Source organism: Eleginops maclovinus, chromosome 9, assembly GCF_036324505.1.
Source record: "Eleginops maclovinus isolate JMC-PN-2008 ecotype Puerto Natales chromosome 9, JC_Emac_rtc_rv5, whole genome shotgun sequence".
In the NCBI taxonomy this organism is placed as follows: domain Eukaryota; kingdom Metazoa; phylum Chordata; class Actinopteri; order Perciformes; family Eleginopidae; genus Eleginops; species Eleginops maclovinus.
This window is the reverse complement of record NC_086357.1, coordinates 13,388,134-13,445,001: the sequence shown is the minus strand read 5'-3', so window position 1 is coordinate 13,445,001 and position 56,868 is coordinate 13,388,134. Positions and strand designations below refer to the sequence as shown.

General features: G+C 39.5%; 2 protein-coding genes and 1 long non-coding RNA gene across 6 annotated transcripts; 1 reads left to right on the top strand and 2 right to left on the bottom strand.

Moving 5' to 3' along the window:
- Positions 1–15,486: 15,486 nt before the first annotated feature.
- Positions 15,487–42,035, bottom strand: dnajc6 (DnaJ (Hsp40) homolog, subfamily C, member 6). Of its 4 annotated transcripts, none has more exons than XM_063892290.1 (19): positions 41,717–42,035; positions 37,945–38,092; positions 32,963–33,098; positions 28,592–28,641; positions 27,791–27,939; positions 26,297–26,419; positions 25,117–25,250; positions 24,322–24,516; positions 24,018–24,135; positions 23,591–23,670; positions 23,289–23,482; positions 21,055–21,423; positions 20,435–20,569; positions 19,478–19,579; positions 19,214–19,351; positions 18,820–19,131; positions 18,280–18,428; positions 17,691–17,867; positions 15,487–17,251 (listed from the first exon to the last, which is right to left on the bottom strand). In XM_063892290.1, the coding sequence occupies exons 2-19, from the start codon at positions 37,955–37,957 to the stop codon at positions 17,150–17,152; spliced, it is 2,676 nt and encodes an 891-aa protein (XP_063748360.1). In that variant the 5' UTR covers positions 37,958–38,092; positions 41,717–42,035; the 3' UTR covers positions 15,487–17,149. The 4 variants fall into 4 exon arrangements, with proteins under 4 accessions (XP_063748360.1, XP_063748361.1, XP_063748358.1 ...); XM_063892291.1 differs by lacking the exon at positions 41,717–42,035 and adding an exon at positions 38,366–38,445; XM_063892288.1 differs by lacking the exon at positions 41,717–42,035 and having other exon boundaries at positions 37,945–38,359.
- Positions 42,036–43,062: 1,027 nt separating this feature from the next.
- On the bottom strand, positions 43,063–51,461 carry ak4 (adenylate kinase 4). The gene is made up of 5 exons (XM_063891044.1): positions 50,934–51,461; positions 50,130–50,249; positions 46,521–46,693; positions 45,421–45,539; positions 43,063–45,139 (listed from the first exon to the last, which is right to left on the bottom strand). The coding sequence occupies exons 1-5, from the start codon at positions 51,073–51,075 to the stop codon at positions 45,010–45,012; spliced, it is 684 nt and encodes a 227-aa protein (XP_063747114.1). The 5' UTR covers positions 51,076–51,461; the 3' UTR covers positions 43,063–45,009.
- Positions 51,462–52,338: 877 nt separating this feature from the next.
- LOC134869430 (uncharacterized) lies at positions 52,339–54,737 on the top strand. The gene is made up of 2 exons (XR_010166419.1): positions 52,339–52,662; positions 53,241–54,737. It is a non-coding gene; the product is annotated as an uncharacterized LOC134869430 (long non-coding RNA).
- Positions 54,738–56,868: the final 2,131 nt, after the last annotated feature.

Here is a 56,868-nt window from a genome sequence, read left to right as displayed (position 1 = left end):
GTGTGTGTGTGTGTCTGTGTATGCCCTGAGGTCTTACAGAAGTCAGTGAGAGAGCCAAAGCTAATATGTTTAATATATTAATAACAATAACAATAATAATAATAATAATAATAATAATAATAATAATAATAATAATAATAATAATAATAGTGACAATATGGCCTGCCACAAAAAGTTGCCCAAAAAACTTTAAAATATGTTGTGAGAATTTGTTGATGCACAACATGTGAGAAAAACACATTGGAGCCAGATGTGAGTGGATAACATCTGGTAATGACACTCATTGCTAAAGTTTAGCATCAACGCAAATATCCTGAGGGGTGAGGCGAGCATTTGTAATTCATCTGCCTTTATTTCTGTGTAAAACACACTCTGACAGTAACAACCATCAGCACACAGTCTGCGGCGAACTGTGCACGATGATCTAATGAAACGATAGCGCCCTATTAAACTTATTGACTGAGTCACTCATAATACAACAATCATAGTCTCTCCCTGGAATAAAATCCTAAACTGGTTTCTGAATCTGAACAAACACATGCATACAAACATTCAACTGTCCTATTATCCTAGTCCTTAGTCTCTTCTTTTCTTCTTTCCGGGGAATAAAAAATATGGAAAGAATTAGAGAGAAAGGCTTGAGGAGAAAAGTGCTAAGGCGTCCCAATACCACGCATGTGCGTCATCAAATTGTATTATCTTTAACCTGATGAGCCGTCGCCTCCCAGGCAGCCAAATAATGAAATATATTGGTAGTTAAGTAGTGTCACAGTGTAGGCTGTGTCAGTGCTGCTGTCACCTTTATCATTTTGTTAATGCTTTGAAACAACTTGGGCTGAGCAATTCTAACATATTGCTCCACCCTGCTGCTTTTGATGAAAAACCCTACATTAAAATAGAGAGGTGTTGCTGAGAAATCTAAGATGGGATCTCCAAAATTGCATTGAAGCAGTTTATTGTCAGCTTGTGTCTTTATCTACATGAATTGCACTGAATGAAGGCTCTCAGCCCACAAATGATCATCATAATCATAGGTGCACAGCAATTGAAAACCAGATTAGGGTTCTTCCAATACATCCAGGAGTGATCAAGTTTGATGAGAAATAAAACAAAACACCTTGTTAAAGGGAGCGTCAAGATGATCCCCGAGTGATTCTGGGTGAGGCCTATGAACAACATTTTGGCTAATGGACATGCAGTCACTGCCAGTTTGAACAGCAGCAAGTATATAATACATGTAATACAAATGTTGATTGATGGAATAGTTTTACAGTTATGAAAGTTGTACAAAAAATGGAAAAATATTCACGGCACTAATTGAGAAGTGATATTTAAGCGACCTTTCCGAGAACCAGCACCTTATCGTGGTGGAGAGGTTTGTGTGCCCCGATGAACCTGGGGCCTGTGTTGTCTGGAACCTTGTGTTCCTGGTAGGGTCTCCCATAGCAAATTGGTCTCAGGTAAGGTGCCAGACTGATTGGTTCAAAAGACCTCATGAAAAACACACGTGAAAGCGAGGATACCCGGCGGAGCCCGGCCGGGCACAGCCCGAAAAAGCAACGTGGGCAACACCTCCGCTTCCCCGTCCCGCGGGCCCACCACCTACGGGAAACAGCGATGGTGTCAGGTGCGCTGCCAGAAGGGAAAGCAGAGGGTCTCGACGGACCAGACTCAGGCGACAGAAGCTGGCTTTGGGGATGTGGAATGTCACCTCTCTGGGGGGGAAGGAGCCGGAGCTTGTGCGGGAGGTGGAGCGTTGCCAGTTGGATCTGGGGGGGCTCACCTCTACGCACAGCGTCGGCTCTGGAACCTTACTTCTTGATAGGGGTTGGACTCTATTCTTCTCCGGAGTTGCCCAAGGTGTGAAGTGCCGAGCGGGTGTGGGGATACTCACAAGCCCCCGGTTGAGTGCCGCTTTGTTGGAGTTTACCCTAGTGGACGAGAGGGTCACCTCCCTACGCCTGCGGGTCATGGGGGGGAAAACTCTGACTGTTGTGTGTGCTTATGCACCAAACAGCAGTTCAGAGTATTCAGCCTTCTTGGAGACCCTGAAAGAAGTCCTGTATGGGGCTCCTGAAGGGGACTCCTTAGTCTTGCTGGGAGACTTCAACGCACACGTGGGCAATGATGGAGACACTTGGAGGGGCGTGATTGGGAGGAACGGCCCCCCTGATCTGAACCGGAGTGGTGGTTTGCTACTGGACTTCTGTGCTAGTCATGGATTGGCCATAACAAACACCATGTTCCAACATAAGGATACTCATAAGTGTACGTGGTACCAGAGCACCCTAGGCAGAAGGTCCATGATCGATTTTGTTATCGTATCATCGGACCTGAGGCCGCATGTTTTGGACACTCGGGTGAAGAGAGGGGCGGAGTTGTCAATTGATCACCATCTGGTGGTGAGTTGGGTCGAGTGGCAGGGGAAGCCTCTGGACAGACCTGGTAAGCCCAAACGTGTAGTGCGGGGGAACTGGGAACGTCTGGAGGATTCCCAAGTCCAGGAGGCCTTCAACTCACACCTCCGGCGGAGCTTTTCAGGCATCCCTGTGGAGGCTGGGGACATTGAACCAGAGTGGGCGGTGTTCAAAGCCTCCATTGCCAAAGCTGCGGTGGGGAGCTGCGGTCTCAAGGTCTTAGGTGCCTCAAGGGGCGGTAACCCTTGAACCTCCTGGTGGACACCGGTGGTCAGGGAAGCCATCCGACTGAAGAAGGAGGACTTCCGGGATATGTTATCCCTGGGTACTACTGACGCAGTTGCAAGGTATCGACAGGGCCCGAAGGGCAGCAGCCTCAGCCGTGGCCGAGGCAAAGCAGCGGGTGTGGGAGAAGTTCGGAGAAGCCATGGAGAAGGACTTTCGGTCGGCACCAAAGTTGTTCTGGAAAACCGTCCGACACCTCAGGAGGGGGAAGCAGGGAACCATCCAAGCTGTGTACAGTAAGGATGGGACGCTGTTGACCTCAACTGATAGTGTGTTAGGGCGGTGGAAGGAACACTTGAGGAGTATGAAGGGGGATCAATTCAATCTCACGGGGGGAAGTCACTGAGGTAGTCAAACAGCTCCACAGTTGCGAAGCCCCGGGGGTGGATGAGATCTGCCCAGAAATGCTGAAGGCTCTGGGTGTTGAGGGACTGTCATGGTTGACACGTCTCATCAACATTGCGTGGAAGTCGGAAACAGTACCGAAGGAGTGGCAGACTGGGGTGGTGGTTCCTCTTTTTAAAAAGGGGGATCCGAGAGGTGTGTGCCAATTACAGAGGCATCACATTACTCAGCCTCCCCGGGAAAGTTTACTAAGGTGCAGGAAAGAAGGGTCCGGCCGATTGTCGAACCTCAGATTGAAAAGGAACAATGCGGTTTTCGTCCTTGTCGTGGAATGATGGACCAGCTTTTTACTCTTGCAAGGATCCTGGAGGGGGCCTGGGAGTACGCTCATCCGGTCTACATGTACTTTGTGGATTTGGAGAAGGCGTATGACCGGGTTCCCAGGGAGATACTGTGGGAGGTGCTGCGGGAGTATGGGGTGAGGGGTCTCTACTCAGGGCCATCCAATCTCTGTACTCCCAAAGCGAGAGCTGTGTCCGGGTCCTCGGTAGCACGTCGGACCAATTTCCGGTGAGGGTTGGCCTCCGCCAGGGCTGCGCTTTGTCACCAATCCTGTTTATGATATTGATGGACAGGATTTCGAGGTGTAGTCCTGGGGGAAGGGGGTCTGCAGTTCGGTGGGCTAAGGATTGCACCTCTGCTTTTTGCAGATGATGTGGTCCTAATGGCTTCATCAGTCTGTGACTTTCAGCACTCACTGGATCGAGTGTGAAGCGGCTGGGATGAGGATCAGCACCTCCAAATCTGAGGCCATGGTTCTCAGCAGGAAACCGATGGACTGTCCACTCCAGGTAGGGAATGAAGCCTTACCCCAAGGGAAGGAGTTCAAGTATCTCGGGTCTTGTTCTCGAGTGAGGGAACAATGGAGCGTGAGATGGGCCGGAGAATTGGAGCAGCGGGAGCGGTACTGCAGTCGCTTTACCGCACCGTTGTGACGAAAAGAGAGCTGAGCCAGAAGGCAAAGCTCTCTGTCTACCGGGCCATCTTCGTTCCTACCCTCACCTATGGTCATGAGAGAGAACGAGATCGCGGATACAAGCGGCCGAAATGGGATTTCTCCACAGGGTGGCTGGCATCTCCCTTAGGGATAAGGTGAGAAGTTCAGTCATCCGGGAGGGACTCGGAGTAGAACCGCTGCTCCTTCGCGTTGAAAGGAGCCAGTTGAGGTGGTTCGGGCACCTAGTGAGGATGCCACCTGGGCGCCCCCTAGGGAGGTGTTCCAGGCACGTCCAGCTGGGAAGAGACCGAGGGGTAGACCTGGGACCAGGTGGAGGGATTATATCTCTTCGCTGGCCTGGGAGCGCCTTGGAATCCCCCAGTCAGAGCTGGTTGATGTGGCCAGGGAAAGGAAAGTTTGGGGCTCTCTGCTGGAGCTGTTACCTCCGCGACCCTGAAGGAAAAGCTTGAGAAGATGGATGGATGGATGGATGGATGGATGGATGGATGGATGGATGGATGGATGGATGGATGGATGGATGGATGGATGGATGGATGGATGGATGGATGGATGGATGGATGGATGGATGGATGGATGGATGGATGGATGGATGGATGGATGGGTGGATGGATGAATATGGATGGATGGATGGATGGATGGATGGATGGATGGATGGATGGATGGATGGATGGATGGATGGATGGATGGATGGATGGATGGATGGATGGATGGATGGATGGATGGATGGATATTTAAGCGATTGATGGCAATGGTACATGTATACTTCTCCAAATATGCATTTATATAATAGCCTTACCGGTAAGGACCAGCACCTGCAGCACCAACTGAACTTTTGTAACTAATTCTCTGAGCAATAAATGTTCTAAAAGATTTGTTAAGAACTGTATAGGGAGAATTATGATTTGCTAGCACAGAAAGTGAAGGTTTCATATTAAACCACTGGGAGTTTAATATCTCACATGTGTCGGTTTGTGAGTTGGTGTTCTCATACAGGGCCCACAAACACTGAGGCATTCTGCATCAGTCGAGCTGCAGGTAATGATTCAGGCAGCTCTGTCTCTGACTCACACCCCTGATCTCTACCTTGATGTCTTTCTGCATCCTCTCAGCAGTGTTGAGAGCATCAATTTGGCCCCTTCAGCAAGGTAAACACTTTTGTTTTTCTGAATGAAAGCTCTAAAGATCACAAAGACTGTAAGAAAAGGGTCATTTGAGGGCACTGAAGTTTATTACATTGTTTTCCTGAGTACCCACCCTCAGGCCATCAAGTCAAATGGTATCGTTTGCTTATTTCACATCCAAATGTTTTAAAAAAAACTGGTTTGTTTTAATGGTTTATTTTCAGCATAAAACCTTTTTGTATTGTTTTAATCAATCTGCTTTTCAGTCTTGCCACTTTAATCCACCTTGATCTTTTCATTGAGCTACACAAATCCATATAAATACTGAGGAGCACTAGTTTGTGTAGATGCGTCCGCAAATGAAAACGCAGATTTCTTGCCATCTTGTTTCTTTAAAAAACAAGGTTACCTTAAACAATCACAGCACAGAATGCAAATGAACCCTAAATAAGATGTAAGGGGATTATTGCAAGAGAAACAGAAGTGGTGAGTGCTTCAACATGGCGGAAAAATAAAGAGGTTAACAAAATAAGTGGACAGCGATAATAAGAGGAAATAGAAAGTGAATCAAAGCAGAGAACTTCATATCCCTAGATTTTCCGATAAATGAACCTCAGGGCAAAGTCTACCTAGAATATTCGCATTGCTGTAACTCTAAAAGCATTGTTGCCGTCATCAACAACAACAAGCGAGGCATGGCGTCTTGTTGACAGACACAGCTCCAGAACATTTGGTGCTGATGATTACAGTAAACTTGTGTATGGTGACAACAGGACACCATTCAGACTGTCAGACAGGAACTGCATAAAGAACACAAACACACACATAGATGTCTGTTTGGGTAGCGGACAGCCATTCAGATTTTGTTGGACATCTATAAAGCCAGTTTCTGGCCAGGGTCATTAAGGTGTTCAAGGACATTACATCTAAAGTAGAAAGCTGGTGATTCTTAATGTGATGAATATATTTGCCCTGTTTCCAGCTCCCTGTGACCTTGAATACTAATATGTAGGTAAAAAGGATGTATAAATGGATGGACACAGTAACGGATGTAAGATTGTTCTGCTCAAGACTGAATAGATTTTCAACTCATCTGAATATGTACCTCGACACAGAATTTGAGAGTGACTGTGGTTAGCAGTCAAAGCTCGCTCACACAGAACTCCAAATACAAAACTCTCTAAATATTTTAAATAATTTGGGCTTTATTTATTACCCATCCAATTATGTGTTTGCAAGTTAAGTTATTATTTAAATGCAGCATCTATTTCTAGGAAATTAAATGCTTATTTAAATGTTGGTATAATCTTATCAGTTTGAGCTTACATATTTATTTCCAAGTTTTAGAAAGTGGAACTATGAAATTAAGCATTTCTGTTTTATTTTTCGAATATAATTAATGATTGAGAAATTCTTATGCTGTTTTTTGGGTTCGCCTAAAAGGAATAATATTTGGAGTAGAATGCACATTCTCTTAAAAAAACAACAAGTGTATTTACCAAAATGACAATTTCTCCAGTCTTCTGCTGGCCATCTTAAATATTAGACACTTGTCAACATGTTTTACTACGTAATGTTAAGTGCCCTTCAGGTTGCTGAGGACAATACCTCAGTGTCCTTAATGGTCACTACAGCCTTAAGTGTGAACATAAAGATCAACACCACGAGTTAAATAATCACTTACACTTATAGATCCGGTGTAATTTCGCCCCTTAGGTGAATCTGAGGAAATAGCACAGTACAGAATCCCCTCACCACCATGGGGATCACAGTGCCATCTTTCCATGTTTCAACAAATCAGTTTACCCCCCCCCCGTTAAATGACCGTGGCTGTTAACTCTGACACAGACTGAAAAACCTGAACCTCCACGTCTGAGAAATTACCACTAGGCCGTTGATCGAAGGAAAACTGGTCACTGGTTACCTTTAGCCTGAGGCTCGTCTGAAATCTGTTTGTGTCCATAGCACCTGATCTCAGCTGGGTGTTGGTACAATCTCAAATACTGCAGTCTATAACCGCCTGTAAATCGCCCTTCAGTTTACAGTGCTGTAGGGACATCTTTCAAACTAATGCCCAGAATGGAAAAAGAAGAAATTGTTTTGACAGTAACAAGAACTCGTTTTTTAAATCCCAAATAAGAGTCTACAACCAATGGCAGATTGATTTCAAAGTACTCTGACATAGCCTAGCCTGGCTAACATTACCTTTTAAACATTGCCTTTGTACAAATGAAAGAAACAATATTTATTAGAGGTGGTCTTTAGAAATATTGGTAAAACATTACTTATACTTGGAGCGAGCCCCCCTACCAATTTTCCCCTCTGTCTTTATGCTAAGCTAGGCTAAACACATCCTTACTTTTGTTTTGTAAGTCAGCAAAGACCATCATAAAACACTGTGGCGCTTCACATACTTGTGAATTGAAGAGCAAGTCAATTGTGTCACTTGTGTGTTTTTGGTTTCTGAAAGATTGGAAAAACTATCATGATCTGTGATATTTTTTTTGTGTTGAGTCATTTCAAATGTAAAGCAAAATCCTTGCAGAGAAAAGGTCTGCAGATACACTGGAACAAAGAGTTAGGAGTCAATGGTTAGCGAAAGTAAGAGAGAGAGACAGAGGGGGTTGAAATGGCTGTCTCAACATGACGTGACTGCAGTGTTATTTTAGATGAATTCTCTTCCCACATAAACAGCAATGCTACAACAACTCCAATGACTCAGTATTAAAAAAAAAAAAACGTTCCAATGGACAACTAGGTGTGAGTCATTGTGGGTACTTGTGAGTCATCCCTGTTCCTTATGAAATGTTGTAATTTAATATTGAGAATAATTACTCACCTGCTGCAGCGCAACGGCACATCTTTTAAGGTATACCATAGGAAATAAAGTGTGCCATTCAGTTGATATCCTCCACATTTGAAGCAAACAGAAAGCTTTATGGGGAGAAGTGTGTCTCCAGGCATGAGGGGCTATTTCTGATCTCAACGGTGTCAGGATACACACCAATGGCTCACTACACCGCACACAGGTCACAAGGTTGCATGCATGGGTTTACACTAATCTGTCTATTCAGGTGTGTATGCACTGTAAACGTAAGATTAGAGTCTACTGGATAAAAGCCATATCTATTGTTATGTTTATGTAAATGAACTGGATGTGTATTGTTGTAGTTGTTTGGAGAAGGGGATTTCCGAGAGCCATAGATAAACACAAGCATAGTGATTTTCCCCTCTACTCCAGGTAGAAAGGGGTTTTCCGTGCGTGTATGTTTGTGTGCACTGTGTGTTAGGAATGAAATTTGATTCCATAATTCCTCTGATGCACTCTAGCCAAAAGCTGATTTTGGGTTGCAATGCCACGACATTTACAGCAGCCCCTGATCATGACAGGCCATGGTTAAGGGAAAGAAGTTATCAATTATCTAAAATTCCCTTTAGCTCACCATAGCATTTAAGCATCCGTCAGCTCACTGTTTGGCACTAAAAGGAAAGATACATTTCCATCACGCAATTTAGATGTGGCTACACCTGTCTCAGAGCAAAAGGTGACAATAAGACCAACCTCCAAATTAGCAACTATAGTTTAAGAAGCAAATGGACACAAAACCCAACAACAGCCATTCTATTTTAAACGATTATGAAAAGTATTTTCATAGTGCCATTGTTGGTTTCCATAACAGCTGTGGTTAAATTTAACATTTCTGTAAAGTGGCAGAACCAAACGGGACGCCACTATTTTTAAACTGCCAGCAAGATACCAAAACTCTGCTGACAACAGCAGAGTGACAAAGTTGATCTGGACGACACCTATAAAATATTGATGTGAAACTCCAAGCAGATGACCTTCACATGCACAGTTGTTCTGATAAACACGCGTCACTTCTGCAGAGAGCTGTCACTTACTGTAAGTAATACAATCCAAAGTGAGCTACAAATTCAAACAACACCTGCTTGGGGAGTAAGGGATTACATGTAACCATATAACCAAGCCAGGATATCCAAAACAAATTCTTTTTAAAAAAGGCAGATCATTCTTTTACTTTTTTCAACCCCACACAATACAGACTGCTGAGATCTTGTGCAATAAGCGGCAATGTGCAATATAGACAATTTTCTTGAAATATTGTGCCATAATCATCATCATCATGAATAATAATTTCTATAATGTCTCAACACCTTACATTACACATGTCACTAAGTTCTGAAGTTGCTGCTAACATTTCTTTTAGTCATTGATGTGTTTTTACATACCTTTACATACTTTTTGGTATTTATTCTTTTTTGATTCTAGTATATAACTAATGTGTGCTTTTCTTCTATACATTAATATGTTAGATCATTCTGTGTTATTGCATTCCTTTTTTTTGCTGTAAGAAATGAAAATTTCCCCGCTTTGGTACTAATAAAGGATTACTTTAAGATTACCATTTAGGCTACTTCTATTCTTTTTTATTTTAAATATCTTATTTTTTAATACCAAATATCTTGGTTTCTTCTTTTCGAAGGGGACAGAAAACATTAACTGTACTAAAAGTAAAGGTCATCTTATTGATATTTATTTTCTGTTGTAATAATTTGCATTGCATAACATTTAATATTAAAGGAAATCCAAAAGAAATGTTAAGTAATCAGTTTACATTACTGTGATACCAAGATAAGGTTACTGATTACATTATTTTACAGGTATTTAGTAATTGTTTGCAGAATTTACAGATAATTCATTCTGTAAACATTGTTAATCAGTAGATCAGTTTGTTTCTTGTTCTCATCTCTGATAAAAACAGCAAAGCATAAATGACAAAGGCATATTTGAAAATAAATGAAATGTTCTTTTTCATTTGTGAAATATGCCTACTCTGGCAGCAATATTTGTGTCTAGGCCTGCCAGACACACATACTGTACACACACACACACACACACACACACACACACACACACACACACACACACACACACACACACACACACACACACACACACACACACACACACACACACACACACACACACACAAAGCAGCAATATCCTTAGTAACATTGCATCACATTAAACATGATACAAAATGTTCCTATCAAGTCACTACATGCAGCGTGGGCAGTTAAGTTAGTTTGTATGTGGTTGGGAATTGGGCTGTCACGATATCAGATTTTCGCTCCACGGTTATCGTGGTCAAAATAATTCACGATAACGATATTATCGCAATATCTATAGAAAATGTTAACAAAATAATAATAATAATAATGCCATCAGTCAAATTCATTAGTTTATTGTGCATTTTGTGTCTAGCGTACAAAAATCACAACAAAAACAGTTGTCTTCTTGGGATCTTGTATTTTGGAGCAACTGCTTTAAACCCTGGCCTCTCTAATAATTCTAAAGGACATCATGCTCTGCTATAAAGTAGGCCAATGATTTAATGATGGCTTCATTCTGAAATGCATTGACTCAAACACCGTTAGCTGACCTAAATCCCTGGCTCTGTGTCGCTTCTTTGACGCTGCGGCTGCCTAACAAATAATCAGGAGAGAGAAAATACTGTTTAGTCCAATGCCATGATAACTAAGCTTTAACACAGCTAAGATCTTAATGTAACATGTATCGTCTCTGTGCTAGCAAACTTCTGCAAGTTACTCTATGTACCGTGGCGAAGTATGCAGGGTGTTCGACGCGAGGTGTATGGACAGGGTGGTAGCATTGCCCTCTTTTGCGCTTACTGTTGCTTGGCACTTCTTGCAGACTGGGGTCTCTATCTCTAACACCCCGTTTACAAAATCACAAAAACTCCCACACTGGCGAGGCAACTGTTTTTTGGTGCGTGAGTGTCTCGCTCTCCTCTGTAATCTCCTTCGACATGGTTTTGCGCGACACTAGTAGCCACACAGCACAGCATACACTGTGATGGTAGCTGCTAGCTAGCTAGTTACCGCGTCTTCTTTTTTCTGTTTTATGGCGGGGTGTCGCAACCAGTGTTAAGGAGCGTTATTGCCACCTAGCAGCAGTAACAATTGTATTATAAAACAATGATTATAAAACCTTTCTTCTTTGGGAGAAATACAATATTAGAAACCCACCAGAGAAGCAGTGGAAAACTTTGAAATTAGATGATTGCATCTGCATTGACATTTCCATCTGAAAAGGCTTCATTTTAATCAGTTATTAGTAAGTAGAGTGAGAGTGCAGGCCACGGACAAATTAATACAATGTCACGGGCAAGGCCAGAGAGCACTTATCATGCATATGATGAGGATCAGCCTGTCCACTGAAAAATATCATTCAAGATTCAAGAAGCTTTATTTATCCCGAGGGAAATTGCTGTGCAACAGTTGCAATACAAAAGTGGGAAACACGATACACCCGTCCTCACCTGGCCCGCCTGCTCGTCCATCTTATTAGCCAGCGACCTCACGTTCACCATGGTGATGGAAGGGAGACATGGTTTATATCTCCGCTTCTTCTCCCGGTGCCTTACATCCCATGTATCTCATCCTCAGCTCTCTGGGGATTTCAGGCCTCTCCCTTATCAGCGCGGTTGGTTGTAGCGACACCAGCTGACCTCGAGTGTAAACAATGGCCCCGCCGCAGTGTTGAGCCAGCACGGCAACGCGGCGCAACATCATGAGAATTATGTTTGGCAGAAATAGCAAGATGCAAAAGATTTTTAATTAACTTGCTTTCCTGTTTTTCCCAAACAGTGTCTTAGCCAAGCTTGCAATGTAGTTCTATGGCAATGTCAGTCTGTTTTTTCTGTCATTTTGGTGACCATGAGGACCAGAGGATGGATCTAGAAGACTTTGGTGATTCCCTGACCACCAGCAGGTCAAAGTTTACTCTTATAAGGTTAAATACCTCAAACTCAGCTTGGTGGATTGGCATACAATTTGCTAAAGACATTTATTGGTTCCAGATGATGTCTGTTAATGACCTGGTGTGACTTTTTATAACAGAACAGTGTTTCCATCAGAATGAGTGTGTAACTTCATGTGGCGGATAGTAGTGGGCTCTGCTGCTGAGGTTAGTAGGCATGCCTGTATACAGGTTTCTCTCTCTCTCTCTCTCTCTCTCTCTCTCTCTCTCTCGCTCTCTCTCTCTCTCTCTCTCTCTCTCTCTCTCTCTCTCTCTCTCTCTCTCTTTCTCTCTCTCTGCTTGTGTGTGTGTCAGGTTGAACTAAAAGGTCACTTTTAAGTTCAGGTTAACTATTCTTCACATTTTCTGAAACCAGGGGTAGCCTACAAGGTTGCAACACAGATGATTTACGACAGGATAAGACACCAGTAGTAAAACTCCCCTCTCACTCGTTGGTGAATCTTGGTGGAGGTCAAGTAGCGGTTAATGTGACGGAATGCGTCCAGGACACGTGTGCGGGAGTGTAGATATAGCACACGTCTGCAAAAAGAGTTACGTTAAAGATGCACCTGTCAAACACTCTTTTTTTTAGCAAATAACTGCAAACCTGATTAGGTTTACTTTGTGCTAATATGAAAATCATCAGGGTATGATGCTTAACTAACATGGTGATCATCAGTATGCTCACTGGTTTTTGTTGTTCCCCTCTTCTTTTATTGTAGCTACATTTTAAAATGTTGCATTTTTTCAATATATACAGCATACAGTGATACAGTTAAATAACAGATCTGACTTAAGTGATGATCATACCAACTGCAACGCAATTCACAGCACCAAAACAGCAACAAACCAAAGAACCACAAGTCAAAGTGCAATAGTATTTTTTTAATGAGCATTCACTGTTTGGCTGTGTGAATACATGATCAAGTCTGGAAGCATCTCTGGAGAGGATTCCTTTAAGATAACAACAGAACACAGTGTGCTTCTGCTCTACTGTATTTACCTAACTGAGGTTAAAAAAAGGCCTATCTTACAACAACTCTGACCTTTGCTATTTGTAAAGTTGTTTGTTTTCATGTACTTAAGAGTAGCATGCACTGTTTTCCAAACACATCCGGTAACAACAAGTTCCAGCAGGGCCTCTTTCATCGAGTGGCCAGTTCCCTCTCTTTGCTCTGAGGGAACTGTCTTGAATAAACATAATGTTCTCTTTGTCAAAAACATTGTTACTGTTTAAAAACCAAGTGCACCCTAGACTGTGTGTGTGTGTGTGTGTGTGTGTGTGTGTGTGTGTGTGTGTGTGTGTGTGTGTGTGTGTGTGTGTGTGTGTGTGTGTGTGTGTGTGTGTGTGTGTGTGTGTGTGTGTGTGTTGATGAGACTTGTGACTAATGGTGTAAAAATATTGTGAAACATGCAAATGGTCTTCATCCGAGCTGTCCTTGCCTCAGGAAGTGCATCAGCAGTGTGCTTTAGAGGAGGAAAACCGAAGGCAGCAGCAATACCCTCATTTACAATGAACCACTGATTAGGGGGTTATTTTCATCAATTACCCCAAATTTCCTCCTGGATAGTCAAACAATGACACTGCATTCCTGTTTTTCCCAGATCTCGTGTGAGGAAAAATCACTCACTGATTGCATATGAGAGGAGATGCAGTCGTGAACAGCAGCATTGTACTACAGCATACTGTATGTCTGCTTTCAGGATCATCATTGTTAAAATTGTATGTGAATTGTAAATTGTAAATCAACATATTTAGCCAGTATTTGTTTAAAGAGTAAAACAAAGGGATAAGGTCAGAGTCACATTGACTCAAGGGCTGTAACTAACCATTATTATCGTTGTTCAATCCGTGGACAGTATTCTTGATTTAAATGTCTTGTTTTGTCAAGAAACAAAAGACATTTATGTAAATATGAAATACATTTTAAAAAGCAGGGAATCTAATGGTCTGGAACTTTTGCTGATGATTAATCAGTTAAAAAAGATGTTGTTAATTACTGTCCAGTCAACTGTTTAGTTGACTGATTAGCAGCTCTATATAATTTCCTACTGATTTCACGGCCTGTCAAGTAAATCTTCCCAATGTGCGGTATTTGTCCTCAAATACATTTTCTGCCAGCAAATGTCTACATTTTCAGAGTAAGATTTTACATTTAAAATATTTACAAGCTTAACAAAAAGCAAGTGTCTGGTCTGGTCTGGGCTCTAAATCCTTCTGAACTTATCATATAGTATTATTTCAATAACTATTTGAAGATAAACCATCGAGAAATAGGAAAAAAAAGTCTGTAATGTGAGTATAAATGTGTATTTTGCAGTTAAAAGCAGTTAATAAGGGATATTTTTTTATGGGACTTTACTTGTATTTGTGTATTTTAAGATTGTTTAAGTGGTACTTTTATTTTGGTAAATAAGGTAGTTCTTGTTCCATCAATGAGCACAGAGCAGTGATGAAGCTCATTTGCTAGTCATTGCTACTCTCTAGTGTTCAAAAGGAGGAACAACAATAAAACCTGCTTATGTTTTCTGTTGACTATTTATTTTTGTTCACTGCATTTGATCATTATGTACATCCCATTTAATGGTGAACAGAACTGAAAAGGAACACATGAACAGCATTTTTTACACAGTTTAGTATTACTTACAGCAGACAGGCAAACACATAACGTACAGTAGTCTGTATCCAGAACGGATCACTTCCATACGCACCACAAATTCAAACAACACACATCCACCGACTACAATACAGAGCTTAGCTTTTTGACATAGCCGATAGATTGCAGATACAGAGTTCAGTCAGCGAGGGAGCTTATGAGGGTTATTTCACATGTAGTTCCTCAATGTAAATAGAGCACAGAAGAACACACTACACACTTCCTGTGTCTGGTCAAGCAGTAACCTTGAGTTCAGGGTCCAACATTTTCACCCAGAGTCTTGTTCTGGGACGCATTTCAATCCAAAAGCTCTGCTATGTAATCCACTCTGGGTCCCCTACCCAGTTGAAGAAACAGCACTTTAGAACTCGTATTTAATATTTCCAGTGTTCAGTATTGAGTCAAAGTCCTTAACACACATGGACAAACTTGGAGTCCTGGGTATGAATGAAGTCAAAAAAAGGGAGAAAAACATCATGATGGTTGAAAAGGATTTCAAAAACAGTATGAAAACAGTAATGATATAAAGAGCAGTTTATGAACGTTAAGGTATTCTGCTTAATTAACTTGTGTGAAAATGTATTTTAAATACATGTTGAATAACAGGGGTTTACAGTAGAGCTCTGTCAGTGACTTAAAGCTGGAAGGTAAGGATGTTATAAATTAAATGTAGAGTTGCTTCAGTTTCAACTTGATATGAGTAAGTAAGTATTCCTCGTGTTGCATATGTTTGCCATTTGCCCATGGACTTAATCTCAGGACCTTATAATACTTTCTACACAAAATGACAACACCAGTATTACATTTTTTATTGGAACAGAACCATCAGTATTTTATTGAAACTATATGGAGAAAATTTAGATCTGTTTTAGATTCAAACTATTAAAAACTGCAACATATTCCTTTACCTTTAATATGAAAGTGTGTGAGTAGTTCTCATCCAGAATAAAAGCTGCATGATAATTACAAATTAAAGTGTCAGTGCTGTGATGGAAATGTCACACATGTAAACAAACAAATACATAAAGTATTTTAAAAAACATTTTGCAATCACTGCAAATGAGTGTTTTGATATAACAGCAGATATGTAATGTGAGGGATTTGAGAGAAATGCGTTTCAGTAAAGCACATTAATTCCCTCATATCATTTTACAGTATGTGGCATTCTCGATCCTGCAATTTCACCCTGCGACTCGCAATTTAGAGAGTTTGAATAGAAATGTCAGTAATAATAGTAATTGCCACATCTGTTGTTTGGAAATAGATATTGCAGATTATAAAAGGCTCTCATAGTCTAATATAGTCTCAGAAGACATTCCTGTTTTACTTCTTTAGCTTGTCAGTAAATGAGTTAAACATAGTTGCCTTAAATAACCGTAGTCCTTTACATACATTAGCTGACAACATGTGCAGTTAATTTTAACAAAAATAATTTAGCAGTCCTGACACATAAAACAATAAAAAGACAAACAAAAATGAACAAATAAATAAATAACAATGGCTTTCCGTCAAAGCTGCGCCCAGTAAAGTTTGTGCTTTCGCACAGCTCGCCTGCAAAGAAACATGTTACTGTATGAGTGAGTGCGCATGAAGCCTCAAGGTGCTTCATGTATGGATCTGTACATGTGCTATTCTCAAAATACAGTATACATACTCGGTTCCTTGCAAACATGGGAACACACATCAAGAATCATTCACTTAAAGTAAAAACACCATAGTGTTAATCTGTTATATGTATATTAGGTTGGGAGCAGCCTTCTGATCTGTGTTTTCATTAAAGAGCCCCTTCTTTTTCATTTTCAATAACCGTCAGCAATTTTTTGCCAGCAATGCGCTAATACAGAAGCCGACCTTTTTAAAAGAGAAAGATTATTAATTTGTACCTCCAACCAGCCCTATTTCGGATGGAAAACCATTGTTCTGTGTGTAAGTGGCTTAAATTGATATTAAATGCTTATTTGTGCCTTACAGACTACCTGAATCCCATATTTAAAAGCACTCCTTGAAATGCTTGCTCAATTTAATCTCTGACGTATTTTTCTCTCAGTCGGGTGACCACCATCTTTTGTCACTTTTGATCCGTCTCCTTTGAATCAAGCATTTATTTATTTTTTCTAGACGTCCCGGTGACTTTGCTTTGATTGCTCGTTTGGTTTCACGGCTAAAGACAATTAACAAGGGAGGGTAATGTCTCACCACAAACCTACAGCAGGTAGGTTCTTTTGAGCAGTCACACTGTTAGTCACTGGAGTGCTGTTGTCTTTTACTGTCTTTGTAGATCGACAGAATGTTCGTGTTTGTGTTCGGTGAAGAGAGAAACATGGGTCAAAGCACAGGTATAAAGGCGAGGTTGGAGAGGGAGCTGCAGTCTGTCTACCAAATGTGGTGACACACTTTTAAGAGGATTAGATGACAGAATCAGGAGGGGCATCCACTTCTTACTCCCTTCTCTCACTATTTATTCAATAGAGGGGTTTTTGTCCTTGACTATCAAATTCTGACCAGGCGTCATTTAGTTCCATGAAAATCATCTTGGCATATTGTTCATAGGGCTGTCCTGTGGCCTGTTGGAAAAGATAGAGAAAGCAGAGTTACACACAGGAGAGTAACCTGAACACTTCTCCTTTTCTGGCCATATCCAAATGAGTGATGCAAAGCAAACTGGATATAAAACACCTGCTTTCAAAACAACAAATTGGCTTCGGGCCAAGTGTTTTTTATCAAACCACATGTGTCAAAAAAGGTCACAGATATATGAAAGAGCAGGATATATATATATATATCCTATATTTTTGACAGGGAACATAGAGTTTGTGGGACCCCAAATAATTTTAAAAAGTCAATAAAACAGGGCGGATTAAAAAGAACTTGTTTGATATACAGAGACAGAGGGGTTAATACTGTATCTCCTATTGAATGCATACAAGTAAATATCCTCACTTCTCAGTCATATTCAGTATTATTCTTTTTATTATGAAGTTCACTAGCAATTATGTTTCTCACCTTATCTGGGTGCACGACCAGGACTGCTTTGCGGTAGACCTTCTTGACCTGTTCTGGAGTGACCAGGTCAGCCATGCCTACAGGCTTCCAGCGTGTCTCCCCCTCCCACAGCACAGTGTGCATGGTGGAGAGCAGAGCGCGTATGTTACGCTCCTTCCCCTCGATCCAGTCCAGAATCTGGGTCACAAACAGGAGAGGGAGACAGGGAGGGCCATTTGGGATGCCAAGATTTAGGACAATTATTAGCACAAATGCTTTGATGATGGTTTTTGGCTGTGGTGAAATGCTTTTGAAGGAGTTATTAGGGGAACCAAAGTTTCATCATGGGAGACCTACATTGCTTGCTTCATTAATTCTGAAACAAGCGGAAAGGCTTTAACAGCTAAAAGGACATCTGAGCCAAAGGGCTTTGAGTACATTTGTGCTAAACTAAATAAACAGATGATAGAAACCCAGTGAACTGAAAAACCGTAATTCTTCTCAGATGTGACTTTATGGAGTTACTCAAAGAAACTATAACAGCAAATAGACAAACCTATTTCCATGAGTATACAAATGTTACTCTATGAAACTTAAGAAAAAAACCTGCCTTTATTTTCTCAGGGTCCATCTCTTTGGCCATCTCCTCCTTCCTCATCTCTGCTATAGTCCTGGGCCCTTTCTTCTCTTTAGTCCCAGCGAAGCCCTGACCAGACAGCAGGTCATCAAAGTTGGCATTCACGACTTTCGGCTTAGTACCTGGAATACAGGGATACAGAAAGACAAAAAAATATATTTCTAAAGGTAATCAGTCACCTACTGTATGTTCCTGCACAACTAAATCCAATTTACTGTGAAGCTCTGTCTGGCAGATGTATTTCTACAGCATTCAATGGTAAATATATACCGAAATCAAGTCTACAGTATTACACCGACCTCGCTGCCCTTTCTCCTAAATAAGCAATACAATACATATTCATTTTGAACCCCAGATTGAGGAAACAGATTTAGGATGAAATCAACAAAACAAATAAACAACATTGTGGCAATTAATGTTAAATATCCCAAGCATAAAGAACACTCATAACGCGACCAAAATATTTGCATCATGATAGATAATGTCAAATCAAAGTCCACTTTTCCTCCTTACCCATGGCAGCCTGTGCTTTAACCCCTGCGCTGGGTGAGCCCCCTCCCATCGCTGAGAAGCTAACATTGTAGTTGGGTCGGTTCCCGGGCGATGTGTGCGGCATGGGGGTGTGGCTGGGGCTGGGCTTTGGCTGTGGTGCAGGGCCCTGTCCTTGCGGTTGCCATCCTCCGCCAACTCCAGCACCTGGCTGCCACGAAGGGAAGCCTGCTCCTGCGTGCTGGGGAGATGGGGGAGGTCGCGAAGGGGAACCCATGGGAGGGATGGAAGGGGTAGGCCCAGTAGGAGTGGTCGGTTTGCTGGAGAAGCCGGACCCTGCAAATATAAATGTAATGACATGCGATAAAAATATCAGAGAGTCTTGTTCATTGGTTCCAGCCAATTTCCAGTGACTGACCTCCAAGGCTTCCACCAAGGTTGCCTAAGTCAGCGAATGGGTCCAGGACGTTTGGTTTGGTTTGGTGGGTGGGGGTGCTGTGGACTGAGCCTGTGGGGCTCGTAGTTGCTGACAGACTTCCCATACCAAACCCTGCTCCTGCAATGCATAAACGTTTTAGAGTTTTTGTTATTTTACTCTTCAGTATTTTTTTCCCCTAGTTTCCACTGAAGTAAATCTGGACAAAATGGTTTAAAATTGTGAATGTTTGTTACTTGTCTCTACCTGTGCTTGTAGTAGCGGGTCTGTTCCAGTCCCACCCTCCCTTCGCGTTTTGCTGCTGGATGTTGACTGTTGGGGTGGTGGGTGGGACGGGGGAGTTTCGGCCTACAGGAAAATGTAAAGGTTAACCCAAGACTGAAAACACAGTGAATAGGAACTGAGCAACAGGAATCCAGACAGAAAATGATAAGTCATAAAGCGTTACTAGGGGATGTTTGATGTCTGACTCGATGTAGTTGTTAGTTTTTGAAACTACATTTACTGTTGATATATTCCTTGCTCTAAGACCAAAAGTATTCATAGTAAGCCTCTGACTGTATATGACGTATATATTTAATACTTGAAATAGAGAACAGCAACTTCTAAATGATATTTGCAGGGTTTGTTCAAACCTGTCTTCACAAGTGTTACTGCAAGTTAAAGTTGGGTTCAGGCCAACATACACATTAATGATAATGTCAATTTAGGATTAGCAAAGATTAAAAAGCATACTGATAATGTTCTGGTCTTGATTCAATATGCACACACTGCTCTGTAAAAAACATTAAGTCTCAAGAAATGTCAGCAAGCTGAATATGTTGTTTCATGGAAACATAATATAAGTGTTAGGGTGACATGAAGCCTGTGCAATCTGCAGGCAATACTAATCAGACATGCTTCAAATACTTATAAAACATAGTAATTTCCAAACAAACAGCAGCAATAATATATAGGCAAGCATGTGAATAAGCAATGTGAAGTGCAAAATGATGAGAAAGAAAAAAGACATTTATAACAGTGCAGGCTCAGGCCAGTTTTAACCAGAGTGGAGGTGTAGAGACAACCATGATGCATGCTTATTTGTTAAGGCATAGCAGCAGACTTAGAGACACTCAATAACTTGCCTTATCTTAATATGGAGTCTTCAACAAAAAATAAAATGCTGTGAGAGTGTGCAGCAGCAGCAGAAGCATGCCTTACCAGGCTGCAGGGTGGGTGATGGAGAGCGAGCAGCATGCAGGAAGGGGTCTGGCTGCCCCACGTTACCTGTTGTAAGGAATGAACCCATCATGTCCTGAGGCTTAGGCATGGGACCTGTCCCAAAGGGATCAAATGCTGAGGGAAACAAAAAAATAATCTTATTGTGTTAGTCTAGAAAAATGACATGGCCGGACTTTTTGTTTCATTTAATTTCTTAATTTTTGCAATGGAAATGTGTAGATTCTTTGAATAGTATGTATTTTTAAATGAGTTTTTTTCTACATGCCAAAAGAGTAATTATCATTTAGCATTTTGTATTTTCCAATTAATCTTTGATTGTTTGCATTACACATTGTAAGATAAACTTTAATCTCCTACTTTCCTGCAGGACTACTATTTGATTTTTTTCTTCTGAACCTACTTGTGGATCCTACATTTTCATGACTATGTTTTACTTTATAAGCTTTATAAGTGTGACAAAATAATCTTAATTTATGTTCCAATTACCATCTCATGAAAACCATGAGATGTGAAGATTAAACCACATATCACACTGTATAATGTGGTTAAGAGCGACAAAGAAAAGAAGGGAGAATGTACTTTCAAACAAGTTATATCACCTGTTGGTGCAGGTGAAGGACACGGTGATGCAGTGTTCGGGACTACTTTCTGTGGTGTGGACTGGGCAGATGACCCCCCACTGGTTGGCTGGGGTGGGCCCCCAAACAAGTCCCCTAGAAGGTCAGTTGTTGCGCCTGCAGCGGACGGGGTCTGAGATGAAGGACGGTTGATCTCTTCCCCATCGAGGCCAAGTAGATCCACTTCTTCCGCAGGTGCACGGGCGCCAGGCATTGGAGGGGGGTCAGGTCTTTGGGGGGCCGTGCTGGCGCTGCTTCGCTGGCTGGATAGAGACAGCATCTCATCATCTGAGGGCTCGCTCTCCTCGCCGTGACCACGACCGTCTGCACCTCCTTGAGGCCGACTTGGCTCTGCAGGAGGAAGAAGAAGAGAAAGAAAGAGGTAGAGAAAAAACGAAAGAGGGAAATGTATTTAATATCCCAATGAGACAGAGCCGAGTGGTGAAAGTAGAGAGAAATACCACAGACAAAGGAAGTGAATTAGGGCAACAACGACAGAAATAAACAGGAGGTTTTGAGAAAAAAAGGAAGGAATAATGGACAACTACATAGGTCATCTACATGCATCAACAATTCTGCTGATACTGTATGCTATAATGGACTATGCTTTAAAAGAAAGGTTGGGCAGTACGACTATAAACCTAAGCTATTATTATAGAGAATAGAACATTTAAAAAATGTCCCACTTATAGCTGCACAGTTTTCCATTTGCTTCGTTCAGCTATTATCACAAGGATTAGGTGCTTTTTTCCCAGTTTCTCTATATTTTCTGGATACAAGGATAATATAGATTGGTCCATAGGGTATTAGGAGATGTTTTTAAAAGGGGAATTACTAACACTATTAGGCCTAATATATATTCAGATCCCAAGCTGATTGGTATCTGTGGGGTCTATTTCAATTCAATCAATACAGATTTTGAATGGAAGCAGTCGAGTGTTTTTCCAATAACAGAATATTTATTAGTTAAAAGGATCAATGCTCTCTGTAGATATGATTGAATTGAACTAATCCCAGGGTAACTACAGGTCTGTGGTCGCCGCTTCTGTCTTACCCTCCAGATCCAATCCCTCCATCTCATCTTGTAGGAACAAAAATGAAAGTTAATTAATTTGTGTGATTGTGTGGATGCATGTAAGTGTGAGCTTTTGTGTTTTTGCTTATATAGCTACAGTATTGTCCTTACTTATCCGTGATCTACTGCAGTTGTGCACAAGCTCACACATTTGTGCAAAAAAATCAGTGTTAAATGTTAATGTATAATATATCTGTAAATGTGGGTTAGTGATTCAGTTGTTTAACTATCCTTGTGGGCACCAGTCTGAGTAATACACTTTGTATTTTAGGCTAGAATACATTTTTGAAAGTAGCTGACAGGGTTCAAATTTGAATTGGATAAGTTGTGGTTAGTTTAGGGTTAAATGCTTAGAGTTACCTTAAGGTTATAATTATTTTTAAGTAGTTAATGCTTAAACGTTAGAAATCAACCACTTTGATTTTACATCACAAGCAGGTTGGGAAGCTTTAACCAGTAAAGCAAGTACTATAAAGACAAAAAGTCTAAAAATGTTTGTTAACAAGATAAAGTATACCGTTTATAATTCCACAGGAATTCATTTAGCTAATGTTACACCGGTTAAATCTAGCCAAGGTACTTTTCTAGCTATCTAACAAGTAGTAAAGCAAGCTAGCTGGTGTCCTGCTAGCTTGTGTTACTCCTTGTGTTTTCTCACTGAAGTTGTGAGATGAAAGTTGATACAGGTCCATATTTTTGGGGCAGCCACTAATTAAATGTATTTCTAATTATATAGTTGGTTGTAAAATGTGACATCTTCAACCTTAAATAAAGATCAACAACCTTTTAACAAATGGGCCAACAGCTACCACAGCACAGCCCTTTTGTGTCAGAGCCATGAGATATGTTGTAATTGAATTAACAAAATAATCACTGTTTTGATCTTTGTTTATATGAAAAGCATTTAGTTGCCAAGCCATTATTGAGCTATGAATAAAAAACCCTAATATCTTTATGATAGAGCTTTTTAAAAAGCTGATTAAAGACATTAACACACAAAAACTAATGGAGCATAGAGCTTCCCACCTAAAGTGTGTTTTGCAGTAGGTTTATGTTATTGATTAAACAAATGTTGGCAGTTCAAATTAGCAGAGGCAGTTTAGTCTTTGCACCGTGTGCAAGCTTCCCATCCCTACATTACCAGCGATAGCAAGCGCGTCCTGATGCTCCTGGTGGCAGGAGAAGAGCACATTGGGGTTGAGGTCTTTACAGGGGAACTGCTCCCAAGGCGGTGTCAGGTCTTTCTGCTTGTCCACCCCCTCCACCTCCACGTCCAGTATCACATGGAAAAGCTGGGGATACTTCTCAGGAGAGTCGCAGGCATCCAGCTCTGGCCTGACAGGGAAAATGTATGTTTGTTAGAGTAAGAAAGAAAACAGACTGTTATCAGCAGGGTTTTTTTCCATTCTCATACATCTTATCAAATAGAAGAAATGTCCTTACTTGCTAAACTTTAGCACAGTGGTACCAGGAGCAATGAAGCCAGTATGGAACTGAATCTGGAATATCTGTGTGTTGGAAACCTAATAACAGGAAATCAAATGCAAATTTTGGACCATGTGCTTTTGTAGTGTATCATTCTTAACTGCATCAATAGTCCAATTCACTGTCATATCTCACATGTTGCTTTGAAATCCTTAAGACATCTATTTTCTTAGATTTAGCAATCATTCCTTATAAAATGGTACCTATCATATGAATTGTTAATATATTTGACAGTTTTGGTGTCTGTGACTGGTTGAAAAGATGTTCAATTGAGTAGCAGCCCTATCTTGAGTTTGATGCTAATAGTTCAGTATAATATATCTTGTGCAAACAACATTATGATTTTGAAACATCTTGTTTTTGCAGCACAACAAATGAAGAATACCTTGGCCTGGAGACGTCCTCCGATGGTCGACCTCATGTGGTACACTGAAACAACGACGTCGCCTTGCACACTCACACCTAAAGGAAAGGCGACCTTACCCTCTTGGATCCTGTGCTCCCTAGATATGAACAGTGTGTGGGAGGGAAAATAATTTCAGAGAGAGACAGAGAGAGAATGGGAGTGGAGCAAAAAGTGTAGCGTGATGTATGTTAGACTCTGTGATATACCTTCAAATGTATCATAAATAAAGCATAGATTCCTATTTGAGGCTTATACAATTCAAATAAGATAATGAGGCCCCTACCTCATCCTCTCATACTCCTGTGCAGTGCTGAAGATCTTTGTCTCTCCAATAAGGACGTCACAGAAGGGCCGACAGCCGCTGCGCTGCTTGTTAAAGCAGGGTACCGGACTCATTGTAAGACCCTTGATCATCAAGGGCTTGGAATGGGGTAGACTGGGCTTCTCTGATACCATGCTGCACACATAGCCTATGTACCTGAATGGTGAAAAAGAAAGATAATCTTGTGTTTTTATTTTTTAATCAGTTTATTTACTGTCTGTCTAGTAGCGTGTGGTGAGAGATGTCTGTTTTTAGTGTTAACTATACGTTATACAACTGTGAAAATGTAATCTGATATCTCTTTAAAATCACGATCAATAAGTGAAAAAAAAAAAGAAAAGAAAGATAATCTCTTTAATTCTGTGTTTGTTTTCAATGTCAAATGCCTCACTTTGTGTTTTGTTATGTGCGTATGATGAGGAGTTTTTGCTTCCATTTCCAGAAACTCTTATTCATTTTGAAACTCTAACAAGGACTAATAAATGCTACAGAACTGGCTGGCAGGGTATTAAAATGTCCATCCTTGAGGGGCTGCCAGCTCATGGTATAACTTGCTGATAAAGTAAATAGGTTATAAACCTCAATAAATTCAGTTTGAATCTTATCTCTTGGTAAAAAAGCAATCCCGCCTTTTCCTACCCAGACTTTAATTATTTGTTGTTCCTTTGCTTCCCTTTCCCCTTTTATATTTCTTATTCTCCATCACACCCACATGTTGACACACACACACATAGAGTATATTTTATGGTAACAAACCTGCGGTGTGAGGGCCAGAGGCCAGATCCTGGTCTCTTGGCGCTGAGTAGCTGCATCGCAGGAACTGGATTGTTGAAGAGGTGGCAGAAGCAGAACATGGCACAAACCAAAACACCCGAGGGAGCCCGACCATCCTATAAACATAAAGCAAATGATATGCTGGGAAATTATTATATTTTAAAGCTTCAGCTATTACATATAATTATATACCGTTTGGTGATTTCTGCCATGCAATTTAACACATGCACTGCTTCCGTCAATGCAATGACAGCAGCGTATTTGGCCATGTATAGATCCAGCCACTGAAAGTTGAAACTGCCTACCGTATCTCATAGCACAAAGAAGTTCATTTAATTCATACGTTTACAAAAATGACTACTGTAGACGTGTCCAAACAGACAAACTCTAAAAATCTTCTCTGAGTTCACTTCAGGTTACAGGGGCACAAAACATTCTTGTGATCCGGAGAGGAGGAAAAAAAATCTTTTTTTCGAGAATGGACCCATTTAGGGGAAGTTATGTAACTTGGAACTGTTTGCCAAGACAAACCACACTGACTTGGCAATAACATGGTCCACCACATTCCAGTGTACAGTGTGGCTATAACTTATTTAGAACAGACAGGAAGGCCAGTTTCATTGATTACTTCGTTAGTGATTGCATTGCGAAACATTCGTATTTAGGGGTTTAAACTGTGCTCAACCATCATAGTGTTCCTAAAAGTGAAACTGTTTGAAACAAAACTTTGTAGAGTTTTCTTAAAGGGGCCCTATTATGCTATTAGCTATCCCAATAAAATCACCATGTTTCATACCTGTTTACCCTTTTAGGATTTTTTTTATTATCAAGACTTATTAAAATTTCTCCAGAGCACTTTTTATAATGACACAGCCAAGATGACAAACCCTTTGCGTTGACAACAAAATGTATGTAGAATGAATCGCTGTAGTTTAAAACCTTAGAAACCAATTGGTTTTGAGTTTGAGTTTGAATATGTCCGGAATCGTTCGAGTACAGTGCAAAGATTCACAAGGGAATCCATTAGAATACAACCCTACACAGTAAAATAACCTTACTTATGTAGTTATAGTAAACTGAATGTACAATGTCAGGTCTCTAGAACAACGATGAATGAATACGAAAAAAACAGATTATATGTGTATGATGAGCATCGTCTTACCGAGCAGGTGATGACACACACATTCTTGGGATTCTGTTTGAGCCAGTTGTGCATGTTTTTACACACAGCAAAAAGGTTGTGGAGGCTGGGAGCCTGGCGAGAAGGCCAGTTACACTCGGAAACCTGGAAAGAATTTGAAGCAAAAAATAGGATAGGGGTATGAGGACAGGGAAAAACAGGGAGGCAAATGAAAAAGAGCACACGAAAGCAAAGAGACAGGGGGAGAAAGAGGGAAGAAGAAAGGTAAGGAAAAAGGAATCAAAAAAAATACATGAAATCAGGAGCGGAGGAGAAAGGAGAGGTGGGGGTTACTAACAGCACTGCAGCAAAAGAGCAACATACAAGTTGCTATGATGAGTCATATGCAAGAGATACAGCAACCTCCACAAGCAGACATGTGGGGGCCATCTTGGCCACACATTGACTTTTGAGCTTTTGGATGTTTTCTGCCGGAGGGTGGCAGTGGCAATCTATAGATATCCGACTCCTACAAGCTGTGCTGAATGCTGAATGACACAAGCCAAAGACCCCATGCTGAGGTTGGTCATACCATAACGCTGGATAGAATAATGGAAATACAGCATTCATATTCAAATCTTGCTTTGTAAATGGAGATTTACAGTTTTCATTCTTTTTTCAAAGTTAAGCGGTTAATCCTGAGGTTATGAATGTAAATGATGCATGTTGAATTGCTGCTGTGTTACATGTCTTGGAGATCATTATTTAAATAATAATAAAAGTATATATTGTAATTTCTATTGTTCCTTAGGGATGTTGTAATAATACCACGGAGTACATCCTCAAAGCACGATAGTTCAGTAAAGCCATGCAAGCAATATTTGATATTCAATGTGAACTATTCCACTTAAAGGAAAATACCATGTTTAGGACAAGATGATAGTGGCATAAAGTAATGAATTTTCGAAAATGAATGACCATTTCTGAAAGTTTGAGAGACACAAAGCATGTTTTATTCATTTTAAAGGGGTTTTTCTGTCGAGATGATGGATATAAGTCTAATGTTCAATTTCATGTCAGCTCGTTTGAGACTTCTATTAACTGCTGAGGAAATATCTGAGTGATAAATGCTCCAACATGTTCACAAGTTAGCGTTGTCTGTCTGCTGTGTGGTGTTGGACACTTAATGTTCAGCAGATACTTAAATAACTCTGAAGTGTTGTTGGGTATGGCAGAGTATGAGTCAGAAGTGATACTTCTGTGAGGGTTTGGCACAACTTGCTACCCAGTGGGGGAAAAAATGATTTAATGCAACTTAAAATTACAGGTAAACCTAATTAAAGACTGCTTTCTGTGTGCTTCCAGATGTAGCAGTGGCCCGACTTAAAATGTTAGCAGACCAGAAATAGCCATCAAACTTCTTGTATCTCACTTTAGTGTCATAATAATCTGGAGAGAAAAAAAGATCTACCTACCAATCACTATCTCGAAAACAAATACATCTGTAATGGCTTCATGATGCAGAATCAAACTCACCCTGTTGGAGAATTTGGCGCCGCGGTAGTTGCGCTGTGACAGATTGAAGACAGTGTAATGGTCGGCATGGCGGCTGTCGAGGAAGGAGCGAATATCCTCTACGTGGTTCTGGTAGCCAATCTGCACTGACTCTGCTGGGTAGGTCATCACTAAAAATAAGAAGTGTATAAATGAAGAGTTTAATGCACTGTTGCAGGTGTTTATATACACAATATACCGTATATGATAGCCTCACACTCAATGTCCATCTGCAATTATTCTCTAGTTATTCTACAACAAGTAAATTAAAATGTGAAAAAGTGGATCTACATTGACACACGACTATCCGTGGCCACACACAAAGCATTGTGGGATAGAAACCCTCAGGTGACAAATGTCCAGCTGACTATGCTTTCTAAAGGACACGGCTGCTTCTTCACACTCAAATGCATGTGAAGCTGGAAGCAAGTGAGGAAGGAATTCTGTTTATGCTCATGCGTAGGTTAATACAGGGTCACATAACTTTTAAATCTGAGAACTTGGAAATGATCGCACAATTTTCAGCCACGTATGTCCATGCAATAAGGATTTAGAACTGTTTGAATATAAATGAAATTAAAGTTTTTGGGTTGAACAGAGTCTAGTATTTGCTGAATAAATTATTACATTTTTAAAAAAACAATACCTTAAGACATCTATGTAAGAGATTCTTGCTAATTTAGTCCTGGGAGGGTTTTTTTCTTCTAGAAATTGTAGCCTTTCTTATTTCTGGTGACAATCTAAGAGAGTATCCAAACACACAGCTCAACTAAATGTGTTTACCTATGATCCGTGATGTGATGTAAGCAATGTCTAGTTCCCCTTTTGTGTACCTGTAACAAAGAAACACATCTTTGAAGATTATTTTTGAACATTTGTCCATGCAAAATATCAACTCACACCCCAGCAAATCTTTGACAATAGGACTGTATTTGTCAAGCCTCAAGCCTTGGTTTTGTATTGAAGGTAAACTGTTAAACAGCGGGCACGTTTGTTGGTGGTTTTCACACATTTTAGGCATTTAGGCAAAGGACGCTCTATCCTTGAAACATGTCTTATTAAAGAGAGGAAATCAATGCATGATGAGCATGCAAAAGGTCAATCCACCTCTGCATCAGGCTACATGTCATGTTTAACCAAGTCATTCGCCTCAGCATGCTCAACCATTGCCTTTTATAGCTAAATTTAGCTGTTCCATAAGAAGTTTTCTTTTCAACTCTGAGAGCAGCTGCAGTGCAGACACAACTAATCCACTGCTGCTGCACCATGGAAATGAATGACTGCAGTAAAATGGTCTTATTTCTTGTAATATAAGTCAAAAACATTTGTACCCAGCAGTAACACAGAGCTTCCTGCTGTACTCGATTATCATGCAAAACCACGCTAATGTGCATCAGATTGAGTTGACTTGTTGCCTACTGTGAAAATCCCCTTAGCAGGGCTGATCAGGGCCAACCACCTCTGTGTGGTCATGGAGGAGTGCAATATGGCCCTGATGCATTCCTAGACCTGGTTATGTAATGCACTGCTACTTAAAAAGAGCCGCTAATATAACAAGCTGAGCTATCATAGCTATCTGGTCTGTAATTCCTCCATATTGAAGTAATTTGACAGCAGTGTAGTTAAAATGCAGCCTGCAAGTTTCACATATTGTCATGAAAGGTGAATATCTGGACTATATATTTAGTACTATTTAGGCCAGTACACAGACAACCTTTTCTTATCCTAAATTGATGTTACAAAATACAAAGAAGAGTATTTGAAGAAACTGCATTCATTTCCTCTTGTCTTATGTTTTTGTTCCAGATATATATTCCACAAATCTGCAGTTGTAGCTGCTTTCCTCCTGAAATAGCTTGTTGGCTATTAAAGGAGAGATTAGGTCAGGTGTCAGGTAGGTGATGGCCAATAGCCACAAAGTATGCAAATTAGCAGCCTCACTGATCTCTTAAGGTTAGAGCCGCAGTCAATTAAAATGTACTGCAAGGTGTGGTACAGGAAATGAATAGTCAGGAAGGATACAACTGAAAAAAAGGGCAAAACTGACACTGGGGAATTTTCTCCTTTCTGGTAATCAAGCTAGCAACAATACTGCCTGAGGCCACTGACACATTTTAAGCATGTGTTATGTGTATCACTCCTTTTACCTTCAGTGATGTGGACTCTATTTGTATTATAACTGGCAATATCAATAATGCAAATAAGTTAAATAAAGGGAATCAACTTCTCTTTTGAACACTTAGCTAGATTTGTACATTTCACATTCTACCTTTGGTATACATTTCTTGTTGATGGTATCTCACTTTATAACGTTTTTAATCAATATAATTACATTTCCTCTCCTTAACCTTTATTGGAAAAGGTGTGTCTAGCTTACAGCAAAGCCCTGTTATTTCACCCAAATGATGGGTAAACTGACAACACACACACACACACACACACACACACACACACACACACACACACACACACACACACACACACACACACACACACACACACACACACACACACACACACACACACACACACACACAGATACCAGATAGATGTTTATGGTTCTTACTGGAAAGTAAACATCACAAGCATCAAAGGCATTTTAGGCCTGATTACAGCAGTAGAGGTCTCCACTTATCTTAAGTGCCTATATACACACAAACACACACACACACACACACACACACACACACACACACACACACACACACACACACACACACACACACACACACACACACACACACACACACACACACACACACACACACACACACACACACACACACACACACACACACACACACACACTCAAACAAACACAGTGTAAGTGGGCTGCATCCCAGTGGACAGTAGATTTGACTTCATACTTCCTTCACTCCATACTTCCCTCAAAAAGTCTTCATTATGTGGCAATTTTCATGTCATACATTTACATTATTTTACATTGTTGCATCGTTATTGACAGTTTAAAGTAGATATTGGCAACCAACATATGGGGTTGACTGAAAGCGACAAATGAAATAGGGCACAAATTAAAAGTGAGAGAGAGATGAATGTGTCTGGTGGGGGAGGTTGGAGGGTGTCTGGCTGCAGACTTAGGACACTGCGCCTTTCACAAAACCACATCAGCCATGTGTTTCTCATAGACAGAGGAAAAACACAGCTGAGCGTTGTTGACAGAGAGGTTTTCCTGCAAAAATTCTGTTCAGCCAGGTAAACATACAAGCAGTCTGCTTTAAATAATTCAGCTTCAGCCTTTTGCCTGGAATATAGATGAGAGGGAAGCAGACAGGAACGATTGAAGTCTAGTTAGGGTGTTAAAAGAGGCACTGGTTAATAACTGAACTTGAGGGATTTTGACTTGAATCATGTTTGCTCAGGGGAATTTTCATTGAAGTCTTTGAACACATAATAAACTTGGACGAAAAAGTTTGTTTAACATATTAAATTTAATATATTGGAAACCTTCAAGCAGCAAAAAAATACCCTTCTATATGAAACAGAACATCATGTTATCTAGAGACATTTTGCCAATGGGGTAAACAAAGAATTATTTATTTGTACTGGAATAATTACCAGGCCACAACAAAATACAACTTATCTAAAATATATTCAATAAAAACAGTGGAGTTGCAGACAGTAAAAAGGAAACAATGAACAGTATATGTTCAGGCATTACATTATATAAAAGGTGGACATAACAACATAAAATAAGTGAGAAAAGACATTAGAACATAACAACATTAGAAAGTTACAGATGGAGCAGTAGTTTTTACAGAGTGCTAGAGAGCTGCCAACCTGTCTTTATCATGTCTCTCTAAATAAGTGCTGATTTTGTTTCATGGAGCAACATAGGGAAGCCACCAAAGAGGTCAATGAGCAGGAATAAAACAAATCATGATACTGCGTGTATATAATACACCCGACATGCTTGAAGCTGCTGTGTAGATCTACTAGATAGTCAGCCGGTAGCTCAGTTCACAGCGTGTTGATTTATTCATGAGAGCAATAAGGCAGTGCTACCTCAGCCTCGGGAAGCAACTTGTGTTTTTAGAGTCATCTTTTCTGTCCTTTGGTCTGTGACTAAAGTTATTAATTATGATGTAAACAACAGCATAATCAACTCTCATTGTCAGATCACAGCTAGATAGTTAATGTTGACAGGGGATCATTAAATAAACTTTCTAAGTGTACTGCACTAAACTACACATGAGTACATTAGTACCTTTGCCCATCTACCTTTACTTTCACAACCCACTCACACATACATACACACAACACACAAGAGGCACTATGAAATGAATCCTTCTGTATCAGCAGTACACTGGCCGTTTGGCACAATGAGCCACAATGAATAATTCAGCCAGGAGAGGAGACAAAAAAAGAGGAGTGAAGGAAATGTGATGAGAAGTGAGAAACAGCCGAAAAATGACGGGGAGACGACATGACAGAAGAGTGGGAGTTTGCTGAGATGTTAGCAGCAGAGGAGGGGAGACACAACGATCAAACTTGCTGAGTCAGAGAAGAGCTGTGTTTCTGCCAGTACAGAGGCCCCTTTGTGTTGCCTTGTGCAGATGCCTGTGCACAAACACACTGGGACGACCGAGCCGTGTCAGACTCTGCTGCCTCCCTCTTTCCCTCCTCCCATCCACATAGCTCTCTTTTACTTTTGAAGCTATTTCAAGACTTACTTTACAATCAACAGCTCTCTACATTAGAAGTCACTTCATTGTATATATACTGTATGTACTATTCAAGAATTTAAGAGTCAAGATGTGATCAAACATCCAGCTCTTTTCCAGTATATAAGCCAGGATTCTGAATACTATTCAATTAGTCAAAGGACAAAATCTGTTAAAATATCCACCGGTGTGCAGTGAAACTGTTTTGCATTATTTTATGAACTACTCCAGATGTTATAATATTGCTTCCCAAATGGGGTGTGCAGAAAAAAACGACTTTAGTCTTTATGGCAGACTATATGATATCAGTAATAAGCATTTCAGATGCATTGAATGCCTGCAAAGCTGCAATGTAAATAAAAGAAGTTTGAAAAATCTGCCGCTTTTGTAGAAACATTAGATTTAAAAGGTAGGTACACAATTCTTGCCAAGCAATAGCGCAGTTCATGTGTGTAATGAAGCGGTAACTTACGTGGCCACCTGATGCATGACCTTGGTGGAGGTGTCCTTCAGAGTGTCCTTCAAGTTGTCCTTGAAGTTGCTGAAGAACTTGCCAGCTCCTCCCTTTACCATATCCAACAGTCCTCCGCCATAATTGGCATCCATTTCTGGGGACAAAAGAACTTTCAGAAATTAGGAAGAAAGTAAATACTCAGACACACACTCACACTGAGGATGCAAAAAAGAGAGGAGCACATTGACAACAAAACAGACTTCTGGAAATAAGGGGTAAGAGGAGATCAATGTTTTGCTAAAGGACACACCAACACTTTCTGTGGGAGTCAGCGTCTACTTCCTGAGTCATCCAATGAGTCACCGTACATTAATGCGTAGATTTGCAGGAATGATGGACAAAGACAAAAGAGACAAGACACACAAATAAATTCATACCATACGGACTGTGTGTGTGTGTGTGTGTGTGTGTGTGTGTGTGTGTGTGTGTGTGTGTGTGTGTGTGTGTGTGTGTGTGTGTGTGTGTGTGTGTGTGTGTGTGTGATCTTACTTTTAGCCATGATATCTCATCTGACTCATATTTCATATGGAAGGTTGGAACAGATCCACGTGTCATATATTAGTCAGCATCCCTCAGGAAAATTAAGATTTTCTCTCTTCCTCTTTTTTCTATTCCTACTCTTCATATATCTATATTACTTATATTGAAATTATTGGAGATAAATAACCTTTGTGCCTACTCTTGATCCCTCCAATCCTCTCTCTTTCCATGTCTGAATCACTCCATCCCTTTCCCAAATGTTGACTCTTCCCTGACTTCGCAGGCACTCAAATGTGTGACGGGATTAATATGTTTTTTTGAAAGATAAAGCTGCTTGTTAAACTAATACAGCATATGATCCCCTGAACATTCCAAGATTCAAGTAATGCTTTGACAAATGAATACAAGAATACTCCTGTTAACTTACAGGCACTCAAAGAGTTTTTTATAAGCTTAAGATAAGGAGTTTGAAGGATATGAAAATGTCAGTGCTGTAGTTCTAGACAGGGAGGATCTAACGTGAGCTATTGCATCATGGGAACTGTAGTGTAATTTCATTATTTTGATATGAAGAATTCTAAAGGTAAAGATATCTTCAGTTTAATAAAAGTAAAGTGCTACATTGCCCCCTTTAATTGACTCATATACATTAACATACATTACAAAGAGAATAAGAACATTACAAAAAATTGCCTAATCAACACCTTTATGAAGAGAACTTTAAAAAACATTAAAGTGTTACAGTATGACATTTTTACATGAAAACAGGAGAGTGGAGGAACACTCTAAAAAGGACCCAAAAATATTCCAAGTCTGCACAACTGGCGTCACATTTTTGCTGTTAAACCTTGAAAACCTAAGCTGACAGCATGCTCGTTTGTCACATCCTGTAAAACTGTGTTGCACAGATGAACTGTCCCTGGCTTTTTGAGCAGAATTTCTTTTGTGTACTTCAGACCATCTTTATTTCTCCATAGAGCATAAACTGATAACGCTTTTTTAAGAAACAAAACAAAGGGAAGATAACATGATGCAAAGGCTGAGCTCGCAAATAAAAAACATGTTATTTGCTATACTGCTGACGGAATTTAACTTCTAAATTGTTTAATTTGTTGATTGCATCCTGGGCTAATGCCATACAATCACCATTTAACCTTTATTTGCTGAAGGTTAGATTAGTAGATCAATATCACTCTCATGTCTGCACACTAATATGAAGCTACAGCCACAAGCTGGTTAGAATAGCTGTGTAAAAAGACATGGGAAAACAGCTTGTATGGCTCTGTCCAAAAGTATCTAAATCCACTTCACATCACCTCTGAGGAACATTAATTAACCTGTTAAATGCTGTTTCTTTAATCCAGAGGAAAATCAAGTCTGAAGGCAGATTTTATTACCTTTAAACCAATCAAGGCTAACAGATTCCTCCTGTTTCCAGCCTAATGCTAATCTAAGTAAACCAGCTGCAAGATGTAGTTTGATCTACATGAGACTGACAGCAATCTCCCCATCTAACTGGCGAACTTACCCCTGCTTTTCTCTAATTTCAACTGTACATTTTGCTCTATTTTTAAACTCCTTACTATGCAAATTCCCCAGTCGCTGAGCATGACGGGACGTATTAGGGAAACCTGGATCCTGCTCTGCATCAAAATCAAAACTGACCTAGAACTGCCTATCATGTTCAGATATTTGCACAGGTAAAGAGGCATCTGGTTCGATAAAGGAACACGCTTGCCTCAAAAAGAGCGCTGTTCATTAAAAAAATGGGACCAGGCCAAAAGATAACACATCCACCCTCTTGAAATGCATTCTATTGCTTTCACCAATAAAAACAGCTGAGAGGGAGGGCCACAATTATTCCTCCATCAATATCTGGGTTGGTGTGAATGAAACATGGATGCACTACACAAAAATAAAGCTTGACCACCAAACAAACTGCACAAAGCTTTATCTCAGTGCTTCTACTGTACACTGCACCAGGCCTTGTTATGTCCTGGAGACGAATGACTGCAAATTCAACCCAGGACTCAAACCTGCTCAATTATAGATGCTGCTGATGAGACAAGAAGTGTATGAATAATCATCTTTCTACAAAACAGCTTGATCAGAGGAAGTTTCGACTGCTTTCAATGGCAGCCATAACCCCAACCCCAACCCTTACCCATGCATGCTGCCAAACACATGAAACATTGCTAAAGAAGGAGACATTATTATTCTCCTGTCATATTAATGGCCATCTGAATACTTTTATTTGTCTTGGTTGTCATTGGGACAGATGATATAAAATAGCTAGCTGCTAACTTCATCGCATTGGGATAGCTGCAAGAACACCTGGTCATATAGTCAACATAATTATTGTTTTTTTTAATCCTGTTGCCAATGTATTCAAACATTGTTAAATAACTGGACTTCATTATCATTTAACAGTATTTTTACTATGTTGTATTGTCTCATTTTCCTCTCTGTACTTTCTACCATCCTGATGATACTAAAATCAGCATACTAAATCATTTATTATACAGAGTTAATGAATATCTTTGCTCCCTAAATATATTCTCTCCTGTACTGTAAGTCACATGCTGTATTTTATGTTGTATTTATTTCTCTGCCAATCTGGGTGAATGTGTTCGCTAGTCAAAGTGCCTCTGTGTCTGTGGCCAGATGGATGTGGGTGTGCAGACTGCTGAGCCAGTTACAGTGACAAACAGTGCTAAAACAGACACCAGGGGGAGGCTCTGGTACAGGCTCCATCAGGTAATACAGCAGAGAGCCTGGCCACAGTGTGAGAGAGTGGGGCATCAACAAAACAGAGAGCTCTGGGCTTTTCCAGAAAGATCAATGAATGTGTCTACCTTAGAGTACCAACCTTTACCCCTCAGTATCAGGCTGTGTGTGAACTGGACATATGGATACATAGACAGGTACAGGAACACACAAACATGAAAGAGACCCTCAATAAGGCCTGGCAAACCAGACAGACATCTGACACTGAATCCCACTCCTCCACCCTCCCCCAACCCCAATCCCCTTTCCTCATTGACCCACCTCATCCAGCTTCTTTTGTTTCACACTACTGTTCATCCCTAGAAGCTGGCTGACTGCACAGAGCAATGCAGAAAAGATCCACAGACTTAAACTTTAAATACCAAAAGTAAAATACTTTCTTATTAGCCTTCATTTATTGCAAATGCAATAATTATGTTGTAATGCATATAAGCAGTTATAGTTGCAGAAGCAGTGATTTTATGTCGCTTTTTCATTGGAAATTCCATAATACTTTATGATAAAAACTGATTTTGAACCAATAACATTTGCCAATTCCTCACTGTTTACAGGTTAATGGTAGCCCTGTTTAAATGTAAAAAGTAATCATTTTAATGAAAGCAATGTAATTTAATACTTTAATTACTTTTTTGATGCATTTTTAACTAATATTTTAAGCTTAGCAATAAAGCTAGATTTTTCCTTAGGTTTCAATGGAAGATTTCAATATTTAATGCATTTCCCACACTTTACAGTATTATCAGAGCCTTTTTCTGATTTCAAATGGAAAATATTGGAATTGAATGGAATTCACAACAAAAATGTATGTTATGTTCTACTTATAAGCTTTTGACCGAAGAGAATATATTTGAATATGACCGCTTTGGTAATCATCAGCTTTTTGATTAGTTACTGTAATTTAAGGACATATTTTTCCTAATAACTGGACCAGATAACAATGAATCTCTGTTGAAATGTAATGTTATAACGTGGCTACAGCAGTAGTAGTACAGCAGCTGTTTTACAGATGACAGAATTGATCTCAATGAGTAACAAGGTGTCATAACAAATGAGCAATTATGACTGAATTCAATAAAGCATGAGGAATTGCCATCAGATTAATGGCAAACAAACTGAAGTTTTAATTGGATACATTAAGCTTATTATCAATCATTTATGGCCAGTTGACTAAACTTCTGTACTGAGAGTATTTCTGTGCATAGTAGTATGTACTGTCTTATTGATTGAATCGAAGTTAGTGCTACACAATTTCCCTTTTAAAGATCATAATGATAAAGTAAATGGGTAATGGAATTAGGTTATCCGGCTATTTTTAAATGTATTTTTGTATATTCATTGGTATGGTCATTTTATAAGACTATGTACAGGACTGGTTAACACAAAATATTAACAAATGTTAGGAAAAACATCAGTTCTGCATTTCACCCAATTTAACCATAGGTGGAGTCTGGCAGCCACTATAAACCCTGAAGTGGGGTTCAAGGAGGTGCCTAGCATCATGATGCTATTATAGTGTACTTCACTATTGTTAGCCATTGTGTTGTCCACTGCTACCCTCAAACCAGGACAGTTGCGGGCCATATTAACACGTAAAGTCACCACATTTTACTCAAGCACTCTCCACGTGAGATTACAATGCCATCCAAGTTGCCAGCGGCGGTGAGGACTCTTACCTGAGCTGTCCATGGTGCTGCAGTCCTCCTCTCTCAACGGGCCTGCCTTCGGTCCTAGGGTGGCCGATATGGAGCCTGCGAGGGTGGCGCTGCCGCTGTTGCTGCTCCCTCTGCTGACACTGAAGCTATCTCCGCCGCTATCGACCAACTGCAAAGATTCATAGCCATCGTAACTGGTCTTTTTCTTGTAGGCCCCCAGCAAGCTCATTACAGAAGCACACAAAAAAGAAATTTAAAGACAATAGAAGCTCCAAAGACGTAAAGGGCTACGCCGCGCCGTCGCTGCAAGCACCGCCAGCACCGCCACTGCTGCTGCTACTACTGCCGCTGGGTGCACCACATGTCCAGGGACGAGAGGACGACGGGTCGCCTCTGTTTTCTGGAGAGAGAAATATCCTGCCCGGTGGTCTCTCTCACTCACTCTCTCACTCCCCCTTTTCTCTGTCCCCCTCTCTGTCTCCGTCTATCGCCTCCTCCTTTCTCAGAAGCACCGCATTTTACTACGACGCTTCTGCTGCTGCTGACGCTATAGTCCCCGGCTGAGTAAAAGGGAAATCCACCCCAAGCTCAATCCTCTCATGTGGTGCATCTATTATTCACATTCAAAAATCAGTACTTCTGATACTGTTTTATACGTTGTTGTTTTTTATTTTGCTCTTTTATATAGTTTATTTTCATGGCAAAAAAACGTAATAAGGTCCATAGGCTATCGGCCACATTAGAATAGCATAACATTAAGAAGATATGTCGATGTAAACTCACTTAGTCACAACTGACACGATATTCCCTTCAGTATGTGATGGGAATATCAGTGTTGCAATATACACATGCATAATGTATTTTTAAAAAATTGTAGAAATAGTCAATTGTCTTTCATGGTCTTTGTCATTATATTTGTTCTCCTGCCCAATGTGAATAGTATTGGTACTCAAATTTTTATGAACAACACACTTCCCATTCTGGGTGGATTTGCCATTGTAAAAGCAAAAATTCAAAATGCCTATGGGCTTCAAGCCAATTATGATTTTTTTCTGAGTAAGAATGGTATGGCAGTTTTTCCACCCCATATTTGATTAGTTTTCATTATTGATTGATTTGCCAATTATGTTCATGAAAAATGATTATGTCAAATTATGAAAAATGCACTTAACAATGCCCTTTACTACACATCTTTGCATTCCTATTTGTCTAACCATGAATCAAAAACATATTCAACTAACTTAACTCATTTATCAGTTATAAAAATAGTTGCCAAAGTTATTGCTCTAGTTAGATGCAATACATGTGAAGACGAGATGTATATGCGCTATAACCGTGACTGTAAGTACATCAAAGATACGATAATGGTTGTGGAAAACGTAAAAACAAAATGCATAAAAACATCTATTGAAATAACAAAAGTTCCCTTGGTAGTAAGTCCTAAATTATGAGTCTGGGCCCACACTAGAGGACATTTCTCATTAGAATTCTATGTATAAAATGAACAAGAACACCTGGCCCTGATATATCGAAGACTAAAATAAATTGTCAACTTTTCATCAACTTACTCTGAATTAAAGAGGATTTCCTCTGTACCTGACTAATAGAAGTCTTAAATGTTAATATGCTATTTTTAAATAAATTAAAATCTAAAAGTTTTGTAATTTTGGCTCCTAATGTGTCATTTGAGCTCCAATTTCTGTGTGTCAATACGTGAAGGACAAAACACTGACCACTGATGGCATGCTTCCTTCCTTGGCCTTGTCCCTTGGCAACGGAAACCCTGCATGGTTCTGAAAAGAGGACATGAGCCTGGGAAACTCTTTTCGGAGAGCAGACGGGAGCTCAGTTCACAGCAGGAACGGAATGTCCGAAAGGGAGGAAAGATACCCCCGCCATCACCGGACGCAAAACGCTGCCACTACATTGTTGCCATGGAGCTTCCTGTCCCCTGTGCCTACCAATATTTACCCCTTGATGCCCTTGTGAGTGTGACTGTGTAGGATGGAGCAAGCAGGTGCTGTAAGGTCGTAACAATATCTGCCTTGATCAAAGACAGACACGTCCGGAGCCATACAAAGATGTAAATAGAGCGGAAACCATTAGTATATTCATCGTTTGATCCATGAAAGGGTAAACTTCAAGATAAATCAAATAATAGTTCTAACTACATTCACTTCTTCAATCTTTTCACAGTTGGTTTGTCATTTTAAGACAACAAATATGAAATAAATGAGGATATAAAGCTTATCAACTAATAATGTGAAAAACAAAACACTGGACGAAATTATATGAAAAGGATATCTTCAAACTAGAGCGACATTGAAATTTAAAGAGTAATATTTTGGCCTTTATTTGAAGACTGAAGTATTTGAAGTATTATTGTGAGCATTGTATTCATCATAATCATGGGCAACTGATTCACAACAAAAAAAAGATAAAACAAACCAACAAAAAACACACAATAAAGCTGGATCAACACTTGCATTAGTGACCTGTTGTGATATCAGAGACACTGCAAGAATTACTAAATATCCTAATGCAAAGCTCAAAACCATTGTATGTAGCGTGACATTGCTGTGATACTAAGGCCATTTTACTGTGCCTTATTTGTATCTTTTCATTGGTGTTTACCATCGCTCTTAAGGATATATTGAGGATTAATGATTATCCTTGTAACAGTTAAAGCAGAATCCAGGAATCTGCTGGATCAGCTCTTACTTGACAAAACAGCCGGTGGACTTGAATCTGTGGTTTAACTGTGAGGCTTTATATCCTGTTCTGAGTGGTAGAAACTGAAACATGACAGATTACTCGTTGGCTGCTATGTGTCTCTTTTTTCAAAGAAAGACTATGGCATCAATTCTGACCTGGTTTTCCATTACACCTTGACAGACACTCCATTTTAGCACCTAAAACAATCTCAATCATGTTTAAATGTTGCACCTTACTTTTCCCAACCCTGTTTAAAACTGCAATTGACAGTTAACTAGCACAGCAATGTAAAAGAATAAGGTGTGTGTGTGGATTTCTGACTGCAAACCCAAGCTGCGTTAAGCTGCTCACGTGACATGACGTGCGTGACGCTGGTAACGAGGACGAAGACGGCTATTGGACAATACAAGAGAGAGCTGTCATCTCAATGTAGAGCCAGCCCTACATGATAAAGATGGTGCTCATGACAAAACTAATACTCAGGATAGAAGGGATAGCACATACAAATGCCAACAATAGACGTATAAATGCTATGCTTAAAAATAAGACACCTGTCCTCTAATCGATTTGCGGTCAGAGTGCTCTGTGCCTTTAACTAGTGTCCTGAAATGCCGCTCCATCAGCTGATACAAAAATCCAGATGAAATCAAAGTGGCAACATCATACTGATAATTAAATCTGGCGATGAGATGTATTATAATAATTGAGTAACAGAGTCGATCATTTTTGACTGAACCAAACTGCAATGTTTCACGTGTGAAATGAATCGACATGCTGGACGAAAAAACCCCTCACATGATGTCATTAATTATGGTCGTATGCAAAAAAAACAAAAAAACAACAAAAACTAGAGGCCTTGACTTTGTGATTTAATATGAATTTGTCTCATAAAGTGAGAATTTGATAACCTCAGAGCAGAGATGCACAATGGTGGGGGGAGTGGTGTGAATTCTCAGAGGCAGCCTCATATTATGTAACACCCACACATATCATGATGCTTCTTTACCTGGTTAGGGATGCAAGATACAGTGCGTCTCACGAATCACGTTAAATACATTTAAAAAACGGATTACTTTACCTGTCAGAGGGCTTCTACCATTCTCCCAGGATTGCGTCTTGTGCAGTGGTGGAGATGCGCTTTGAACCCCGACTCCTCTCACACACACACCGACCTTTGATTTGTCATTCGCTGCCAGTCAAAGGTCAATGCGTTAAACGTCCAGTGAGACGCACGGTCTTGCAGGGATTCCCCGGTATCTCCCAGATAAGCTGTCGGTAAATTTACAGAGCCCGCACTAGGGCTACGGCATCATCATAAATCACATTTTGGCAGATGAGCAACAAACTGGGTCCAGCGATGGCGATTGGTAGATCTGTAGATGATGTGGATGAGCGTTAACCAGGCAGAACAAGGTAGAGTGGATGATCATGAATCTGGACAGCAGAAAGTGCGCCGCTCAGCGAGACAGCTTGGTAAAACCTAGAATTGAGCTAAAAAAATGAGCTGAATGTAATGACTGACCTATTTATCTGTTAACCTATAGAAAACTGTTGTCTAAAAAACCACTTATATTCACTAACATTTCATGCTAACAAAAAGGCAGATCCCTACCAGTAGAGGTCCCCATAACAACAATACGTGATTAAATAAACAACTAAAATGCAATGCCAAATGTGGTGCATTACAGGTTTTGGACACACTAAAAGCGAAATTTGCATTATGGTCCATGTATGAACATACTTTAGTGCATCACCGCGGTAAACACATAAGATGAGATTTATCCGTGACAATCTGACACGAGTTTAAATAGAGCTCTGGTCAAAAGTGAGCTAAATGGGGTTTATTTACAGATCTGAGTATTGGACACGAGAGGAGATGTACAGTTAGACCGTAGTCGTATGTACACGCACGCGTGTTTATATACCTGCGTTAAATCCACCCTAGATTTTTAGTTTAAATATTGTAAGTTATTGCACCCTACTCCTGCTTCCTGTTTTGCTCACGTGATGGGAAAGATCAGAGCGCAAGAAGGGAGGGGCCAATCCTTTTATTGTAGTAGGAAATAAAAACATTGTAGTTTCAACGAGGAAAGACCATATCAAAATTATAATCTTGGTATGTCTAAAGAAAAATACCTTGCTATTTTATTTTTGAAACACACAGAGCTTCTTGATACCTAAGGTTCAAGTCTGTGGTTAGCCTACATGCCCTCTTGATACTGAGCCATTGTTCACAGTGAGTAATACATCCTGAGAGCGTCTACTAAGACTCTGTTCACACCCTACTTAATTAGTGGATCGTCCTACAGGTTGCCAAAAATGAGGATGCAGTAAATGACAAAAGACAAATTATGTTGCATACAAATAGTTAAAGTACATGATTAAGTAGCAACTGTACACACACATACTGTACATGACAGCAGCTTTGAGGAAATATTTTTATTGTTTTTTAAGAATGTAACATGTTTGGACAACATGGTTTGAAAATATGAAAGGAAAAAAGCCCTTAATCCATATTGCACAACAGCACTGGGGGTGTAGTCGCACAACCATTTTTTACACTTCCCCCTCACTGTACAAACCAAAACACAGACTGGCATAATAAGCCATCCCGCTTTATCAAAGACATATTTTCCCACAGTAACTCAAGCTAAATATTTGTATAGTGTTTTTTTTTGTTTTACGTATCTTTGGTATCCCACATCAAATGTTTTCAATCTACTTACAAAACCGATTATTTTTAGACCCTAAAAAACAAAAGACGCCACCAAAAAACATTTAAAAAAGGCAACATTTGCCTCTAGAAATATGACAAAGATGTGTATCGGCATACTACATTTGGGACTGTGGCTTTATACTGAATTCAGTTGCTAATTTCTGTCTGGAAAATAAACTAACAACTTAGTTGCTGGTCTTTATTGCACAAGTTAGTCACTACTGTGCTTAAGTCAACTTCATATGGTGCATCAGATGCTACTGTTTAGGTAGACACAATTCTACAGTTACATGTTCTTTACCCTGTAACAGTGATGTATACATTCAAACAATCTGAGAAGTAAAACCTTTACATACATGATACTTCCCAAAAAGTGACCTTAAGCTTGACCCAGCAACATCTTTACGTTCTCAAGCCATTGCAAACATAACATTTGTCTAAACAATAAGTCGGACATTTTGAAAAATAAAATCTCAAGGCAACCAAATGTTTAAGGAAATGTAACAGCATTAAGGGGGCTCTATATTCTGTGCATTGGTCTTCATCCCAGCCACAGAGTATGAAGTTGAGCGCTTCTTGAATCTTTGACAAGTCCAGCACCAGCCCAGTAGATTGTCCTGCATGTTATCAGATGCAGGTTGCATAATATTGTGCAGCATTTCAGTACAAAAGTAAAGAAAAGCAGTTTATACAGTGCACGTTTCACGTATATTCTAAAAATACTGTGCGGAACAAGCCAAACAATGAAACATGGTTTTGCAGGATTATTGCATATATTACAGCTTATTTCACACTCTCAAACTTTTTAGCCAAAATTGATTAATTGAATGGGTGTTTAGAATTGATTTTGGCTTTTGATGCAACACTATGTATATGTGATGTGAGTCAGTGAGTCAATTAAAGCTAAGGTGAGATTTAATTTCCTTTTTTTTGTGATGTCTATATAGTTAAATGAATACTAAAACTCACAAGTCAGTTGCCTTTGGAAAATAAGTTGAAGGGATCCTTTCCAAAATGATGACTATAATCAAAGAGGCGACAATGCCATCATGGTTGCCTTAATATTAAACGTTTGTTTAAAGTGTAATCATTCAAATCTGTAATGGAAACAGATTATTTATAAGTAATATTCCATTTGTTTGCAATCATTAAAGTTTTCAAATGTTCATAATCCTTTTTTAGTGTTCACTATAGCATATTTAATGTTGGACTGTGATGTGTTGGTCCATATTTCAATATTCTACCCTACTCCTCTATTGTTGCAGATACAATCTTGATAATGGTGAGCTTTAATGAAGGGAATCCTACTCTTCTAAATCTATGAATTAGTTTTCTTGCTCTCTTAACCTATAGTGTCACCACAGCTACCCATTATTTTTAATTCAAAGTGTATTGTTGCATATTGCCTTGAAGGATTTGAACATTTCACTATGATGCAGAAAATCAACCCAAGCAATAAAGCTAAAAAAAAACCATTAATTTAAGAGAAAATGAATTTGAATCACAAACATATTGAATGACTACAGTTTTGATCAGAGTCCTTATCTGCCTCTAAACCTCAAAATTAAGGAACCTGAAGTCTGAGGCCAGCTTGTTGAAACATCACATCGCTACTTGAGGCAGCCTCTTGATGTTTACCCCTGTGTTCCATTCATTCATGGGGGTGTCTGGGTTTGGAAGGCACCTGACGGCTGTATGTGCATCTTTGCACTGAGGAGGGAATTGATATAAGGCCAAATCCTGTCTGTCTCTGTACCGGAAACAGAGTGAAGGATTCCCTGTGACCTGAGCAAAGAAATAAGACAACAAATAAGAAGGAAGGATGTGTAAAATGCAAATATTGATTTTGAATGAATGGCAGAATATAGTTTATTAGCCTGCACATTTTCAAGACAATCCAAAACTGTGAAATTGTTTGGGAGAAACTACAAAATTCACACAATCCATTTCATTACCTCCATGTTTTGTTTTTGTTTGACATCTGGTTTTGATTTCCAATGTGCAACATAGGACATCTAACAACATGTAAGTCATTCACCACTAAAAAGAGTTTCGTATTCACTGACTTGTATAAGTCCATGACAGGCTTTGCCACATCTTTGTAGTGTCTCAGTCTGCTCAGCAGGGCTTTTGGTTTGTCGTCATCGTGCTGAATAAGGGGCTCACCAGTGACGTCATCCTTACCCTGAGATATGTAACACAAGGTTCAACAATGCAGCAAAGGTAAACTCCAGATCTTTCAAATTCTTACAGCAAAGGAGATTGGACAGTGCAGTATCAACATTCACAACTGCATCAATACAACAATGCTTTGGGTGAATGTATTATAAAGATATCAAGTACATAAGATCATTATTGGCCATGGAATTTTTCCAAGCTGCTCCGTGCGCCTTGATCTTTTAAGCCATTGTTTAATGCAAAAATGTTGCCAACATCAGGTACTATTGCGTATTATTACTGCAGTATCTACGTTTCAAATTCCTCTCTTTTTTTTTTCCTCATCTTGTTTCATTTCTGCATTCTGTTTAAAAATAAACTTGCAGCAAAACCACTTTATCGCATGCCCTTTGTAGTGAGGCAATCATTGCAAAACAAGTTGTATGCAACAAATGGCATTTACTGTCAGGCACCAAAATCTGACATGTAAAAGTTTTAGCTTTCAGACTTCACAAACAATCATTTATGTTAACAACTTATTTAAATATCCCCTTCAGTATAAACACTTAAAGCTAATAGACAGTGTTCCACTGTACAATGGACAAGTGCATGATTGTTAAGAATGTTTTACATGCTGTTGTTAGTATTTTTATTGTTCCTTAGTTATAATGTCTGTGATGAGCTCTGTTAACTTGCTTTATAGGTCATAAAATATTATATCTACAGACTTTAGTAAAGAAAGGTAACAATACTATTGTTGTTGAAAAATATTCAATTGAGTGAACGTGACAAGAAAACTTGTAAAGTTAAATAACAGACAGCAGGAGTATTGATTGGTAGTTAATTGGGAGATTGTACTTCATCTGGTTTAAATCTCTAAACTCGACAAGCTTTCACCCTGCTGAAACTCGACATTCATGACTATCAGCTTCAAACCACACAGAAACAATATGTGTGGGGAAAGTAAAATCAGAGCAGAATATTTGAAGCACTGTGTCACTTTTGAGACCTTGACTCGTGGCGGGTTAAACCCCATGTTGTAGACTCGGCCACTGGCTGCATGCACCCAGCGGTCACTCAGTCTCTCCCTCAGAGTCTCATAGGGGATATTCAGGCTGATGACCAGGTCCAGCTGGCACAAACTGTTCAGGGCTCGTGCCTGGGACAGAGTCCGGGGAAAGCCTAGACAGAGTACAAAGCACCAACAGGGAATGTGAGAGACCAGAAAAAGTTCAGTGTTACAAGCTGATATGTGTTCTTTTGATTATTTTACTTTACTTTCCACTTCATTTAAGATTTACAGGGTATGTTTTTTTTTGAAGTTGTGATTGTCATTGCCAGTCAATAAGTTAAGGAATAAAGGGCCATCTCACAGTTTCATATAGTGTATTTCCTGTTTCAATGATTGCTAATAAAAGAGCTGACAGCAACTAAACGTAGATGAAAGTCGTCTCCAGCTTTCCATTTGTTAGGATCTCAGTTTCTGTATTTATAGTTTACTGTTTTATGTTGTAATGCATCTTGTCTTGTCTTACTTCCTGTCTTTAGTTTCCCTCCTGTCTGATTGTCTAATTGTGCTCACCTGTTGCCCCTGTGTTTCACTTCCCCTTCCCAGCTGTGTCTTGTCTTGTGATTACCCTCCTCTGTATTTAGTCTTGTGTTCCCTTTGTGTGCTTTGTCGTCATTGATACGGTTGTCTTTCCCTTGCTCCTGTTAATCCCCAGTCTGTCCTGCCTTCCTGCTCCCTTGACTTACCAGTTTGTTTGTTCCTTACCTTTTGTTATCCTTACTTGTTTGTGTTTTGTTTTTAACAGCTTTTATTTTTTTATTAAAACTGGCTTTCGTTTTAAATACCTGCCTCCCCTTGTTAAATATGCTGCACTTGGGTCCTTATCGATCCTTGACAAACTGTGACACCATTGACATAGTCTGTAGCCATGACACAGGTTTTTACACAGTAACCAGATTGTGTACATGTGAATGAACTTACTGTAAAGTAACAATGCTCTCATTACATAGTGTATGAACCATAACCAGGCAATAACAAGAAAAGAGTTTACAGCGCAGTGCTAAGGAAAAATGGTGCTTTGAGCTAAATGCAAACAAATGTTGATGTTTAGCAGAATGTTTACCCAATTAAGCTTGTTGGCATGCTGACATCTTTTAATTAGCATCAAACCCAAAGTATAGCTGTGATTGGGAATGTCATTGGTTTTAAAGGGTTTTGGTCATAAAGTTGAAAGTTTGACCGGATAGTAGTGCTAGTGAAAAAGTAAGTACGTCACCAATGTTATTACAATTCATGAATGTTTGAACCAGATAGGACTATTTTCGAAGGAGGCATTTTCAATTGCTAAAGCAGGAAAAAACACAGGGGAAATTAATAACATTAATCAAGGCTGCATTCCATTAAGGTTAGCCAGTTTCAGGTTTCTGGTATTGTGCATGCTCATTCAGTGACATGGCATGCTACTGCACTTCAACATACTTTCATTTATATAGAGCGTTTCTCATCGACCACATGCACTCAGAGCTTCTTCTCCACACGGCAACTTCTAACCATTGACACACACCTTCAGACACTGATGGCAGAGCTGCCATATAAGATGCCATACTGCTCATCAGAAATCTCATTCTCACACTCTCACACAAAATATCAAAATTGTGCCCAAGTACACTTTAACATACGGACTAGAGGAGCCTGGAAATTAATTGCTGAGTGGACGACCCAGGAATAATAAACATACATTTCTGTATACAGTGTGTGCCAATCGATCTCCAGTTATTGGTTCAGCGAAAACTTTGACCATGTGTAATGGTAATCCTTCCAATAGTTGCTGCTGTGATGCATGAACAATTTCAGACTTGATTTGACAAAATAGTATAACCATATTATAGTTGTGATAACATATCTCGACCAACAGAACAACATTTCCATCCCTAAATCCTCAATGCTTGTGAATAAAAACATTAGCAAAAGTGAACAAAAGCAGAACAAGAAATAGAATATTTTAGTCTTACTATATGTCCAGTTTTGTTAGGAAACTTGTAGATTACACTAGGAATTATTAGATTACATTACTATGATCTCTATGAGGAAATTCAGCACCAGAGGTATTGGCTGGAATTCAAGGTCTTGCTCAAGGATCAATCAGCATGCTTACCATGCAACATACCATGCTTACTGTAAATATAGGTCATTTAGTTTTAAGGTCCATTTTCTCTCTCTTTTTTAGTTTTAGTATGCTTTGGTATAAATATGTTTGGGCCTTTCTTTTGTTTATTGGTTCCTTATGCGGTAGAGTGGAAACTGGCAATCGCTCTGTATGTTCCATTGTTTTTGGCTGGTCAATAACTAGCTGTTAAATATCTCTCTAACCACCAGAACATCATGCTGCTCACAAATGATTTACAGGAAGGCACCAATTAAAAACGTACACGCATAAATGTTAGTTAGTTGGGCAGCATGCGGTTTATCTCAGTCTATCTCATATGTGAAATAAATCTAGTCCTTTGCGTGTGTGTGTGTGTGTGTGGGGGGGGGGGGGGGGGTTTGCCCTTCTCTTTTGCCTAAAACAAGTATTGTTTGCTGTTAAAGTTTCAAGGTTCGAACACACAATGTTTGGCATCTCACTTGGAGATAAAAGATAATATTTAACTTGAAAAAGACAATGATCCGCTAAGTATGTCATCATCTCTGTTACTATTGCTAAAACTAAATGTTCTCAGATAACAAGGAGAAAGGTTTCTTATACATTCGTGAGCTAACACACCTCTGAGGACATTTGATGAATACTTATTATTTTCGTAAAACCATTGCAAAAAGTGAATAATTACGTAACACATACACAAGAATTGACAAAAGACAAACCTGTTATTTTATTGACTGACTAATGTTGAATTAAAGATCACTTGGCACTCAATGTGAATAAATTATAAATTGAGAAACTGGGAATACAGTTCAGGAAAGCGTTTGCATCCTCCTGATATTGGCGATAATCTTGTAAGTTTGATCTTTGATTTGAATCTGATAACTGCTGTCAATTGAATAACAGTGTAGAGTATGCAGAGACCTGCTGGTACTGGATTCAGTACCTCGGGGTATTAATCACCCACAGATGCAGGATAATGTAGAGCATATTTTTTCACTTACTCCTCAGAGTAAAGGATGTAACACATTTGGCACCTTTAGGGGGTATGTTTCTAAGCATGCAGAGGGGTAGGAACTTCTTGCCTGAGCTGTTTTATTATATCAAACTGCTTCAGAGCTAGGGTGAAGACAGAACAGGAGCTTTCTGCCATGTTATTTCTTTAAACTATGTTGCTATTCACAAAGCACTTAAAAGTATATTCTTAGATGTACAGTTTAAGTGAGCTCACATGTTTATCAGTCTAGAGATTATGTGGGTGGCACTTGGGGCAGCCAATCAAATTTAAGGAGTGGCTCACAGTTATTACTGGCCAAAATGCTGCATCAAGGAAGAATGTATCCCAAAGATCGAGGCAAAGGATGAATGCTGCTATATTATACATCATGCTGGTGTACTAAAACGCATCACTAGAATATAGTACAAACAATGCACTCTGAGTGTTTAATAACTATAAAAATATGTCATACCGTCCAGCAGCCAGCTTTGGCCAATCAGCTGTTCCAGTCTGGGCAGCATCAGTCTGGTCATCACATGGTCAGGCACCATCATGCTTCTTTCTACGTAGCTCCTCACCAGCACACCTGCCTCTGATACACAACAAACAGGTAAAGATGCTTTCTGCTCTTAAATTTCAAAAACAAGCCAGGACAGGGCCTGTTGAATATACCCAAGCCTTGATACACAACAAACATCTGGTTAAAACTCTCACTGCAAACTCCATTCTGTAACTTTCTGCATCTGTTGATTATTTAAACAAACACACATTTTGAACTCATATTTTTATAAATCCTGAAACTATTAGAAGCAAAAAGACTTTGTCATATGACAGAGCAAGTCACAACTTTAACTCAACGTTTCACTAATGGCATGGGAACAAAGCAGCACACACGTTTTCAAGCAAGCTCTCTGCACTAAATTCTAATTTAGTAATCAGTCGGGAAACTATAATAAGGAATTTTAAAGACACACAATTAATGGTTAAAGTGCATGGTTGGGGAAAGATTGTGATAAAATCTTGATGAGTGTTTATCCGGAGTGAATACTGAGTCATTGTGGATGTGGGGCATTTTCACCAAGTTGTTTAGTCCAAGCCATGTTCTGGCTTGGATTGTAAAGTTAATTTGTCAAATGGGTTGCTAGAAAACAACTGTGGAAAATGCGCACGGTAAGATTAAGATTCACAAATGCAGCATAAAATCACAGACTTTATTTTCCTGTTGACACACCAGTATTTGCGACTGGGCTCCAGTAAACTGGCAGAAGCATCATACCTGTATTTGCCGCTATGCTCTCTCGGAGATAGTGGCCACTGGAGAGATATTGCAGGTCAAAGCTTTGCGCAATCCTCTTGCATATCGTTCCTTTCCCTGATCCTGGAGGACCCATGATAGCAGCTCGGAATAACTTGGCCATGTCTTCCTGTGTAGCCTAACTGTAAAACCTCTGGGATGCAAAAAATGTAGGTTGTCCTCTGCGTGCGCGAAAGTAGGAAGTAAATTTGAAAAAAAAACTCCTGTGAGTTGCGCGCATGAGCGATCAAACAGGTCAAAAGCCTGGGGTGCTTCTAAACTTGTCTTGCCAACATAAATTTCACCGTTTCTCTTGACCCTGCAGTTATTTGCGGTTACAGACTAAATGCGCACATTGGATCTATCCTGCTCGGCTCAAGTTAAAACGCCCTTTTCCTTTTTTCTTGCAGGTCCTTTAAGGATACATTACACCCGCCTCCGTCTTTATGGAGAGAGACTTTTGTCTGCGAATGAATGGGGGAGTCTCCCCAACGCCCTATTTTTCTGCGCACATCATCCAGTAAAAATGCGGATGACTGATTCGCAGGAACTGCCGGGTAAACTGGTAACTGTAGTTTTTAAGGACTTTGTAATTAATTGTAATCTAATGTACAACAACAAGAACAACAACTGTGAAAATCTTATAATCCCTCAAATAGTTTACAATGTATTGTATTGCATCGAATTATGGCTAATAATAGATATACGAGGAAGAAAGCATTTTTCATAATTCTAACTCATAACTAGAAATACGTATGCTTTCGAAAACATAACACTAAAGACACACCAAATAAAATAAATAAAAATAAAAATTGCATAGCCAATTAATTTCACAGCAACATAAACAGTTTATCAAACTATAAGGGATTGCATTGCTGTGCAGAAGGTTAAGACCAAATCTGTCTAGACGTTTGTTTGGGAAGCCTTAATCATAGTTATTTTGATTTGCAATTGCAACTGGGAAATCAGATTATCACAATTGTAATGCATGTTCCAGCTTGAAGAAATATTTTAAAGAGACAAACCAATTGCCACTTATTTATACAGGGTCAGAAAAAGTGCACGACTGTCAATTTCTCAAATCCATAACATTATATATTTCACAATGGAAATAAATATAAAATATGACCTATCCAACCGTTTCAAATATTCAAAGTAAATTTGATGTTTGGATATTAAGATCTTCAATCAATAAATTACAAAAGTTACAAATATCTAAAAAAGTGGGTTATTCTTGGATTTCACCACTTGTTGACAGTATTTCTCTAACATCATAGCTTTATTTGTTCATTATTATGGTTAATAGGGTTGTTATTTGTCAAAGTTTCCAATGCTGGCAGCGGTTGCAGAAAAGCACATGAGTCGCTGTCATTCCGCGCAACATTTGCGGACGGGCGGATACTTGTTGCGAGCCATACCGGAGCTGTCAGATGTTGCGCACAGCCTTCAGTCTACTGTCAGACTACCCAGACTAATCCAGCAGACAAACAACTCGGAAGATTAACCTCTTTTAGCCTCACGTTTAGAGAAACTAGTTTTTGTCTTCACACCGAGAAGCCTGCTTTTTTTTAACACGATCATTTTTTTTGTCACATGGCTTTAGAGAATTCAAAACAACAAAAAATGGCGACACTCACGTTGCACTGTGTGCTCTTGCTGCGTCATAAAAAATATTCATGTAAACACGGGGAGTTAAACGGGAAAATGCCAGGTAAGTGAGTCAAATATATGTTATATATTTAGTATGTACTAAATGTAATTATCAATAAAGGATTGTATTTGAATCTTAGAGCATGCAGTTTGTTTTTGGCCAGAAAGGGGTGTGTATGCAATGCTGGGCGTTAACGTTTGGCTGCACACAATTCAATACGAACATTGCACTTATATTTAGTATTTAGTCGCGTTTTAAAAAGCCTAGGTAGAGCAGGTATGCTTTTTTTTATATATATATGTAATGACATTCATAACGGTTTTGTTTGTATTTCGCCAACTTTTGTTTATTTGTACAAAACAGCAACAAAGCGCTTAATTCAGCCCTCGCTCTTGTCGTCAAACATAAGTTGTTTATAGCCTTTTATCCGAAACACTGACTGTTACCTTTACGGTAAGCAGTTTACAAGTCATTCCTCCGGTATTTACATTGGGGGTTTATGCAATATGGACGCACTGTCTTCACGGGGTCTCTTGTTACAGGCAAACGGAGCATTCCCTCCCTACCAATATTTTTGTACATGTTTAGTTATTGGCACATGTTGCTTTGCGTTTCTGACATGAAAATGTTTTGGACAGGGCCCTGAGCAGCGGGGATAATGGAGTTGTTTACATGAAGTGCGGAGGGCGGACTGGCGAGGAGGAGGAGACGCTACGTCGGCCAGAGACGCCACGGGACTGCACGAGAGGCTGCTTGCGCCGAGGGGGGCGGAGCCCACGAGAGGAATCATAACAAGTCTGACGTCACTCGGCCTTGTGGTTGGTATTAATAATATACTGTAGTTTGTCTCGATCTGGTCTTAGCAGGAAAGAGGCTCGGAAAAAAGTTTTCGTACCCGTAGTTATTTTATGAGATGAAAAATTAACGAGCCCTCTGCGTACCAGTGGAAACAAAGAAATAATGACAATATTTTCACATGGAAATAGTTACGAAATAACTAGACGCTAGCGTGTTAAATACATAAAAGCAAGCTGTACATGTTGTTTTATTCACAGATTCACAGCCAGTAGGTCATAGGGTACACATTGCATGTGCAGGGTTGTCCTTTCATGACTGTCCCACCTTTGCAGTTATAGGTTTCATCATATAATGAACATCAGAATCTGTTTTTGCAGACCAAATTAACTGTTTTGCAAATATTGCATTTACCCCAAAAGACCAAATTCTTGTGTAAAATACAACATCATGTATCAGTCCTGATTTAAGGGCAAAATAGCTTTCTCCATTAACTTGCAAGTCTCACTGATGAACCGATATCTCTGTTCATGAATAAAGGAATCCTGGATAATCAGGATTATATTATCCTGCATAGTGACTGTTTTTAATGTTCCTATTATGAAACTATGGAAAGTAGTTTAGGTTTTTCACTCTACTTTGTAAAAACATGTTGTAGTGGTATTATTGTATCCTCAAAGATGTTATTGAATTTGTATCATATAAAATATACTGTGCTGCTAATCACTGATGGAAAGGATGTAAAAAAAAAACCATTTGTATTCACAGAGAAGGGTTGTAAGGTTGCATTTCCCTACAACTCGATTATTCTGTTCTTATATTATCTATTGTATGTTCAGTATTTATATTGTAAGAATGAAATGATGAAGAAACAACACACGAAGAAGCCACAGACTGCTAGAGTTTTCAGGCTGCCCTGGTTCAGTTATCACAGTGCTGATGCTGTCCCCATCGAAGGTACAGTACTGTGATAACTGAAGGATGGCTGCCAACTTGACACGAGTGCAGTTATTCAAAGCGTGTTCAGCTAACCAGCCAGAGGACCAATGAGAAGATGGACAAGTGTGAGTATGTTAATAAACAAACATATTATTTTTAATCTTTAAGTATCCAGAATACGGGTGATTTATTTTAAAATAATTATTCTCCCTTATTAAATATAGCAGTAGATTGTTGCATGTTGCAGGCTGTTGTTTCTTTAAAAAAAATCCCAGTTTATCGTATTGTGTTTTTTTAAAGTTTTGGAAGCATTACACTCAAAACCTGTAAATAATTGTATTATCTTCTCTTTTTATGTAACTTTTGCTAACTAAAATAAAGTGATGTTTGTTTAAATTAAATGTGTATGTGTTTTATTCATCTCTGCAATTGAATATTAAGTGAATACTTAACAAGCAGAAGGTTATAGCCAAAGAAAAGTCAAATATTGAGTGGATTCAGTCTCATTCTGATCAGTTTTAATTTAATATTAAATACTTTCTTAAATCTCTCTCCATAGCATTGGAAGCAGTTAGTTTAGCATTAAAACTAATATACTGCGTGAGCGTCTGTCTCTGGGAGCACTAGTCTCCAGGCTGAAGCAGATGATAGTCCCAACTGTTGCTCTACATTTTGTCAACAGAGGGAGCTAAAGCTCTATTATTCATGTGCTTTGTGGTCTAAATAACATCTCTGCAACTTTTATATTCTATTTTGTTATCCAACAATTTTTCAACATAAATAAATCCAAATGCTTTGAGTGAATCCAGTCTCATAACAAAAGCATAGCTTTTATTCATTGTTTCATTACTATGTGACTATATTTTCCCCCCTAAGAATAGTTGAACATGATCGAAACCACAATGTATGACTCACATTAATTAACAGCTGCTGTCTCCATTTTGCCATCTCCATTTTAGAGAATCTCATGTTCAATATGTGATGTCAGTATAGCACAGATCAAAACAATTGTTCTGTGAACAAACATATTTTCATGTTTTGAATAATAAGTGCACTGTTTGAGGCATGTCTGATAAACCACAGGTCACTGCACCTGTCCTTACAATGTTTTCTGTAATGGTATATAGCTGCTGTGGAAATCCCCAAAGAGTCATGACAAATATTTTTTTTTTTTGTCCCACTCTAACCTCAATCTGCTTAACTCGCCTTGATGAGCAGGTTTTTTTCTGACTCACCCTGTGGTATCTTGATCATTGGTGGCAATACATAACTCTTGCTAATAAAGCATTGAACATCAAGTGAAGTTAACATTGATTAAAAGAGCTAAAGCTATTTTCTAAGTGAGGTCAGGCATTCAAACTGCGTAGTCAACAAAGCTATTAATCCCTGAACACCAACTTTATGATGAAAATCTATCATATTCCTTCAACGCAAGGGGATAACTGTGTATTGACTGGGATGTGGCATGGAAAGTCCCTACCTTAAAACGAACCACCCAGTGTTTTGTTTAAAATAAACGTTTACATCTTTTTTTCTTTTGTGACAATAAAAATGTTGTTTCCTTTTCTCCACAAGGGTCAAAGTCCATCCTTAACCTGCCAGAACAATACACCAATAGACCTTACAGAAATGCTGTAATGATGTGGTTTGGTGCCTATAACAGTATAAAACAGTACTGTAGGTGTTGAAACTGACCACTGCACGAAACCTAAGATTCGGGTTATTAAACTATTGTAATATTTTTTTCACTCACTACGTCTTCCCTGAAACTTTTCCGATCCTCCCTGGGGTAGCCCGCCTCCCACTTTCGAAACTTCCATTCCGAACATTTGTTTTATGTTTGCATACTGCTTTTAAAAGTCATGTTTTACAGAACAAAATATTTTAATAAGACCTGCAAATTGCTAGACTTTGTCTCTGTGAGCGATCTGTAGTTTGCATTTAGTAGGGAAACTCCAATTTGTGGCATGGCATGCAAAATAATCTCATGGTGCAGGATTTGGTATAACTAAACAAATTTAGGATATTGGCAGTGCTTAATGGTAGGAACGCTCTAACTCAGGTTCCAGTAAACAACCTCATCCAAAAGAGCAGTTATGCAAATGTACAAGAGATGGGGCCAATTTTAAAAAATGGATGACTACATGGTGAAAGGTTTTGGAAACACAATCAAAAAGATGTTTTGGATTGCTCAAACAAAGCCTTGGAAGGAACCACCAATATGTTTGCCACCAACAGAATGGCAAGAATGAGCGATAACCCTCCCTGCAGAATCTGTGCACAACTGCCAAGTCCATGTGCCAAAAGTCCTTGGTGGAAGAAGAATTCCGATCCTAGTAAAAGTAGCAACACATACTTTCAGCATCACTATAAAATCTGTAAAATATCACAAGTACTCATTTGGCATGTTTGTTGTCCTTATTTGAATCAGTTGTTTAATCTTCAGGCATTCACCCTATAAATTATGAACATAGCATGCTGTCTGGTCAGAACCATGTATCTCTAAAAAGTAAGAGCTTCTTAAGAGCTCCA

What these genes read in the sequence shown, in the direction of transcription:
- dnajc6 (XM_063892288.1), bottom strand. Translation starts at nt 38,152, where the DNA reads ATGAGCTTGCTGGGGGCCTACAAGAAAAAGACCAGTTACGATGGCTAT. An exon ending in CCTTGGTGGAAGCCTTGGAG is followed by an intron (nt 19,132 to 19,213) that starts GTCAGTCACTGG and finishes TTATATTTGCAG; the next exon opens with GGTCCGGCTTCTCCAGCAAA. An exon ending in TAAAGCACAGGCTGCCATGG is followed by an intron (nt 18,429 to 18,819) that starts GTAAGGAGGAAA and finishes CCTGTATTCCAG; the next exon opens with GTACTAAGCCGAAAGTCGTG.
- ak4 (XM_063891044.1), bottom strand. Translation starts at nt 51,075, where the DNA reads ATGGCCAAGTTATTCCGAGCTGCTATCATGGGTCCTCCAGGATCAGGG. An exon ending in GAGCATAGCGGCAAATACAG is followed by an intron (nt 50,250 to 50,933) that starts GTATGATGCTTC and finishes GTTGTGTATCAG; the next exon opens with AGGCAGGTGTGCTGGTGAGG. An exon ending in TTAACCCGCCACGAGTCAAG is followed by an intron (nt 45,540 to 46,520) that starts GTCTCAAAAGTG and finishes TACATATCTCAG; the next exon opens with GGTAAGGATGACGTCACTGG.